Raw genomic sequence first — 72,089 nt, 5'->3', positions numbered from 1 at the left:
CTCTTGGAACTTCTTACTTCGCTTACTTCTTTCTGTGTCATCCTTTTCTATTTCATTTTGACTTTCTTTTTTGTTTGCTTTCGAGTAGTTTAAGTTCTTTCTTTTTGGTTCAATTTCTAGGGAATTTGTTGAATTCAAGGAGTAGAGTAATCTTTAGGTGTTGAATAATATGCTCTGTTTGTTTTGGCTGCACTTAGCTTTGGTTTTGACTCTTGCAAGTTCAATTATGGTCAAACTCTGTCCTCCTGATAAACTAGCTTTGATCTTGGGATTCTCATTTCTTGCTTCTGTTTCCTCTTTCGAAGGATATAGAAAAACAGAATTCATGTTTGATAAAATTGCTAATGAAATGACAATAGAAATGTGCTTGTTACATATTTTATTCAAAATTTTAATTAAAATTTTTACGTAGCAATTATTAATTCTTAAAAGACAAAATATTCAAAACTACTCTGTTGTGTTTTACTTTTTAATTGTTATTATATTTTTTTAATTATTAAAAACGGTAAGTTTATGCTTTTTGTTAAACAATGAAATGAGAAGCTGCATACTTGTTTTTATAATCTTCATAAACTGTTAAACAAAAATCTAGGAGCAAATGATAAATATCCAAATCTTATGTTTCTTAAAGACTGGAAACAAGAATCAGAAAAACCCCTCGCCTATTTGTTCCAAGTACTTGTCACTGTAGTGGAAATTTGAATGATTAGTGATTGTTCCTGTTTGTAGGATCAAATATCTGAACATTGCTCAGTTGATTATCACTTGGAGCATGAAAATGGGAATGTTCTTCCTGTTCCTTTTATCTATCGGATATATTGTTTATGGTAAACTGAACTTTCATTGAGAATAAATGAAAGAGTAAAATGACATACAAAAAAGAAGCCCACGAATGTAGGAGGAGCCAAGCTACAAACCGCTAGAAGAGGCTCCAGTCTAGTAAAATATGACCTACAAGTAGTTACAAAAAGACTTAGTCACTTATGCCTAAAGAGAAACCTAAAATCCAACTAGGGACCAAACATGGAGATAAGATATCCCTTTGCTCTCTGTAGATTAAATTATTTTTTCAGACCAAAGACCTGACAAAATGAAACAACTCCTTCCTGCAATGAAGACAACCCTTTCTCATGGGGCTCTTATATATGTTTAGATATTTGATTCTTCTTCTTCTTTGATCACCTTTTCTTCTTGGCTCAGTTTCTGGACTCCTCCTCTGTTATTCCACATAAATGTAGAAGTTTTACTTTAGAGTTCTTTTTATTTGGTTTATTTCAAAGGTAACTGCAACAGATTGATGTACTATATTATTATTATTATTAATGTAGAATTGGGTATTGAGCTTTATTGCATTTACATGTGTGCATGTGAATTTTCTTACACTTTGGTCCATGAGATATTGCACTCTCTTTTTTCCTGTAAATATAGTGCACACGCTTTTTTCCTTAGATCATATCACTGAAAGTTTTGCCCCCTGTTGGGAAAAAAATTATGTCAGGCAAGCTAGAGATTAGGAAGTTAAGAGTTCAAGTGCCAGGATTTACCTTTAGCACAATTTTTTGTCGTATTGCCACGAACTAATAAGCTGTTGATATAAATTGTTTCATTTGGTATCATGTTATCATATATGAACGCTGCTGATTAACAAATTGTGCTAAAGGGATCTTTTTTCTTCTGATTGAAGGATTTCATATCATTCTAATAATAGGATGGCAACTGAGAGCCCTACCAGAATAGTGGACAGGATGGGTGATAGAAACTGGCCCTCTTCTAAAGATATAGCGACATTTGGATCTCCATTTAAAAACATTGCGTCTGAGGAGTTGGGATCAATCTTAGAGAGGCATAATTTTCATAGAAATATGTCGGATTCAATTCCCAATCGGAGTGGTAGTGCACCACCAAGTATGGAGGGTTCTTTTGCGGCTATTGGCAACCTGTTAACTCAGCAGGACAGTAGTCTAGTTACAAGCTTGTCTACTTTATGTGATGCTTTAGAAAATTGTGTGTCAGAAGAACAGCTACGCTCACATCCAGCTTATTTTGAATACTATTGGGCCAATGTTAACTTGAATCCAAGGCTTCCTCCTCCTCTCATATCACGAGAGAATCGTAGATTGGTGCGACATATTGGTGGATTAGGCAAAAATCGGAGATTGAGCTCGACAGATGATACTGCTGGTGAACTCTTACATGTTTCCAAAGGCTCCCTTTCTACTCATCAGGAGGAGACTTCAGAAGATAGACTGCCGGAGCAAGTTTCAGAGAACTTTATAGAGAAGAATGGTGCTGCTTTGCCTGCAAAGAACAAATCTTTTATCACAAGTCACCATAAGAGCTTGGTTGATTTGATACAGGTACTGTGTACCATTTTTAGCTTAGATCATTGTGATGCTTGTCTTTAGTCAAGATTGAGAATATTGTGATGTTAGGGAATAACAACGTTCTCAACTCTAATATTCGTTTTTAAGACTGCAATAGATCTTTCTTATTACCTTTTATTTAATTGGTTTAGAACTAAGTCTTCCAAAACTATCTTTATTTTCTGGCTTTACCGTCTGGTGCTCAAAGTTATCTTTAATGTGCTAATATCATTTATATCGCCTACTTTTTATCTAAAAAAAAATAGCTTGTATAATTCTAAAATTTCAACCTGTTTAGGTCATTTGGATATTTATTATATTAGATTCTGCACCAACCCTGTATTCCTTTTTCTTATATAAAAAAAAAAAAAAAAAAACTTCGGGTATGTGCAGGAAGACTTTCCTCGGACCCCTTCTCCTGTCTATAATCAATCACTTTTAGCAACCAGTTCAACAACAGAACAAGCAGTTGAGGGTGATTTGGATGCTATTGCCTCTGGTGTTTCATCTTTAAGCATTTCGAAAGTAGTGGAGTCAAATTCATGCTCTCCCATTCTGGAGCCTAGCAATGTGATTACGGATCCAATGGGGTTAATAAACGATGAAGCTCCTCCAAAGAAATCTCAAAATGCAGAGAAATCCAACAGAGCACGTAGCCCACACCTAGAGGGATCAAGGGTGAAAAATGTTAGTCAGGAGAATGTCGCAGAAAAATCTGGGACAGTTGGGCATGATATTCCAAAATTAGAATCTAGAGCAAAAGCATCCAATGTTGAGAGTACTAGGAATAAACTTGATCATCAATCTTACGGGAGAAATCATCCACATATTTATTTTTCAAAGCAGCAACCCTTTCCATGTCCAGCTCCAGATATTCAGTCCCAGATGGTTTCTCAAGGAATTAGTCATCTAGAAGTTGGACTCGAAAACTTTTCACATGGACAGCGTAATTTTTCAACTGCTGAGGTGCAAGCAGCATTTCATTCTTCAGGACTCACTCCTCCCTTGTATGCCACAGCAGCAGCATATGTGGCTCCAGGAAATCCATTTTATCATAATTATCAACCATCAGGTTTATTTAGTCCTCAGTTCAATGTGGGAGGATATGCTCTGGCTTCCACAGTTTTTCCTCCATTCATGTCTGGTTATCCTACACATGGTGCTGTTCCATTGCCGGACCCTTCTGTTTCGAACTTTAATGGTCGAACTGCTGGTGTTTCAATAGGAGAAAATATTCCATCTGTGGGAGACTTACAACACATGAGCAAGCTTTATGCTCAACCTGGATTTGTTTACCCACCTTTTGTGGACCCTGCTCATGTACAATATGGTCAACGTCCAATAGAAGATACTTATGGTGGTTCAGTTCATCATGGTCAATTGGGTTCTAGAAGTTTTAGTCATATGCAGATTAATTCTTTTGGTTCACAACAAGATTCAAATGTTTCTTCTTATTTGAATGACAATAAAATTCAGTCACCAACAAATGGGGGTTTTAGCCTCTTGAGTCAGAGAAAAGGGATTACTGGCGGTAATTATGGAAATTCTTCTAACATGAGTGGCATCATTCAACTTTCAGCCCCATCTCTTGCAAGCCCTGCTTCACCCTCATCTCCAGTAGGTGGGGTGAATTATCTAGGCCGACGGAATGAAATGTGGTTTCCTTCAGGTTTAGTTCGTAATGCAGGGGACTATTCTGGTTGGCAGGGGCAGAGGGGCTCCAACAGCTTTGATGACTCCAAAAGGCACTCTTTTCTTGAAGAATTGAAATCGAGCAACGCACGGAAGTTTGAACTTTCTGATATTGCCGGGCGTATTGTTGAATTCAGGCATTGTTCTTGAGCATCTTTCTCCATAAGTTTGCAATATGTAGTAGGAATAATAACTTACTTTCATATGGATCATGATTTTCTACACCTATTTTACTTCAGTGTTGATCAACATGGGAGTCGCTTTATTCAACAGAAGCTTGAGCACTGCAGTCCCGAAGAGAAGGCATCTGTGTTTAAAGAAGTTCTTCCACATGCCTCTAAACTAATTACTGATGTTTTTGGAAATTATGTTATCCAAAAGGTATATTCTAGTCCTAAAAATATGCACCTTGTTTTTTTTTTTTTTTTTTTTTTTGTGTGTGTGTGTGTGTGTGATATGTTTGTTTTTCATTTTCCAGTCCTAATAGTCTGTCCCAGACTTTTGCATTCAATGATGCATGTGCAACAACTAATTTTCTCATGCCTTACACAGTTCTTTGAACATGGAGCTCATGAGCAGAGGAAGGAACTTGCTGATCAACTTGCTGGACAAATATTGCCTCTAAGCTTGCAGATGTATGGTTGTCGTGTGATTCAGAAGGTAGATAGTCACAAACCACATGGCAAAGTGTTACAAGTTTTTATCGCTTTTCATATTTGCATTTTCCATTTGAGAAGACTCGTTGGATTATCAATTCATCAACTCTCGATTTGGACATTGAAGGGATTTATAGTTTCAATCATTGCTGGAGATGTTGGGCAGGTGGTGTTGCATAATGGTTAACTGTTTAATATTGGGTCTTTGGGTTCTAACTTATAAAATTTCTTTATGGGGATTTATTGAGGCTGTCATTTTTGCTTATCTGATTAGAAATTGCTTGTTTGAGTTTTTTGGGGGTGTTTTTTTTTGTCTGGTATAGGGACTATTTTGTTACGATGGATAAGATTCTATTTCATTCTTCTATGGGGAGAGAAAGTAATGTTCACTTGAGGGGTGCTCTTTTTTCCTTGTTTTATGGTGTACTGAATTGATAGGACTAATATAAACTCTAGCGATTTGGAGAAATTTTTGGGGAAGTTCGATTTCTTTTTAGCTTTATTTTGCCTCACATTGGGTAGCTGATGTGCACAGACTAACAACAAAGACCTTAAGATCCTTTTGAGCATCAGCTGCTAAAGCTTGAATTTGTAATGGGCATATACTTTTAAAGACACATGTAACTGTTCACTAGACCTTATTCTTTTGACTTTGATTTGAGCCCTTAGTCTTTTCCTGTTTAGCTCCTGTTTAGGAAGCTTGCCTTTAGTTGGTCTGTGTTTGTTGGCCCGTGTCCTCTATGCAAGTCTATCTATTCTGGTACAGAATATAAAGCGAATGTGATTTAAGGGAACTAATAAATAGAGTTTATTTTGAATAGTGAAGGAATTACAATTGTTGGTTCACTTTAGTTAGCATGTTTTGAGATTGCTTAAGTCAGAACCTCCTCTTGGTGCTCTGTTTCCAATCTTGTACAGACTATTCAATTCGAGTCATTAGTTTAAAAATGCAGTGCTTTATTTCTTCTACTTCTATTAATTAGCATGTAATCTCTTGCTAAGTGTTTGCATTGTATTTGTTTCCATCTCCTGTGGGTTATTTCAGTTTTCTCTTCTTTATTGTATTTTGAACATTGTCTCGTGAAGAGGCTTGTCTCTGTTTTACAAAAGAATTGTTGGTTTACTTTGAGTTTAATCAGCCTGTTTTCTCATGATGTTTCAAGTGAATTTTGCCGAGTTATATAGTCTACTTTTATATAATGAATTTTGCCAGTCATATCATCTACTGCTGCATAATGAATTTTGCCTGACTTGTACATCTACTGTTTTATGGTGAGTCAATGCCATGGTAATAATTCCCTAAGCCCTTCACATATGCTTGATGCTTCTTTAGGCACTCGAAGTTATTGAACTGGATCAAAAGACACATCTCGTGCGAGAACTTGATGGTCATGTTATGAGATGCGTTCGTGATCAAAATGGGAATCACGTTATACAGAAGTGTATAGAATGTGTTCCTTCAGAAGAAATTGGTTTTATAATTTCTTCTTTTGAAGGCCAAGTCGCCACTCTTTCCACTCATCCATATGGCTGCCGTGTTATCCAGGTAGCAATGAACATGAAGTGGATGTGACATGTGATAAACTTAATGTTATGTCTTTCTTTCTTTTTCTTTTTCTTTTTAATTAAGTAAAAAGTTCGATCTTCATTTGGTTTGCTCATTTTCAATACTGTAACAGAGAATTTTGGAGCATTGTTCAGATGAGGCCCAGAGTCAGTGTATAGTGGACGAAATATTGGACTCTGTTTATGGTCTTGCTCAAGATCAATATGGAAACTATGTCATTCAGGTTTTAGTTTTTACTCACCTTTTTATTATCACTATTTACTTTCTACAATGTAGGCTTTTTCCGTGGATTTGACATTTGTGTTATTTCACAAAGAAACTATTTAGAACTATGTCAATTTATAAGTTGCATACTTCAATGTGAAGAAATATTATATAGCATGTTTTTTATAGCCAAACTGGAAAAGGTTTCCATGCTAGTTCCCCATTAGAACTTGATTTCATCAGAAATTGCTCTTAACTCTTCAGTGCCATGGGAGTAAGTCTTATAAATGAGTATGTAATCTATATTTTGTTGATATAGCATGTTCTTGAGAGGGGAATGCACCATGAAAGAAGCCAAATTATCAGCAAGTTGACTGGAAAGTTTGTGCGGATGAGCCAGCATAAATATGCTTCAAATGTCGTTGAAAAGTGCTTGGAGCATGGTGATACGATTGAAAGAGAGTTGATAATTGAGGAAATTATGGGGCAATCTGAAGAAAATGATACTTTGTTGGTATGTCGGTAAAGCTTTCAAGATATTATGGATTACATTTGTTAGTAAAATGTAATCTTAGGCGTAGTTTCCATCCAAAAGTAGTTTGATTATTTCAATGTTTGTATAATTTCCAATACTTCAATATCCACTCAATCTTCCCAATGTGTTAGTTGATACTCAGCTGTGACTGACTTTTTCCTTGTACACTGTCTCAGGCAATGATGAAAGACCAGTTTGCAAATTACGTTGTTCAGAAGATAATTGAAATATGCAATGATGATCAACGAGAGAGGTTGTTGAATCGTATTAAAGGTCATCTTCAAGCTTTGAAGAAGTATACTTACGGGAAACACATAGTTGCTCGACTAGAACAGTTGTCGGGTGAAGGTGCGTTTATATATTACCCTAACAAACTGTTTGCAACTAACAACAGGAGAATAGATCATCAACCTCATTAACTATGCGCGAAACTGACCAAAATAGAGAAAAATGCATATCTTGAATTCTAGGAATTCTGTTAAATGTAACACTTGTTAAGTAGAATTCTGTTAAATGTAACACTTGTTAGTATTCTACCAGAAGTTAGCAATCAATCAAGTTTTCAGCTGTTGCTTTTTGTATATTATTGGTTTATTGGTTTAAATACTTTATAGTACTTTGGTCCCTGTATTTTTTGTTTTGGTTCATTTGAGCCCTTATACTTTCAACTTTTGTTCATTTTGATTTCTATACTTTTAACTTGTTGGTTCCAATCCTCTCAAAATGTTTGGTTTGGTCTTTGTACTTTCAAGTTTCAGTATTGGTTCATTTTAGTCCTTTTACTTTAAAAAAGTGGCTATTTTGGTCTTTTCTTTTTCATTTCTAACATATCAAAATAGTCATTTTTTAAAAGTTCAAGAACCAACCACCAAAATGAACTTTTGGAAGTACAATAACTAAATTGAACTTTTTGAAAGTATTGAGACCAAAAGCTAAAAGTGGGGGCCATCTTGCAATGTAATTCCCACCAAACAATGGGTAGAATCCTTTGCAGACAACTTAAATATGGACATTGTATTGCAACTGGTAGAGTGGCTTATTGCCACGATCTATTGAGATTCAGTCCTTCGAACGAAAGCATTGAAACTAAAATAGACTAAAGTTAAAAGTACAGAAACCAAAATGAACCAAAGTAGAAAATAGAGACCAAAGTAATATTTAAAACTTATTTGGTTTACAACCACTGAGTATGATATGTTGGGTGCAGAAAGCCAAGCGTCAGCAGCTTGAGGAGTTTAGAAATTGGGAGTGGAAGCGGATGAATGAAAAGAAGAGATAAGAGGCAGGTTCCATTCTTTGGTTGAAGTAGTAGTGGTTATGTTCTCAACTCAACTGCTTGATTGGTAGTATAATGGTATATGAGATGTATGTATGTATATTTATGTGTATATAAATGGTTAATGATGTTAACTGTGAAGAAGGTGAGTAGGAATGGAATGAATGGCTGCTTGCTTAATCAGGTGGGTGCTGCAGAGTTTCATTTGACTAGGCTCTCACCACCTCACATATAAACATTTGGTAGGTACAACAGCCTTAAATTCTACTGCAAATCGCTGCGCTGCTGCTCTTCTATGCCCAAATCTTAACGCATGCAAGAGTAAGACTTTCCAGCGGACCTATTTTCTTTCACTCTAAATGCTAATACACAAGTTCTTAGTTCTTGTTTCATGTTTTTAGCTATAGACAGCAATTGATGTGGCTGAATAATATAACAATATTACATAATGCAGAAACTATAGTTATCGTTTCAATTTATTGCCACCTACAATTTGGATGAGGTTTTTAAGTTATCATTCAATTTTCCATTTAATACATAAACTTTTTTTGGTTTTGTTTTCTGTTTTAGTAACAGGTACGTCAAGGCAGCATATCTTGAATCTCAACGTTAACACTCCAACCATGTGTTGGTTAGGCATGGATGGTTAAAACATGAACAACTTTATTTCTCTCAAACAAATTTTAAATTCCAAATTCCATGAACTTCATTACTAATGGGCTGAAGAAACAATGATGAGAAATGTGGGCCTATCAAGAGTACATGGAATTAGACACAGAACTACGATAAATGTTAGTTATAGGTGGAAATAGAAAAATATTCAATAGAAAATTTTGAATGAATTATTGGAAAAAATTGCACTAAACGCCTCTAATTTATGAATTTTGTTATACTTACATCCTTAAGTGTTGCAATTAGGTCGTTGGATTAGTTAATAGTTTAATTATTTAGCTATTAAATCTAGGTTATTTTAATATAAAATTGCATAGATTTAGTATTTTACATAGCAAAATCAACTCCAAAATAGCACATAAACTGTAAATGACATTTAGTGTTAACTTTGAAAAAAGGTTGAGAATGGAAAATAAGCTTCTAAATTTTTGTATATTTATATAGAAAATTTAGACGAGGCAAATTGCTACAAAGTTTTAGAAAAACAAATTTCTAAAGCAATCGACGATTGTAGAATTGAAAATTCAGATTCAGTTTTGGGCAATGATTTCAAGGATTTTGTAAATCAATTCTGGCAAATTAGGACGATCCATGAACCCTTCAGAAGCAACCACAACCTCTTGAGATCTATAGAAAGGCTCTCAAAGCCCTTCATGGACCATCCATTCTTCATTCTACCCAAAAGAAAATTATGCACCTTTCTTTATTGTTTTCCCTAGCATTCTTGAAGATTTTAGCTGCAACACTTGCAAAAGTTGGGATTGTAATATCTTGATTCGTCTTGAAAAAACTTGAATCGAGGTAGATGAAGACTAGTGTGGATCTCTCTTTTAAGTTTTAGTTTGTTTGTGTTGTTCTTCATTGTATTAACTTCTAAGTTTAGGTTAGTTTGATTTATGGATCTCACTTCTTCAAGTTAAATTTTCAGGAACTTCATTTCTGTAATGTTTAGTTCATCTCACAGCAGTAGACACGATAATTCAGTGTGTTCAGTTTCAGTTTCAGTTTCAAGTTCTTGTCTCTCACGTATCTCAACTCTTTGTCATTTTAATTGAAAGTGTTTCTCACAAATTTTCTACAGATCATTTTGATCCCATCTCACCCAAAAGTTGAGGCTGTTACAACTTGAAATCCCTTGCAAAGGAGAAGACAAGATATATGTTGTTTGTCTTCTAGCGGACTTGCATGTATGATTATTTTTATATGAAGTACAAAGTTTTCATAGAGGGGATTTTCAGACCCAGCAAATTGGTGAAATTCCAAAAATTCCCCAAGCTCACTTCAAACCCAAGGCATTGATTGCCGATTACTCCCAGCCCGATCAACTTCAGTGCACACCGCACACCGCACACAAATCTTCGGCTTCTTCCAATCGGTCTTCTTAAACAAATTTTCTTTTCTCCTTTTCTTCTTCTTCTTTTCAAATTTGCATGCCTTTTTACAATTCCTTTGTCACTGGTTCGCTTTCAACTTTTGTCTGTCTCCAATTTTGATTGCCATTTTCAATTCAATAACCCAGTTCACAATTTTTTTCAATTCACTTACCACCTCATCGAATTTCTTTTTCTCTTTTCAAAATCTTTCTAAACCCTTAGCATAAGAATGTTAACTAAAATGTCATTAATCGACAAGGGTAGATCAAATGATAGACCATATCACCATCTATCAATGATAAGACACTGATTATTACTATTATAGACAATGATAGACAACTATCGGTGTCTATCAACAGAGAATAAATGTCATCACCACTTTCTTGATTAGGTTCTTTTTTTTTATTCTACTTTATAATAATTTCATGGAGAATTAGTTTATTGTTTAACTATTTAATAAAAGTGATTATTCTCATTATTATTCAATTGCATGTTATTGTATAATAATATGCATGAATATATTATTATATTCTAAGTGTCCCTAATCGATTATTATTGTGGGAATAATAATAAATTAAGATTAATATGAGTTATAATTGATAATTATAGGATGATTATATATGTAGGGACATAAATTATAATCATATTCTTTTTATTAGAGAACAAGAATTGGACTGACATTTTTTTAGATTATTAAATAATTTTAAACAATTGATTATTTTGATTCTTAGACGTGAGATTGTCATAGTGTCAAACATAATAATTAATCTGTTATGTTGCTATCAAACATTATCTTTAATTGAATAATTATAAAAATTGTAATTAAATATGTTATGAATTATGTAGTGGACAATGATTAATCAATATGTAATCTGTCTCTCTTGTTATGGAGAGATATCTCAGGACCCCTCAATTAAGGGAGACGGTAGAAATGCATATGGTCGTGCAATGCATTAATAAGAGTATTAATGTCATTAATTATTTCAGCATGCTTATTGATAATTAGATAAGTTGATTTTGTCTATGTCTTATATTTAATTATAGATATCTCGTGATAAAATGATTAAAACAATAGTTATAGTAGGTCATATTGAATCATTGACTTAATTTAATTAGGTAGCCATAATGTCTTGCTAGAGACCAATTATGACTTGTGGGTCATAAAACGAGTTATGAGGTCATTGCCATTTTAAATTTAGAAATAACCGTGGAAATAACAAAATGAAAAATGGCAAAAAAACAGAAATAATAAGAATTATAGCAAAATCGTTGTTTACCTCCTTTTATTAATTATTTTTAACCCAATTATACCCCTTGATGTAGGATAATCCATTATTTCAGATACAGTGTATTTGAGTAGCTCCAAAAATGAAGCAAAATACCTAGGATTCACGAAGCCAGTGTATATCATAAACAACATTCAAATTTGGTAAATCTATTTTGTTGCTGGAGAATATTGCACCAACATCTCCTAAAATAATGTTAATATTTTCTATCAAATTTTTGGATTTTTATAATTCAAACAATTTTTTTTTGAATAATTTACCCTATATATGTTTAATAACAATTTGAATTTAAATTGTAGATCCTTATAAGATATTCAAATTCTTCACATTTCAAACAATTTATCAATAATTTATTAAATAATACATAATATATATTTTTAATAACTATTTGAATTTAAATTTTAGATCCTCCCCTAAAATAATACCAATTATGATTATCCACATATTTTTATTTTAAAAAATATATTCTTGTGCCAATTGTATAGATTAAAAAAAAAATACAAACTATATGTTTAAATCTATATACATATTACGTTAATTGTTTTGAGACGTTATGTTTATTTGTTAACGTTAATATTTACGTTATCTACATTTTTTTCATTAAGGTGTTTTGTTTATCACTACAAGAAAATTGCTATTTAGTGACAATTTTTTAGTGACGTAACAAATTTTTGTCAGTAAAAGTCATTTATAGCGACACAAAAAAAAATGTCACAAAAGATTATTATTAGCGACATATTTTAAATTTGCGTCACTAAAAGAATTAGCAACACAATAATAATGTCACTAAAAGTGTGATACCTTTAGAAACAAAAATAGATGTTGCTAAAAGTCTAAAAACTTTCCCCCCTTCATCTCCCTCCTCTTTTTTTCATTAAACAATTTTAATTAAAAAAACCCTTCCACCACACATTCTAAACCCGAAAAGCTCCATCTCCACTCATCTCCTCCACAACCGAACTAGAGATCTAAACGAACTAAGCGGCCGACGACGAATCTACACGACAACGGCCGGCCGACGACGACGACGCTTCTACAGCCACGCCACGGCCACGAATCTGCACCAGAACGCGACGGCCAGAACGAACCAGTGAATCCGACGAACGCCACGGCCACGGACGCGACGCCCACGAATCTGCACCAGAACGCCACGGCCACGAATCCGACGAACGCCACGGCCACGGACGCGAGACCACGAATCTGTACCAGAACGCCACGGCCACGAATCCGACGAACGTGACGGCCACGGACGTGACGACCAACTGGATGAACTACCCGACGACCACCAACCTCGAACGGTTCTGAAAGCTGCTTCTTGCGACGATTCTGCCTGAACTTCCTTGAACACTTCTGCTCCACACCCACGACAACCTAAGACATTCCGGTGAGATTCTTAGTTTTTAAAAGTTTTAGGGCAGTGTATTTGGATTTTTATTTGTTGAATATTTATTCTCTTATTTAGTTTTAAGATTGGGTTTTATTCTTACAGTGTTTGCATAGTCTTGATTAATGTTTAAATTTAAGTAATGTCTTGTTGAATATTTATTTTGTTAAAGTGAAGTTGTGAGTTTAGATTGTTGTTGTTAATAGAACAACAACAATATAATTTTTATTGACTTGATACGAAGATCTTGATTTTAGGTTTTGGGAGTTGTTTTGATTGCTCTTTCTCTTTGTAAGTGTAATTGTTGTTGTTTCGAATGTGTGATTGTATACTTTATTATTAAGCAATTTACATATGACTCTAATTCTAACACATGGATTTTTAACTTAGGTACTTTAAGTGTTGTACTTATTATGGATCGAAGTTGGATAAATTTAAAAGATCGAGCTTCTAGTGAATATTTTGATGGTATTGCTAACTTTATCAAAATTGCAACTAATCATTTAGACAAAGAGGAAAGAACAAGATGTCCTTGTTCAAATTGTTTGAATGTCAATTGGAATAGATTAGACGTTATAAAACGTCATTTATATAAATATGGTATGTCTCCGACTTATAAGCGATGGATATTTCACGGAGATACTGTTGACCTTTCTCCATTTTTAAGGTCTAATTCGAGGTTTCTAGGTGCAACGTTTTCCAATGTAAGTGAATGTAAATCTTAGAGAAAACATTGGAGTTAGAGATACTATGGATGATGAGATGGTAGAGATGATTCATGATCTACATGGGCCAATGTTTGAAGAATGTAGAAGAGAATCAAACGAGCAAGATGAGTCCGATAAAATAAGTGGAATGTTTCCTGAAATAGAAGAGGAGTTATATCCGGGATGTCTAAAGTTCACTTCATTTAATTTTTAGTGAAACTTATGCACATTAAGGTACTTAATCGTTGGAGTGACAAATCCTTTGATATGTTGCTTGAACTATTAAATGAAGCCTTTCCGAATGGTGTGAAGCTACTTGTCTCCTACTATGAAGCTAAGAAGAGACTACGTGACCTAGGGATGGGATATGAATCAATTCATGTGTGCAAATTTGATTGTGCTTTATTTTGGAAAGATTATGCATCACTTGAAAATGTCCGCATTGTGGAGAGTCTAGATATAGGTTGAATGATAGAAAGGGGAAACAAATTCCACATAAGGTGCTAAGATATTTTCCACTAAAGGCAAGGTTGCAAAGATTATTTCTTTCAAAACATACCGCATAGGATATGAGGTGGCACAAAGATAAGAGGTGTGAAACTGAAAGTATACTTCGACATCCTGCTGATGCTGAGGGTTGGAAACATTTTGATGAACAATATCCTTGTTTTGCTTCAGACGCTCGAAATGTCAGATTAGCACTTTCTTCGGATGGGTTTAATCCATTTGGAAACATGAGCACATCATACAGCATGTGGCCAGTAATACTCATTCCATACAACTTGCCTCCTTGGAAGTGTATGAAAGCACCATTCACTTTTCTATCTTTACTCATCCCTGGTCCAAGATCTCCTGGCAAAGAAATTGATATTTACTTACAACCATTGATAGATGAGTTAAATGAGTTGTGGGTGGATGGTATTCAAACATACGATAGTTTCAGTGCTTCTTTCTTCCAACTCCGAGCTGCACTGTTGTGGACAATAAATGATTTTCCAGCTTATGGTGATTTATCTGGTTGGAGGACAAAAGGTTATAAAGCATGCCCGGTTTGCAATGTTGATACAAGCTCAATGAGACTAAAGAGCAAAATTTGTTATATGGGACATCGTAGATATCTACCTCTAACACATGTATGGCGTAAAAGTAGGCAACATGATGGAAAACAAGAATTACGAGCAAGTCCAAATATTTTATCTGGACAAGATATTATAAATCAATTGAATTCTATAAGTTTTCCACTATTGAGCAAGAATCCTACAAGACGTGACATCAAACGAAAAAGGACAAATTGTGAGCACAATTGGACTAAAAAAAGCATTTTTTTCAATCTTCCTTATTGGCAAAACCATAAACTACGTCATAAACTAGATGTGATGCATATTGAGAAAAATATTTGTGATAACTTGGTAGGTACGATATTGAACATTGATGGAAAGACTAAAGACACCATTAAAGCTCGTGAGGATCTAGCTAACTTGAAAATAAGAAAGGAGCTTCACATATAAGAGATTGGAAATAAACGTGTAAAGCCTCATGCTTCCTACAAGTTAACTGCTGCTGAAAAAGTTGACTTTTGTACGTTCTTGAAGTCTGTGAAGTTTCCAGATGGTTTTGCATCCAACATATCTCGTTGTGTTAATTTGAAGGAAGGCAAAATATATGGTTTAAAGAGCCATGATTGTCATGTTTTATTACAAAGACTTCTCCCAATCGGCATTCGACCATATCTACGTAAGGACATTTCTACTACTATATCAGAGTTGTCAAATTTCTTCCATGCTCTATGTAAAAAAACTTTGAGCATATCAGAACTAGACAAAATGCAAGATGATATAGTAGTAATCTTATGTAAGTTGGAAAAGATCTTCCCACCAGCTTTTTTTAACGTGATGGTCCATTTAGCTGTCCATTTGCGGTGGGAAGCAAGAATTATTGGACTTGTTGGATATAGTTGGACGTATCCAATCGAAAGGTATGTGAATTCTTTATTGCTATTACTTTTATGATGTAGGATACCGACATATGTAATTTCTTTCATGCTGTCTTAGGAGTTTGTGTTATTTGAAGCAATATGTTAGAAACAAAGCTCGACCTAAGGGTTCAATTGCAGAAGCTTATGTCATAAATGAATCTTTGAACTTTTGTTCTATGTATTTACGTGGCACTGAAACAAGGTTTAATAGAGGGGATCAAAATAATGATGACATTGATGATGAGGAGATCAACAATTGTGGTCTATCAATTTTCTCTCAACACATAAGGTGGTTAGGTGGTGTCGGATTTCGACAACTAACCCCTGATGAGTTAGAGAAATCACATTGGTACATTCTAAACAACTGTGACGAAGTGGAACCTTATCTCCAGTACGTATCACTTTGCTTAAATTCATTTTTAATATTTTAAATATGACTAAAAGGTTACACGAACTTGCAAAACATAGGGAGCATATGAGGATCCTTGAGTCGAGTAATGGAAATGGTGATTTGTATAAGAGACAACAATTAGAATTTCCTACTTGGTTCAAAGCAAAGGTATGTCTTTTTTTGTGGTTGTACATTGCATTATACAATTTTTTGTTACATTAAGCAATGCATTTTTTATTAGGCTCAAAGGTTGCATTATGATAAATTCATATCCGATGATTTGTATGCCCTTGCTTGTGGTCCGAATGATTTTGCTCGCTCTTATAGCGGGTGTATAGCAAATGGAGTTCGATTTCACACTAAAGATCGTGATAGTCGTCGGACCAGTCAGAATAGTGGAGTAATGGTGCCAGGTGGTGATGAAACATGACAAATATTTTTCTATGGCGAACTACATGAAATTATAAGGCTACAATACATTTTCATGAAGGTAGTGCTTTTTAAGTGTGAATTGTATGATACTAGTTTGAGGAAGAATCGAATTAACATAGTTGATGGCTTTACATCAATAAATATTCGTAACCGATGGTACAAAAATGAGCCTTTCATCCTTGTAAGTCAAGCAGCACAAGTCTTCTACGTAGATGATTACAAACTTGGTCAAGATTGGAAAATAGTTCAACAAATTCAACCAAGACATGTGTGGGATATTCCAGAAATAGAAAGTAATGAACTAGAAGTAACATCGGATGAAACCATATCTACATGTTATCCTAGAGTTGAACATAACCTAGATTCACAAACTTTTAATAGAGAAGACGTTGAACCTTCAATCATTGGAGACCAAGAAGACATTATTGCACAACTGCCTGAAGAAGCCTCAACCATGAAGCATTGGTTGATGAAGAAGAATTTGATTCAAATAATTCTAGCGATGAGTCAATGAGTGACGAAGATTATGATAACTACTAACTTTTAGTCATACTACGCCAAGGTTATACATAACTAACTATGATTTAATTTTATTTATGCATCTATTTGAATTGTACATTGTTTGTTCACTTACTTTAATGTTTATAGTTATATTTATGCATCAAAACATTTTGTAGGATGTCGTCAAGAAATTTTGGACCGGGAAATCGTAGTAGGTCATCTTCAAATATGAACGAAGCAAACAATTCTAATCAAAATAGTATTGGTGAGCAAGAAGTGGTGTCCATAGATTCAGACATTCAAAGTATGTATTCATTTTTATGTTAAATCTTCTAGTTTTCATACAACATTAGATGTATTAATATTAATATTTAGACTTAAATGAACCTTTGGTACAAGATTATCTTGAACATGAAATGAGCGTGTTGTATAGAGACTTTCGTTGTTCACTACACAAAAGCTACAAAAAGTATGACTCTCCAGCTGAAGCACGAAAACATCGTGACAAACGAGTGGCACGAGATTCGAATTGGGCTCGTTTATGTGATCGATGGGAACGAGAAGATTTTAAGAGTAGATCTGAAGCAAATTCTAAGGCACGATCTAAACTTCCATTCACCCATCGAGGTGGAACTTCAACATTTTTACGCCATAAGCAGAAAATGGTACGACATTTATTTTTGTATTGTAGTTATATATACTTTTTATATTTATAATTTTGGTTGTCACGTGTAGAAAGAAGAGGGTAAGGAAGTAAGTGAGATTGAATTATTTCAACTCACGCATTCCAATGAGAAGAATGGGTGGGTGAATGAGGCAAAAGAGAAATATGTAAGTAAAGTTGTATGTTCATTGTTGAAATTTTTCTTAACCTATAATGGATTGATACTATTATGTAATTATGGTGTAGGATGAGATGGTGGAATTAAAAACAACTTCATCACAAGAATGGAGTGAACCTCTTCTAGAAAGGGAAATATGTGACCGAGTATTGGGTAAGCGATCGGGGCATGTGAAGGGACAAGGTTGGGGACCAAGACCCAAGAATGCTAGAAATGAAACAATTCAACACAACACAAAAGAAGCAAATGCACAGATTGCTCACTTGCAAAGTATAGTTGAATCGCAACAAGCTACAATCGAAGCAATTTTAAGAAGATTATCCTGTCAAGAAGCTACCTCCAACATGGAACAAAGTTCAGAACAATCAAATGATAGTCAACAGGTAATTTTTTCAACTTAATTAGTTTGATATGAAGTGTCGGATTAGAGTAGTATATAGAAACATGGTATATTATGAATTGATATGACTATCCTACAGTTATGGTAGTCATATAAATATGGTCCTGAATTTGTTGCTTTTGACTTAATTAGTTTGATTAGTATCATAATACTTTGAAGTCGTTTATTTGAGTTTGATGGTAATGAATTGGTTGCTTTAGACATGTCCTCCTCCCTTTTTGTTCTTTTTTAAAAAGTTTGAGTTTATCCATTTGAGTATGACATATTTAAAGTGCCTAAGTTTCATTTTTGCTTTAGACATGCCCCCCCCCCCCCATTCTTTCAACTTAATTAGTTTGATACAAAGTGTTGGATTAGAGTAGCATGTGCGAATATGATACATTCATTCTTGTGATGATTTTGGTCCTTTGATGTAGACTTGCCCTCCCCCCCCTCCCCCCCCCCCCCCCCCCCAATTATTTTAGAATGTTTGGGTTTCGTCTGTTTGACTAGTGTCATAATGCTTTGAAGTCGTTTATTTGAGTTTGATGGTAATGAATTTGTTGCTTTAGACATGTCCCCCTTCCTTCTCATTCTTTTTTATAAAGTTTGAGTTTTATCCATTTGAGTATATTATATTTAAAGTGCCTAAGTTTCATTTTTTGCTTATATGTTTTACTTATTTATGTTGTTATATTGTTTTTCAGATTTGACGCACAATGGACTTCTGATGAATATGACAAGAGTTTGGTTCGTATCTTATAATTTTTTGTTATGCACATACTTTTGGTCCAAGTAGAAATTTTTTGTTGTGCACAATACTTTTGGTTTGTAGGTGTAACTTCTTGGTTATAGCTTGGAACTAACTAGATGTAACTTAGTGCTTATAACTTATGTTAACATTACTTAGAACTATTTATGAAGATGTTGAAGTTTTTTGATATATATTTCTTGTGATGAAGTTGGTGTTATTGCATGTTGCTTAGTGATAAGTTTTTAAAATTATTATGTTTGACATCTTATAACAGGTTTATATAATTAATCAATCATATATTATTTTTTATGTAATAAAATTCTTTTACTGACGCTTTCAATAACGTCGCAAAAGCATTGATTTTTATAAAAAAAATATTGTACGAGTTTTTAGTGGCACACTTCAATACGTCGCAAAAGCTATTTGTAACGATCCCAAAGTAACCTTCAGCAACAATATAATTTGTCACTAAAACATCAACTTTAGTGACATGTTCAAAACGTCACTATAGAAAATAAATAGTGACATAAATTATGTTACTAAAAGTAAGCCTTTAGTAACGCACAAACGTCACTAAAAGTTCATCTTTTGCGGCGCGAACGCTTGTATCGCTAAAACTTTAACCGACATGGAATCTGCGACAGTCCTAGTGACGAAGGCCTTTTCGTTGCTAAAACTATTAGCGACGCGTTATCAATCTTCAGTGACGCTTTCTGTGCGCCACTGAAAATGGAATTTCTTGTAGTGTATTGATGTTGGGGTCTATGTAGGTTTCAAGAAGACAATTTATGAGAAGGAAACGTGAATAAGAAGAGAAAGAAGCAGAAAATGAAGAGAAGGTATGTTGTCTACGCTGTTGTTCAATTCATAACATGTACTATATTTAGTAAATTCATAATATAACCTTTACCCAACAAATCTTGCTGAACAGATAATACTAAAAGTGAACAAGATAAACAAGAAGAACAAGACGAAGATGAAGAAGGACAAGGTGAGACGGACATGAATGAACAATGTAGTTCGGGGAAAAAAGAAACAACGGAAACAAATGAAGATCAATCAATAGAGAATAGAAAGAGAAAAAAGGATACGACAAAGGGAAAAAGGTAACAATCTATAACATCTAATAAATGTAAAAGTTATATTGAATTTTGTTATCAATTTCCTTTTTATAACATAGGTCAAGAGTGCTAATAAGGAAGAAAAGGCCAAAGAGGATAAAAGGACAAAAAGGGAAAGCACCAATGACACAAGAAAAACTGAGGTATGTGTGATATAATACTTAGTATGTATGAATTATGTATGCATAGAGTACAACGTATGTGATTGTTGTTTGATATCGAATACATTGTATTTGGAGGTAATTACACTGTATTTATGAATCTATTGCCTATGATTTCATCTATTTTGAAATATATTGAATCTGATTGATGCGAATTATAGTGTGTTTGTGTATTACGTTTGGAGTATTATGCATTATGGAGTGGGATACTTTGAAGTGTAGTTAACTTGTAGATTGTGTTCTGTTTCACTAACTGTACCTCAAAGTATTTGTGAATATCTGTTGTCTATGACCCAATATATTTTGGAATATGTTGAATTTGATTGTTGTGAATTACTATATATTTGTGTATTCCCTTTCGGTTGTTCAAAAAATCGAAGGGATATCTTTCAATATATTGTTTCGGTAATTTAAAAGAATAATTACATAAACAATTTATGTTTACAACAATATCTATATATGACCTATAATTAAAAAACGAAAAAAAATATTATATACTTTACATGTTTCTTTCTGACCTTGGCAAAATTTCAGAGATCACCTGAATGTGCTTTTGATAACTGTGAAAGATTTCCAGTTAACATTGTTGTACATGCCACAATTGAGAAATATAATGGTGCTGAGAATAAATTTTCCTAAGAATCAGAGCTCAAACGAACGAAAGAAGAATTGTGAAAACAAACCTTTGCACCAATGAAGAAGCTCACCTGATTCTGGAGTCGTTTTGATGAAAAAGATAGCTGGCAAGAGAAAAAAATCCCTTGATTTGCGCCAAATGTATGAAGACGTTGAAGGGGACGAAGTTGGAAGCTCCAATCATTTCTGGAACTGATTGAAGACTTTGAAGGTTTGAAGGGGACGAAGGGCTTCAAAAATATTGTTCTGTAGAATCTACGAAAGCGAAAGATAGGGAAGTTAGAAACTTTTCAGTTTTGAAGAGTTTCAAAGGTTTCAAGAATATTGTTTGGTGACCCTCTTTTCCTCAAGGTTTGCATACCCTTAAGTGTTTGAAAGGTTTGAAATACGTGAAGAGATTGATAACGTTTGAATGCTTGAACGCGCACGATGTGAATAAGATATGAAATGAGTGCAGAAATTATGTGGAGCTTTGATTGTGATATGTGTTAATTTTTGGCTTTTAGAGGAAAATTAGGATTTTTGATAGGTGTTAACTATGTGATAGGAGTTTGATTTAATTATAGGGTATTTGTGGTTTCTTGAATAATTGTATTTAGGATTCAAGTTTTTCACTTAGGTAGGGGCATTTAAGACATTGCTCTAGTAATTTTTTTCTCATATTTTTCGATTTTGCCATTTTATCAATTTAAATAAAAACTTGTCATTTATCCAAAGTAAACCTTTTATTTTGCTATTCTTCTTGTCACCTCTTAAATTAACCTAATGGGTCGCACACGAAAAAATTTGGTCGAATTTGTCTTTGGGCTGCGTTAATAACCTCAATTAGAGGATTGGAAGCTTGTTAGGAAACCCTAGGAAACCCTAGGAAACCTAAGCTTATTAGAAAATCCTAAGAAACCTACAAATAAGACCTTTGGTGTTTTACTTGATAGAGACACGCAAAAGACCATAAATTTGTTTGACACAGAGAGTGAATTTAGAGAGTTAAAATTTCCACTTTGTACAATTCTAATAAATCCAAATTAGAGAAGTAGAATTCCCAGTTCGTGTGTGGATACTATTAAAGAATGCTAGTGATTTCGTAGCGTTTTGGTAATACACATTTGGAGGATCGTTCTTATAAAAAAAGAGGCAATTCGATTTTGGAGAGTCGACACAAAGGTATGTTTATTCGTGATTTAATTGTTAATGCACGGTCTGATTACATTCTAAGGTTAGAGAAAAATTTCTATGTTAATTCCGCTGTGACTAGCCCTAAATCGTTTTCCAACACTTTGCATGTAACAAAAGTAATCTCCAATTCTATGTCACGATGATATACAAGAAAACATTAAATGAAGTAGAGTGATAGAATTTTATTAATGATACAAGTATATAACTTTCTATTAGTGATAGATAGTAATAGAAGTCTATCAATATTTCATTAACGATAAAAGTGTACAACTTTCTATCACCAATAGAAAGTTGATAGAAGTCTATTATTGACTATGAATAATAGAATTGTAGAACTTTTTTCAGTATAATAATAGAAGTCTCACTATCTATCAATGATAGAAAGTTATAAACTTTTAGTTCAACACTTAGAATTGGAATCAACTTTTTCTTTAAATACATCATGGAATTTTACTCATTTCAATTTTAGCCGGTTGGTTTCATTAACCTTGAGCTATATTTTTTTTTAAAGATGATCTATTAGGTAACATAAAGTGACTTGGCTCAACTCATAGTTTCTTTACTTTTATTTATTTATTTTTATTAATTTCCATTTCATCATTATTAGTCTACATCAGTCATTCTAGATTAATATACTAAATTGAATTTTAATACAGGAAGGATGCGGATGAAATTTAGTTCTCATCATACAAGAAATATGGCTTTCAATGACACTTTGGTATAGTCAAATTGAGGTTTGAGGGTGAAAAAAATGGCATAAAATTGAGATTGATAGCAAAATTTTGGTTGTAATGTATTTATTTTAAGCTTGTTTGTAGATTGTACTTAGCTAGCTTATTTTTTAGAATTTAGGGTTTAGGGTTCAATTTAAAACTTGGGTCACGATGCACCTATCATATCTTACTACATGTAAATTCTTATAAATCCTTTAAAAAATAGTTATTGGTCAATCTTCTTGTACAAATATTATAAAGTGTATGATAATGCATACATATTAAATTGTTGACTATTTGTTTCCATATGGTAAATAATTAAAAGTACTTTGTAATTGAACTGATCTGTGTAATGGTAGGATTACAAGAAATATCGACCTTCAGTTAATGTATTTTCTTGTAAAAAATAAAAAAATGTGGTAATACAAGAGCATATGACATTTGATTTTTTAAAAAAACTATCAAAGTAAAGATATTCTTGATATTCAATTATTGTCATGTAGGCCTATTCTTGACAGACAAAACATATCAAATTATATAAATTCGTGACATTTCATAACAGTCGTCAATATCCAAAAAATTACAGAATATTTGTCAATACTATTGAATATGTGACATTTATTTTTCGTCTTGACAATACTTATTATGACAGTTTTTTCAATCTATCATAAATAATCATACTTTTATAGGCGATACAATGACTACAAAAAAAAACTATCAAGAATTTTGAATATGACAATTTTTAAGTGTCGTGGTAGACCATTTTTCTTGTATTGTCATAAAATCAATTTAGAAAAATAGCCTAGAAATATAGAACTTTGTTTTTGACCCTAAATATAGGGCATAAACTTTAAACCATGAGATTGTTTTCTTAATTACGTCCGTTCATCTTACCCTAAATGCACATTGGCTTCAACCAAAGTTACATAGTTTTTATATAAGGCTACACATACTTTTCAAAAGAATCATGGAATGTTTGAATTCCTACTTTCTCATCATTATTATTTGTGATATTTCAAAAATTTCATGTAATTTTATTTTAATTATCTTGATGTTTTATATTTGGGTTGTATTTTCAAACTTTCAGGCTAAAATTGATTAATGCGACAACATAATTTATTTTATTTCTTGTTAAGATTTTGAGCGTTTGATGTAATTTTGGGGAAGAGGAAAAGGAAAAAAGGAGAATAAATGTGAAAGAAAAATTACCTTTTTAGTCCCCATGTTTTGATATATGTATTTGGTTCCGAGTTTTAAAAATATGCATTTTAGTCCTCAAGTTTGTAATTAATAATAAGCTAATTTAGTCTCGAGTTTTCAAAATATATTTTCTTAGTCCTTAAATTTTTATAAATAAGTTTAGAAGTTACTTTGTTTTAATAATATTTTGTTATTTGTCAAAGTAAGTTTAATAAACAAGTTTGCCATTTCTTTTTTTAAAAAAGTTACTTGACCACGAAATAATTAATTACTATTTATAAATTAGTTAATAAAAAAGATTAATATTTTACAGAATGATCTTGAGTAAATTTTTATTTGTAAGGGTTTGTTCTTTGATTTTTGTAGGCAAGAGTGGTTGGAGTCACCAACTTAATTAATATGCCTACCATTATACAGACTTGATCAAATAAGAAGCTGGAAACATAACTTCATAAAATGAAATTCACTCTTTCCATATAGAGTACATAAATGAATAATTTCCTTTAAGTGCTGACTTGAGAACTTGAACAAGAGGTCTTCTTACTAGTTCGTGAGGACTTAGTTTGTGGTTGGACCATAAATAAATAGACCATTATTGGATGTAATTGATTATAATGATATGATAGGAGCGACATCGACTCTGGAAAACTAATCTCACTGAACAATTCATCCAATTCGGAAAATAGTGATAGGATAAAATACCCTAGCTTTAGGTAAATAATAGGTGATGAGATGCCACATTTTGAATTAGGTATGTCGTTTAACTCTTCAAGTGAGTTCAAAAATATTGTGGCAGATTATGCAGTTAAAGAAGGATAGTAAATACAATATGTAAAAAATGACAATTTGGGAGTTAGAGTCAAATGTATGGATACTTATAAATGGGTGGCATATGTTGCTAAGGTTTAAGGAGAAAGAACTTACCAGTTGAAGAAAATTGATGAACACTGGTGGAGTAGTCCTTTAAGAGTCTAACTTCTAAGTGGTTAAGCAAGCAGATAGCAAATGATATTAAAGAGTAACAAAATATGAGTTTAAATGCCATGGGAGAAAAGGTACATGTACGTACATTTTCCGAGTTAGTAAAATGAAAGCATCTAAAGCTAGAAGTTTAGCTTTAGATATTGAGAAAGGATCACATGAAGAACAATGGATTGTAGTACTTTATTGAACTTGGATGTACAACATGAACAACAAGAGATTGATGCTCAACCAATTGGTGGAACTAGATTAATACATACCTTTCAACAATTATATTACTACAAGAAGGAGGGGTATGCCGACGCAGTTCTGCATCAACAGAATCCTGAAATACGTTGGTAGAGACTACGCCGACACCAAAACCAATGTCAGCAGGGACGTCGTGAGAAAAGCGTTGGCGTCGCCTCTCCCGACGTGAGAACGGGACGACATTGGCAATGATTACTGTTGTTGCACTCTTCGCCTACATGGTCAATACGTCGGCAGTGTGAAACTACCGACGCTTGTTAACAGCATCGCAAATACCTCACTGTCGACGTCGTCATGTGCATAGGTGTTGTCTAGTACGTAGTATCAATAGTGCAATCAGATTTAATTTTTTATTAATTAATGTAAAATTAATAAAAATTTGATAAAAAATTAATTTACTTCTGACTTTTATTAATTAATGTAAATTTAATAAAAAAACATTAAAACTATAAATTGAATTAGAATTAACATAAAATTGAAAAAAATTACAAAAATATCAAATCGAATTTATTATTAATTGAAATATTAAAAAAGTGCACGTTCTAGGTAGTTCAAATATAAATTACATCAATAATACAAAGTAAAAATGAAAACTTAAACATAATTCAAAGAGCCGACGTCAGTTTCTCAACTTCTGCACATTGCCTCAACATCACTGTAGCTAATATGATCATAGGGAAATAGACAGAATGTGGAAAGAGGGAATTTGAACATTATTACGAGCTGCGTCAAGAGAAACACAAGGTTGCTTCAAACAGAAACAACCCTTACTTTAGTGGTTCCAAAAAATTTGTTGGAAAGAGAGTTGCAGAAAATAACAAGATCGAGAACCAAATAAGTAAGCCATAGAAAATTTCTCAATTGCATATTACCTAATATGCCAGTAAAGAACTTTCTATGACTTATCTGTTCGGTTCTCTATCTAGTCATTTTTTGATCCTCTCTTCTTAATCAATTTTCTGAATTACCAGAGTTAGGGTTCTTTCTGTTTCAAGCAAACTTGTATTTCTCTGAGCATGACTTATAATAATGTCCAACTACCCTCTTTGCAAATGTTGCCCATGTCTCTATGATCAAACTAGCTAAAATAATGTCCAATTTTCCTTTCTTTGTTTGAGTTCCTCCATTGCACATAATGCTACACAACGAGTTTGATGTAAAAAATAGAAACAACATACATGCAACAAAACATACATTTGTAGGAAATAACAGAACAACCATCAATATACATTCAAAAGCATCAACATACATACTACAGAACAACCATCAACATACATTCAAAAGCATTAACATACACACAACATAACAACCATAAACATACATTCAACAACATCAACATATATTCAACAACATCAACATACATATAACAAAACCCAATGTCCAGATTTGCAATGTCCTTAATGTTCAGATTTGAAATGTCCATACAACAACACACCATTTTCTTCATTCTTTTTCTTTTCAGTTGAATGAACGATCAATGCCTATTTGTGACTTAATGAAACATAGTGTACTTACAACATGTGCAAACTAAACGACTTGTGGTTATATCCCTTTTCTCTGTTGAATGTAAGTTGTAGATTTATCATTAGTTTGAAACTAAAATCTAAAATCTAAACAAAAATCAAAATGGTTTGAAATTTACCGAAAATGAAAGAACGCCAACGAGGGAGATGGTGGCGAGGACAAGGCATGACGGACGCAACAAACGTCTTCTCCTCTCTTCGAAGACGTCGGAGCACAACGGATGGACGAGACACGATGAAGACAGATCAAGACGTCGATATCCACGACAGTTGTGTGAAACAGAGACGACGGAACTTGTGACGCAGATCATGAATGGAGAAGAACAGTTCGGATGGGCATGTGATGCGTGAAGGTAGGCGACGTCGGCTAGATCGTGCGTCTTTGTTCGTGAGGCTCGCCGATCGGATAGAGAGAGATGAAGACGGTCTCCTCAAAATTTCAGTTCTGTCTTTTAGAGAACTGAAACAAAATATATAGGGGAACTCTCGATGCCATTATCTATTTGTCGAAAATAGTTAGATAAAGTCCCGATGAATCACTAATGTCGTCGGGGGTAGGTGAACCATTCCCGATGCTCCATACATGGCGTCGGGGATCTTGCTCTGACACATAATTAATATTCGAGTTTATTCCGACATCTCGTACAACTCGTCAGAAACTATATTCCTATTTTCGACGTCATGCATGAGAGCGTCGGGGATCTTTCTCTGACACATAATAAATGTTCGAGTTTATCCCGACGTCTCGTGCAATTCGTCGAGAACTGTACTCCTATTTCCGATGCCGTTTAAAAAACGTCGGGACTGGCTTCTTTTTTTCCGACGTTCTTCATGACACATCAGACTAAGATGATATTAAAATAATGTTTTCGCCGTATCCCAATGTATGGACCATGGCATCGGGAATAGCCGTTTGTCTCAACGTTCCGTCGTCCGACGTTGTTTTCTGCATCTAAAAAACTCTGATTTCTTGTAGTATATATTTGTCTCAATGGATGTTGAACGGGTGTAGTTCGTTGTAGGCCATTTATTGGTTTAGGCGCTTGCCATCTAAAAGGTCCTTATGGAGGACAATTAATTTGGGCAGTTGGAAGAGATCCTAATGACCAAATTTTTCGTTTAGCTTTCGCCATCATTGAAGTAGAGATAGGATTGGTGGACATGGTTTTTGACTAAATTACTTGCATGTATAGATGGTACAACAATAACATTTATATCTGATCAACAAAAGGTAATCAATTATTTGTTTGAATAAGAAAATTATGGTACATTAACATACTTGTGACATTTTGATTTTACTCTTAAATTTGTAGAGTCCAGTGCCAACATTCATAAGTTAGCTCCAAATTCAAAAAATTGATATATAGCAATATGAAGAAAAGATTTCCTGAAAAGCAGTTGAAAGAGCTATTCTAGAGAGCAGCCAATGCAACCTATCAACAACAATGAAAGGGAGATGTAAGAAATAAAAAGAAAGATCAGAATGGTTGTTGGCCTTCCCTACAAAAATGGAGTAAGAATGCTTTTGGTTGTGATTTGTGGACTAATAATTTATGTGAACTCTTTAATGTTACGATCTTGGAAGTTAGAGACCGCCCAATTATTTCTCAATGCAAACGGATTTGAATTTACCTAATCAAAAGATTTCGAAATAATAGAGACAAAAGTTGAAAATTGTGATGGGGAATTGTGCCCTAAGATAAAAATAAAATAGAAGATTAAAATTGAGAAACTGCATAGTAGAAATTGATTGGGTTGGTGACATGAAATTTGAGGTTAGAAATGGTTAGGACAAGGTTAGTGTAGACCTTGATGCGCACACTTGTAGTTGTAGAAGATGAGACCTCACTGGGAGACCATGACAACATGCCATAACTTTTATTTTCTTTAAAGGGCAAGTCATGCGTTGATTATTATTATAAGAAGAAAGTTTATATTGCATGTTATTAATCCATCCAACGGTCAGAATGCTTGGTCGAGTATAAATTTCAATATCATTAATCCACCTCATTTTAGAAGGCAAAGAAGTTAAAGAAGAAGAGAATTCGATGAACCACAAAGAGAGACTAAAATTGGTAAGAGACATATATCTATGAAGTGCAGTAAATGTAATCAATATAGTCACAACAAAAGAAGTTGCAAAGAAGAGCCCATTGTCAAAAATAGATCTTCACACGACCCAACCTAGCCAAACGACAAGACAGTCTAAGTTGCCTATAAAAAGTAAAAGGAAATAAACTTCTTAACTATTGATTGGATAATCAGTTGACCTTATTTTGTATCCTCAATTTTCTGTTAATTAATCAGTAATGGAAACTATAAAACTAGTTTTGTAATGGTTGTGGAAGCTAACTTTGAAATCAGTTTTGGAACAACTATGAAATTAGTTAGAATAAAATTAGGACTACCAATTTGATTGAGAGCCTCGATATTCGTATTCTTTATTATGAGGTTGTGGTAATCTTTTTTTACATATTTACATTGTTGGAGAAACAAAAGAGGTTCATTTAAGACTATCCTTAGCGCTCACTGTTCATATTCTTTATTTTGATGCTTGAAATCCCAATTGCTTTATAAATTTTGTAAAATTTAAAGATAAACAAATAAAGAACCTCATTCATCCAATCCTAAATCACACAAACAACAAACTTAATAAATTGAATTTTCAACTAAGTTAAGCAATTGAAGGTGCACTGAAAATTACAGTCTGCCGTGTAATTAAAAAAAATAGAGTAATTAGGGTTTGCAAGAGCTCAAAAAGTAACAAATTGAATAAAAGATTTAACGAAATTCTTGTGTTAGAAAGAAATGGAAGGAAGGCCAATAATTAGAAGAAAAAACAAAAAGAACAAAAGGAAGAATAGTTAGGAGTTTGAAAAAGAGCAAAAAGCGGTTTCGGGTAAATCGATTTTTCAACCACTTCTTCTCTTACTAAATCTTGCACCTTTTTGTTTTTCTAAATCGTGGTTTACCCTTTTTTTTTTTCTCCAACTAAATCTTTGCTCTTTTCTTTTTCTCCAAACAGAATTTACATGGTCTTTGTTTTCCAAGTAGGATGACATATGGCACCATCTCACCAATTCTTTAGTATGTTAACAGAATTTTTAATAGAGGAACTAAATTGGTACGAATTAGAAAGTTTTGGGGACTAAATCGTTTCCTCTGTAAGTTTAAAAATCAAATCATTACTTTCATGAAAGTTCAGGGATCGACGGTGGTTCTAAACCAATAATTAATTAATATATACATACATAGACATATAGACAAATATACACACAAACATATATACATATATATAATACATGAAATACAACTTGCTTTTCTATCCAATATATTGTTCTTAAATTTCTATTGTACATCATCAAAACGCACATTCTGTGTTTCAGATTTTCGAATTGTAGATCCAAAGCTTATGGTGATAAACGATAATTGTGTATACGAACCAAAACGTGATGTAGGAGATGCTAAGGTCATCTAGAATACCGATCTACAAGCATCTTGGCATTCTCAGGAGCAAAGAATCGGGCCTGCACATAGCCATTATTAACCTGGGTTATTATATTATATAAGTTGAACATATTCATCCCGTCTATACACCATGTAACATCTTAATTGACCCTAATTGGAATAGGGTTTCAAAACTTCAATGTAGGAACTCTTTCAAGAGCCAAATGGGAAAAACAATTTACTTCTCCTTTTAAAAGAAAATAGAATAGCTTCCTAATTAATTAGAACCCTTAGTTGAGGGTCTAGAATTCATTAGTACATGTACCGCTAATAAACCAACATGAAGCACCTACTAAGCCTAAAAATGAGAACTGCCATGTTTCCTATACTCGTTTATTTCAATAAGATGTTTATGTACTTGTTAGGTCCTACAAATGCTATGTCAAATAGCACGGTAGCACCTAGGACAATTAGTACCGTGCATAAACGTCACTTTAGCTATGCAAGAATTTGGTATAGGATGAATATTATCATGTATGGTTGAAAAAATCACAACACAGATACTCTTATACTCACTTGGATGAACATCCTCTCAGCATCTCCAGATCTACCATTTTCCTTTAGAATAATTCCCTGTTGAAGCATCATTAAAGAAAGCTCATAAACCTCTTTACTGTATATTCATTACACAAGACAAGCAATCATTACCAAACAAGTGAACTTGGAGACGTCATATTTTTTATAAAAAAAAAGGCTCGGCCTTAGCTCGATCACTCTAAAGTCGCCGTTGTTAAAGCTTCTTTATTTTGGATTCTTTTTTTCAATCTATTTGCAGAATATTCTAAGACTTGTGCTCAACCGGGAATGCATTTATGTTTCTAGTTTAATTATCTTGAATTATTCAATGTATTGCTCCAAGTATTCTTGGGAAGTTCTTGTTTTGTCCATGGAAAGAAAGGTGTGGATGCTATTTACGAGTATGCCAGTGATTGTTTGTGTGTGTCATGTTTGTGTGAGAGAGAGAGAGAAAAGAGAGACCTTAGCTAAGTAACCACGGAAGTCATTAGGGTGGCTGGAGATAAGTTGATCATAAACAGATACAGCATCACTAACATGTCCCCAATCTGAGTATGATTTTCCAAGCAGTAAGTCAACCTGCAAAAGATTTAATGCCAAACAATACATTTATTCGAACTTCTAGATTTTATTCCAAGCAACAACTAAAACTTCTATCGTTTCTTTTCACTTTTCCCTCAAAGCCCCAACAAAATAGCACAAAAACAAGAAACCAAAGCCTGCTACCCTTGGCTCACTGGGGGGGATGGGAAAGAAACTCCTCTAGCAAGTATCCACAACTCCTTGGTCAGGTTGAACTAAAAGAAAATGTCTCAAAGACACCCATGCCATGAGTCCATGACAATCTAGCATGCTATCATGACTCACGACCAAAGAAGGTAGTCCAGGTTCTACCCATAAAAGAAAAAAAAAGTAGGTAGTCCAGGTCCTCAACCGCTTTCCTAGAAAGGATACAATATTAGTGGCTAATCAACTTAGGCAACGATCTCCAAACATGATCCATGGTTATTCATCCTACCAAGACGAACATGCCAACAAAAAATGTAGCCTTCTTCATTGTTTTAATCTTCTAAATTTGGAAGAATATGGGAGAACCCGCTCGATAATGAAAAAAACCAAATAATAGGAGAACCTACCTGATGTAGAACATCCCCTTTCTTGATGTTTCTTTAAAGTTCTTCAACATTTCTTTAGCTAATTCTTGAATATCTTGAAATTATCATTCTTGTATCTTAGATTAGTTACTCTTAGTAAATTCTTGTATCTTGAGTTAGTTCTAAAATAAACTAACTCAATCTTAAAAAGTTAGTTCTAAAATAACTAACTTCAACAACTCTTGTAATTTTCCAGCCTATATAAAGGCTTTCCCTCTCATTAATAAAATACATCAGAAGTATTATTCAAGATAATCCCAAAAGTTTCTGCATTACTTTATCACTACCTGAAGGACTAGGATTCCATGGCTGACAATCACTTCTCCCTCCGAACAAAAATCAGCAATTAAAGCAATGAATGTATCAACATCATTAGTCTCCTTGTCAGAAAGAAATTAGCTTGAATTGGGGTGCCTTTCTCTCCCCGGATCACTAATGTTGTTTTTGGTTGCAGCAAGTTCCATCTTTGGTTATAGGACGGTGGCATTATGTTCTGATGGCAGTAGCCAGTCGTTAGTCTTTTGTTTTGATATGTACTGCTTATCAGATTGAGCTTGTAATATGCTATTAGAGTCTTGTTGGTTTTTGAACTTATTTTGGCCAGGCTGTATTCGTTTTGTTCTGTTTAGATCTCGGTTGGTTTAGTTTTTCTCGAGGATGATGAAGGAGCTACAAGGGTGTCAACCTAGTTGATACACCTAGGTGCACCTGTTGAATCCTAGTCTCATTTTATTATGTTAGTGAAGGGGTTTGTTTCTTGTTAAAAAGTCTTCTCAACAGAAAAGTAAAAGAAGAATTTCTAATAGATGGAAGAATATAAACCACACAGGAGAATTGTGAATCAGATAAGTGAATAGTTTGGAGGTCTGTTGCAAAGGAAGCTCTCTAACCAATGTTTGTCTCTGTTGAGATGTTGAGAAACCAACATTGGAAAAACCAATAGAACTCAGACTCCTTATAAGATAGATGGACTACTCCTTTCGTTGTCAGTTGGTTTTGAGATGGAACTCCATACTATCCGTTAGTCTCCATTAATTTTTTACGAGCTCTTAATAGTTGGGAGGTGCTGCAGAGGAAGCTTTCTAACCAATGTTTGTCTCCATCAATTTGCCCCTTACGTAGCTGCAGATGAATCATCACAGCATCTTTTTTCTGAGTGTTCATATTCAATTTCATGCTGGTTTAGTCTTTTTGAAACTTTCAACATTAGCTGGATTTTTGCAAACGCTTTTAGAGAAATGTGCAGCAGATTCTGATGGGCCCAGCTCTAAAACCAGCACCAAGTTGTAATTGGACCAACGCAATAAAAGCCCTGCTGTTGGAAATATGGCTGGAAGGAAATCAAAGAATATTTCAGAACAAACAAAGCTTCTCAGCGGAGAATTTGTCTAGAGTCAACGAAGATCTTAGCTTCCTCGTGGTGCTCTCTCTCCAAAGAGTTCAAATTATTCGGTGCAAGATATAAGTCTGAATTGGTCGTCGTTCTTTCAAATGGGTTAGAGTTTCTCTTTGTTTTTTCATTCAGCGGTTCAATGTTAGTTTTAGTGGTGGGCTACCTTTGTAAGGATGTTTTTGCTCTCTGATGGTAGAATTTACAGGATACTATTGTTAGATACCTAGATTAATATAGAGTAAGGGTATAAAGGTAATTAGTTAGGTGGTAGGAGAAGAATTAAACATTAGAATATATCATATTGTGTAGAGTAAGTCGGCTAGCATTAGTATAAATGTTGTTCTGTTAGGCGGGAAAGGGAGGAGAATTCTGTTAGAATTGTTTAGGCCTTTGTAACTTCTTGAGAGAGAGAGAAGTACATTGGAGAGTTGGATTGAGATTTCCTCAATCCTTTACTGTAATTGTTTCTGAATTCAATAAGGAGAAGAAAATCGTAAAGAAAATCAGTGTTCTATCAACTATCTTCATAGTTTTGTTTCATTTTGGGAAGTGATGAGGGTGCTAAAAGAGTGTCAACCTAGATAAGATGTTTGGGGGCACCTTGTTTTTTTAACAAGAAACCAGCCTCTTCATTAAGATAATGAAATGAGACTAATGATCAAAGTAGAATTAGAAACAACAAGTAAACTATGGATCAGGAGGTACACCTAGACATCTCAACTAGGTTGACCCCATAGTACCATCATCATCTCCAAAAAGAAACTTACCATTAACATAATAAAGTCCTCTCCAAAAACCAGTACAAAACAATCCCGATATAGAAGACTTAAACAATACAAACTTAGCCCAAATTAATCGAAAATAAACAAGACTATGAAAAAGGACTAGAGGAAGAGCTCCACCTATGCCACTTTTGCTGCCAAGAATTTTAATTCATGGTAATATGAGCACTCCAGCGCAACCTAATATCCTGACTTGAATAATCAGCGCAAGTCTTAATTTTGTTTTACTTGGGGGGGGGGGGGGGGGGGGTTGTTGATTGAACTCACTTGTACAGGATCAATCGATAATTTTGTTTCCATTTCCTTGCCCTCTCCTAATTTTACACTTTTGAGATGTTCCCGACAGTCCAAAAGGAATTGAACAGACTGCAGTCAAAGAATGCATGCGTGAAATCAATGGAATTAAACATAAGCATGAATGAAAACAACTTTAGATCCATAAGATGTATAAGGCTCAATAGGTAAATTATTCCAAGAGCCAACGAAATCAAACTATTACAACCAGACAGTATTTGATTTAGAATCCAAGATATGAAAGTAAACTATGCTCGAGCACCAATAGGTAAAAAATCTCAAATTTGGGTTACTCTTTTCATGGAAATTACGTAAAAGAGCAACAAATGAGCGCAATAACTATTCAATCAAGTAAACAGATGAGAAACGACTACAAAGTAGCACAAGTAGATGAAGGAAAAATCAGGGGTAATACTCTTCCATCTATATTATGTTGCATCAAAGAATACATTTCTGTTTTATGAATAATTGAAACAAAAGTAAACTAGACCACTCCCCACATGCCAATGATCAAATATAAAACAACCATGTCCTGTCTAGTAGTGGCCACTCCAAACTTCAATGCAATTAAATGTTTTTCGGTTAAAACAGATTTAAAAAGTTTCCTAATTCTCTTAAGAGATGCATTTCCATCTATGTATACAAACTTTAAAGAAGAAATTGAAACAAGGTATGGAAAGTAATAAATATTATCTATCAACTAAATAAAATATTACAATAAATTTGAATTTATGAAAGAAAATGTATTTCATAAGGGATAAAAAATCTAAGCTATTTACTTAACAAAAAAATTGTGTATGTACTATTTAGAGAAATGAAAAAATCAAGGAAAATTAAATTTTTAGTCCCCAAGTTTTTAGTAATAGGTGTGTTAGATCCTTGATATTTTCAAAATATAACTTTTTAGTTCTCAAGTTTTTAGAAATAGAGTTAAAAGGCCCAAAGTAGTGTCTTGAGTAATTATTTTAGTATTATTTAAATATTGACATAATATTCTAATTAAAAAATTCTCACTCCTCACTCCTCCCTCCAAACTTCACCCTCCACCCCTCCTTCACTCTTCTTATTTCTCTCCCCCTCTCATTTCTTCCCGTTCCTATCCCCTTGCACAGATTCTACAAATAAGTAGTGTAAAAGGGAAAATATGTGTTTGCTAGAGAAAGAGAAAGAAATCATGAAGGCATATGATAGGAAAAAAATAATATAACACCAGATTGTTATTGAAATGTTTCTTTAAAATAAAGCTTCAAACAAATCAAACCAAATCCATATTGAAATCAAAAGGAAAAAAAATAAAATAAAATAAAGACGAAAAATTAGAAAGTAGAAACCAGAGAAAGGTATCAATCGAAAGGACCAAAGAGATTTTGCAATTGATACAAAACTGACATATTGTCCAAACCTCAGGGGCCATCACCCTTCTTATTTTTACGTACTTTTACATATTGTGAACCTGTAATTTCTATAATACTGTAACTAACCTCATCTGGTTTCCCCGCAGCAAGTAGAGAATTCGTAAGGCCAAGTAGAACCTCAAAATTGACATCTTCAGATAACTGTTCACAATCAAGCACATTGAAGGAGAGACAATTCATCAGATGATAAAGACATAGTACCAGACGTGATAAAACACTTCCCAATATCAACACCTTGGAAGCCTTGACAATTGATTCCAGAATTGTATGAATTCTCCAATTTCACATGTACATGAACATTTAATGTCCCGAGCAATCACAAGCCAAGAATCAAATATTTAGAAAGATTTTTTATGAGAGATTTCTAAGAGATTAAATGGACGTATACTTTCTTAGATATCACAGGTATATTTAGTCTTTTAAAGGTTATTTATATTATTTCCTATCAAGGTAGAAAATTTTCATAATATTTAAAATTTTTATATTTATCTTCCTTTGCGGAAAGACCACCGGATGAATAATATGGTTACAGTGCAATAGACGTACCTTCTCATGAAATGGCTTTGTAGGGACTAAAGCCCAAATCCTTCTGTAACTAATATTTTTCATTGCTTTGTGCATTTAGTCCAAGTCCTTTTTGTAAGAGCATCATTATTAGGCATCCTCCTCATATACTTTAAAAATCATGACGACAAGATTTCAGTTTAAAAAAAAATATTGATATTTGCCAGAAAGTTATTTACTTGTTGGTTTTTTGGCTCTTACTCTCAAATTAAAGGGCGTGAGACAATTTTGTATATTCACTCTTTTGAGAGAGTTTGCTGCCTGTTCTTAAAGCTTCCGAACAGTGTAACAATGTGATCCTAACTTGTAGAAAGGATCAGGTACGCTCTTGAATCTGTGTAAGGAGCAAGGCGGAGGTTGGGCACTAATCCATGGAAAGAGTTTATATTCTCTAAAGGCCAAAATAAAAATTAAGATGGACTCTTATGATGCAACATGATATCGTTATTTCTCAGGGCTTCTGTTGATACAAACATTTTTTTATAAAATTTGTTAGCCACTATCTCAATAAACGTTGTTATTGTGTATTATTACACTTTCAATATGTATTAGTTAAATCAATACTTATGCGTCCTTATGTAGATAAAGAAAAGGTTACCAAGGAAAAATGAAACTTATGGCCTTGAGTTTTCACTAATAGGCCATTTTAGTCGTGAATTTTCGAAAGATATTCTTTAGCAGTTTCTGTTTTAAGAAATAGGCTTAAGTAGTTGGCAAGAAAACCATTAGACCTCAAATAGAAATTTGATGAGACTTTAAATAGACTAATTCCACCATTTGTGAGCAGACTTGAAAAGTTGACATGGCCTTTAAAAATTAAATAATAAACAAATAAATCTTCGGTTCTCCTCCCACTCTTTCCTTTGCATCTCTCCTAAAGCTGACTCAGGAACTGTCAGCAACACCAACAACTGTGGGAGAGAGATGGACGGGGAGGGGAGGGGAGGGGAGAGGAAGGGTGAACAAGAAGGGGGGATGGATGGGGAGAGGGACCAACAGGCAAGGGGAGAGGGTGAGAGATGAGAGAATCCATGAGGGTGAAAATTTTTTTGTTGTTCACTTCAATTTCTAATGCCATATCAAAAAAAGAAAAAACCCAACAAAGCACAACCAGACAAAATCCTTTACCAATTTGTTAGAGAAGAGTAGAAGACTAACCTTTGTGGCACTCTTGTAAGCCGCAACACTCCCATCATAATCTTTAAGCTTATATTTTACTTCCCCAAGCAAGCGGAAAATGTCAGAATCATCCGACTTCTCCTACATAAAGAAAGAACAAAAATATTATCACATAAAATCAATATCAATGGAAAATACTGTATATTGCAAATCTACTAAAATAAAAGCAACCTTTATCAAGTCTTCAAGCAAAGAGGCTGCTTGTGCATATTCACCCAACTCAGCTGAGGTAACTGCCGCACCCTACAATGCACCTAATATTTGTTCAAAATTTCCTACAAAACCCATGCTTAGAATATTCACAATATCTCCATACCACACATATTCCATACAAGTACATTGTTTCACCAAGTTACCAGTCCAACTTCACAGAAAATATTAAGAACTGGTAATAAACTTCAAGTAACTTTAACCAGAAACAGAGTTTTTATTTTAATTAATATAACATGACATTGGCAGTCAAAATGACTGGGTATCCTCAAAACTAAGCAAGCTAAGAAAAATAAGAAGAAACAAACCATATAGACTGAAAGATAAAAATAGATATGAAGGTACATATACCTGTGCCATAGTAAATATCTAGTACTCGAGTTCAAGCAGACTAAAATTTTTTAGCCCTTATTCTAAATTATAATCTCCTTCCAACCACAAGGCCAAAAAATCTTGTTGGAACTGCATGTGGTTCTTATCACAACTTTTTCTGGAAGGCTCTAGATAAGCACTTTTAGATGCAGCTTTCATTAAAGAGTTATGGATTTGAAGGATATTGGATGGGTTTTTGGGGATCCTTTGATTCTTTATAGCAGCCACACGTCCATGGTACCGGGATCAATCAAGTCCATAATAGATCAAGGTTTGAAGTTCGTGAATCTTCGACACAATCCAAACCAACCGACTTACTGATGTATTCCAAGAACCCGGTAACTTCGCTCCCTAACTTGTCCTCAAATTATATAACAAGTTCTCTGGCACCATCTATAGGTGCCTTTCTAGGAGAGAAGCTAAATGGCTAGAATTACTTTTCCTAGTCTCAATTGATCAAGATGTTTCTCGAGGGTCGTCACCAATTTGGTTTTCTGACGGGGGAGACTCTCTGTCCCCCACCGATGATGCCTTGGAACGTTTTTGGAGAGGAGAGGACTCCTTTATTCGGTCCATGTTGATTAATAGTATGAAACCACAAATAGGCAAGTCTCTACTTTAAGCAGCAACTGCGAAGGATCTATGGGACACAACTCAGGAACTCTATTCAAAGCGTCATGACGCTTATCGTTTGTGTACACTGAGGAAACAAATCCACGACTGCAAGCAAGGAACTCTAGATGTAACCTCCGACTTCAATAAACTCTCTACTCTGACTAGAGATGGACTTGTGTAGAGATACAATATGGGATACTCCAAATGATTGTATACAGTATGCTAGACTTGAAGAAGTTGATCTGATTTATGACTTCCTTGCAGGTCTCAACCCCAAGTTTGACATTGTCTATGGTCGTATACTTGGACAGAGACCTCTTCCTTCCTTAATGGAAGTGTGTTATGAAGTCCTTGAAGAAGATCATACGAATGCCTTGAGTGTTCTGACCACTCTTGCTACTGACTTCGCTGTCTTCAATGCTAGATCCTCGACCCATGATGGTGAGAAGAATAATAGGAAATCAATCCTTATCTGTGAGCATTGCAAGAAATAGTGGCACACTAAGAATCAATGCTGGAAACTTCATGGTCTTCCCCCCGGAGGTAAGAAACGTTCCTCCAATGATAAATAGAATTCGGGTCGTGCTTATATGAGTGAGTATACTGGCACTTCTCAACCATCTGGCCCTACTGTAAACCAGAACGGTCCTAGTCCACCCTCCACTTTAGGAGCCATCACTTAATGAGGTATGCCTCAGTCCCTTAGTCTTATCACTGTTGATGGGAAGGATCCCTGGATCCTAGACTCGGGGGTTACAGATCACTTGACAGGTTCTTTTGAGAATTTTGTTTCTTATATTTTGTGTGCTGATAATGAAAATGTCATAATAATTAATGGTTCTTTAGTTCCAATTGCTGGGAAGGGCCAAATTTTTCCTTTTAAAGGGCTATTGTTTTCCTATAAATTTCTATCTATAAGCAAGATCACTCGTGAGATGAATTGCAAAACTACTTGCTTGCTTGGATCTATTTCTTTTCAGGACTTGAGCTTGGGGAGGATGATTGGCACTATCCAATATAGAAAGGGACTCTATTTCCTTGACAATGATACCTCCATTAGTAGTATCTATAGGACTAGTTTACTGTCTTCATATTTTACTATTTCCAAACAAGATTGTATGTTGTGGCAGTTCCAGTTAGGCCACCCAAACTTTACATATATGAAGTATTTATTTCTCATCTCTTCTATAAAGTTGATGTCTCCTCTTTATCTTGTGATGTGTGTAGTCAGGCCAAACAATATTGAGTCTCCTTCCCCTCACAACTATATAAACCAACCCAACCGTTCACCCTTATCCATAGTGACGTTTGGGGTCCATCCAAGGTCACTACCTCCTCTAGGAAACGGTAGTTTGTGACTTTTATTGATGATCATACCCGTCTTACCTGGGTCTTTCTTATCACTGATAAATCCAAGGTTTCCTTTGTTTTTCAGAACTTCTATCACACCATTGAAACGAAGTTCAATACAAAAATTGTGATTCCTCATAGTGATAATGGTCGGGAGTTTCAAAACCATACCCTTAGTAAGTTCCTAGCCTTGATAGTTCACCAGAGCTCATGTGCTTACACCCCTCAACAAAATGGGGTTGTCAAGCAAAAAAACCGTCACCTTTTGAAAGTAGCTTGTTCCCTTATGTTGTCTACTTCCCTTCCTCCGTATCTATGGGGAAAGTTGTTCTTACTACTGCTTATCTCATCAATAGGATGTCTTCTCATGTTCTCCACCTTCAGACTCCCTTAGATTGTCTCTAGGAATCGTATCCCTCTACCTGTCTAACTTCTGAGGTTCCCCTTCATATGTTTGGGTGTACATCCTATGTCCATAGCATCGGCTCTAATCAGACCAAATTTACCCCTCGAGCTCAGGCGTGTGTTTTTGTTGGGTATCCTCTTCATCAGCTGGGCTATAAATGTTTCTATCCTCCTTCCCGTAAATACTTTGTGACTATGGATGTGTTTGTGAGGATCGGCCCCTCTTTCTCGTCAGCCATCTTCAAGGGGAGAGTGTGAGTGAAGTACCTTAGAGTCTACCAATCCTACTCCTATTACCTTACCTGTCTCCGATTCTCATCCCACGATTCAACCCACAAACCAAGTTCCCTAGAACACTTACTATAGGAGAAATCTCATAAATGAAATTGAGTCCCTTACTGATCAGCCGACTTCGGTTAAGACTTTAAACCTCCTCGAGATCAATATATGACCAATTCTATTGAATCATCTGTTGATAGTAAAATGAGTGAGAATGATAGGTCTAATATTGCAGTTCCTGAAGATATAGGAGAAAGATGAGACTGAGGTCAAAGCAGAAACTGCTGGTAATGAGGCTTAACAGGGTCATTCAGGTAATCTTGATGAGTATGATCCTTCTCTGGACATTCCCATTATGCTGAGAAAAGGTACCAGATCCTGTATGAAACACCCCATTTATAACCATGTTTCCTACGATAGTCCATCTCTACGGTTCACAGCCTTCACAACTAGCCTTGGGGCAATCTTGTAACTTGGAGGAGTAAGAAGCAAAGGGTTCTCTTTCAAGGCAACCTCTTCAGCTTAGAAACTATCAACAGGGTTAGTCCAACGTTGTTTAAGTGAACCAAACTTTTAGTGGCAAGAAAGTGACTGCTGGATGAAACAAGTAACTTACAAGGCCCTGTTCAAATTCCCCTTTTTGGGATTTTAACCCATCAGTATAACTGATAAAAATTTGACTAAAGCTAAAGCCTTTAGAGAGGTATAAGTTTTTCGTTGGGAACATGGCATGAGAAGACTTGGAAGCTTGTAATAGAAGCAATAAAGATTACCTATATGCTACTTACCCCTGACTAGTGTATCAATTGTGAAAACTCTTCTCAAGATCAACAACATTTTATTCTTTTACTGCAGTTGTACATTTTTCATAATAAGGAGGTATTTGGTTAGACCGTTTTGAAATAGCTAATAGGAATGCAGCAGCTTGGTGTACTTTACACAAAAAGTTCTTTGGTTTAGGGTCTAGTATATAGTACAAAAATTAATAGAAAGCATCTTGCATCTTAAATCATCGAATATCATCCAACACTATCCCTCACTTGTGGATTTAAAAATATATAGAAGACCAACAAGTGAATATCAATATTAATTAGGGAGGAAATAACTTTGCAAGAGTTCAAACATAGGACCTCTTGCTTTGATATCATCTTAAATCACATATTGACCTAAAAGCTTAATATTCTATCATCTAATGTTGCATGATGTTTATTTACTTGCAGAAAGAACTAACTGTTGGTCTTCTTTAAATGTTCCTTACAACCTTTTTGAATTAAGTGGCTTAGGTTAGAATCTATAGAAACAAGCGGATAGAAGAGAGTATTGATACTAGTTTCTTTCCAAAAAGCTCGTAAGAATTTGAATGTGAATACATTACATAATCCCATATTACGCATAAGATCTCTTAACCTTCACCATGTTCAAAGTACCGAGATGCTTGGAAGTGAAGTGTTCATTGGTAGTTCAAGAAATTTATAAAGTATTTAATATTCTAAAGGGTTTGACCTGACCGCCAATGGCTGAATTCAAGGTCCTTTACCACTATACCAAACTCTCTGGTAAGGAGGTAGATATATTTTTTATATGACATAGAGAAGACAACTAAGTAAAGATCCACCTGGAATGATTTAACCTTACTGCCTTCAGAGAAAAGAAACTGTAGTACCAAAATCAAATTAACTCTTAGAAGCTTGAAAGCAACAGAAACATCACTCACTTCCAAAGCAGTTGGATCTTTTGGGTTGCTACGAAGTGTAACCTCGTATTCTTTGAGCATATTCTGCCACATCAGAGAGCAAAGGTGTTATAGATCTCTCATTAAATTGAGTAAGTAAAAACAGTTCAGCATTAAGAATTAGTTTGTCCAAAAAAAGCTATTATAAAGAGAAGTTATAAGCCAAGGGGAACTAAGCAAATTGAAATCCCTCATGCTGGCAGAGGCACCATCTAAATTTTAAACACAAACAATCAGATTTCGCGACCTCTTGACATTTTAACTGTACTTATGGCAGTTAAGAAAAGAAGCCCACAAAATATAGACAAAAATAAGGGAAAATCATGAAATATAAACAAAAATAGGGGGAAATCAATTTATAGATCTAAAACTTTGGAAGTTGTATCAATTTAAATATGAACTTTCATGAGTTAATCAATAGACCCTCCATTAGTAATTTATCTTTCTCCATAACGTAAGCACACACAGTTCCTCACCCTTTGTGAAATTTCACATCCACTGTTCTCCCCTCCAAATCCGAGAATCCTGCCTCATCTTTTCTGTAGTTGTATGCTTTGAGGCAACTTTTGCGAGAGTCTCGCATGAAAAGGGTCTCCACTCTCCTCATGTGATTCCTTTACTACCACAATAGCTTGACTCTCGAAGACCCCTCTTATCCTATCTAACATGAAAGAGTATGCGTTTGTATCTCTAGTCTCATATCAGCATGAGACAAGGTTGGTTAGGAGCACATATTTCCTTGTACTAGTTTTTGCTTTCATTTCGATTCTGATTCCTTTTTAGAACCCCCTTTTGTTTTCCCTTTAGAATAATTATTCACTTAATTCCATTTTAAATTAGTTGTAAATCACCAAAATAAGGTTATTTTCTCCCAAAACCCTATCGAAGTCACAAAATAAATTGCACATAATTCTTTTTTAAATACTTATGATGCAGTAGAACTAGAGTAGAACTAGGGTATTATGGTCAAATTCTTAATTTATTAGGATTAGGATTAGTTTCTTTGGTTTATTAGTATTAGAATTAGTTTCTTTTATTATTTAGGATTAGGATTAAGTTTCTTTTATTAATTAGGATTAAGGTTAGGATTAGTTTACTTTTGCTATAAATGGAGTAGTTGTCTTCTTGTATTCACAACTTCAAAAACATTAATAAAATTCTCTCATTTGAATTACATAAACTTAAGCATTGAAATATAGAGGAAGACAACTAAATGAAATTTATGCATTAATGTTTCTAAACAAAATCTTAGTGCAAGGTCAAAATTACTTAACTTATGAAAGTTTTTTGATTGAGTTTAGTGACACACTCCAAAGTATAGGGGTATAAATTGATTTTTTCCCCATGCTATGATGATAATAAGTTACCCACAGCTTAATCTAAATTAAAAAGTGAGAATCTTGCCGAAATAAGTATACTTCAACTAGGATATTGAGTTTCGATTCCTCACCCATTGTCAGAAAAGTAAGAATCGCTTTTTTTGTTCTATTTATTTATTTATTAGTTTCTTTATTTTATTTTTTTTTTTGGGGGGGGGGGGGGGATAAGAAGCAAAATTTAACAAGCAAAATATTGGCGAATAACGTCTATAATCAAGTTTTGAGGGGGTGTTAAAGTAGATACATATCAGTTATAGCTACTTGCAAGAATGTTGTTTTAGTGACAAGGGACACAAAACAATTCTGAGGATGTTACCTTAAGATTACTTTCTTCTTCTCTCGATAGTTTGATATTTTCCACCACAGAATCCTTATCAGGACCGGTACTGCAAATGTTAAGCCAAAAAACCTCCAGATTTTTATTGAGCAATCAAAATTGCGGGGAGGAAAATTTTCAAAAGAAATTTTTTGCAGCTAGCTTTGGTCACTCATACGAAAGGCTTTGTTGAATGAAACATATACCATCCACAAACCAAGAAAGTCATCCACAAAATAATACACAATAAAAGCCTTGGAGATAGCAAGCCTGAACAAAAATCTTCATAAGTTTTGTTTCAAACAGTGCATATTGAGCTCACTTCACATCTAGGAATAAACAAAGTTTAGAATCTACCCAGAGTTAAAAAACCATGTGGGTTGTAATTGAATCATACATACATATAAATACTTACACATAAATGCATGCATGTGTGTGTGCACATATTGTTTCTTATGCAGCAAGGTAATCAGAATACCGAGAAAATGAAAGAAAATGCGATGACTTAGATAACATGGCCAAAAAAAAAAAAAGACATGCCAAGGGACTACACCCTTATTTCAAAAGGAAGGATTTAAATGCACCCCTCGAGCATAGAGCATCAATCTTTGCAATGATCCAAACAATGTGCTTGAAATACCCCAAGAAAGTCGAGCTTTTTTTGTAGTCTCTTCACAAACTCTTAACTTACACTCACTCCAGCAAACAGGCAATGAAGGTGGCTCATCATAAACCGCCTCCAAGGAGAGAGAGAGAAACGTTTTCATCTTACTTGAGTAGGTGGCTCATCCCTCCCTCCCTCTCCCTTTTTTAGTTACTAGCAAAATAATCACTATCCTACAGAACAAACCATTGGTAAAAGCATGCGAACAGCCAAAATACTTGACATTTGAAAAGGCACATGATCAATGTCAATATTCATGTCATAAATGAAGAAAAAAAATATTGGTGCAAACTGAAGAGTGTTTTTGGGAAACTAGTGCATGGTATGGTACCTACGCAATACCTTCCGGATGGCAGAAAGTCTCCAAGCGCAAAAACAAAGCCAAAGACCAAAACAGCAACACCTATTCCAATCTACTTGTGCCACAGTTGAATTAGCATTAAATGAAAAGGAAATATCCATCTGAAACACACATTTCTTACTTTGGTACCAAATCCAATTGTTTTCTCTTCCGATTCTACCGGTGCATCATAGTCAATTGCTCCAAATTCTTTTTTAATGTCTGCCTTTTTCTTCTCAAGGGCTGATCTGCATAGTTTACAGGATAAATTTATCAGTATTCAGATTAAAAGTGTCCAGAAAGTACAGCTAAATGATTTAGTAGCTACTTCAATAAATTTTACGTGCTGAAATTAAAAAATGTAACAGGACTTTAAAAAGAATGTTCTCCTTGATTATACAGATTCATTTCTTTCTTGATGAGGACTTACTGTTCCCTCATTTCTTGCATACCCAGTTGGTGAGGGAAACGGAAAAATAGAACCTTTGGAGGAGTAGAGAGGGGCCCTGTGATAGTATGATTCTTCACTAGGTTCTATGTTTCTCTCTGGAAGCCAATGAAAAAGTCTTTCTGTAATCATGTCTCATTTTACATTATTGGAGTCTCTTTCTTTAGTAAGACTTCCTTTTGTGGGCTTATTTCTTTTAATTCCCTTGTACTCTTTCATTTTCTTTTTCAGTAAATGTTTGGGTTTTTATCAAAAAAAATCAGGTAGTTCGTAAGAGAAGAGCATCTGTTACAAGATCAAATGACCTGAATGGTTTACACAATGCAAATACCCTACAGAACAAAGAAAGTAATATAAACCATACAACAGAAACAGCATTTCTTTTTTCTTAACCCCAATAGATAAGAAATATAATATCGTGCAACCGAAAGAAATACCCCCCCCCCCCCCCCAACACCAGTCATCTATTGGTTTTCTGGCAAGAAGACCATGTTTTCAGTTCTCCAGAAAGTGTTTTTAGACACTTCCCTTTTTGGACGCTTCACTCTTAACCAGAGATGGAAGTGGAATGTTGTAAAATTGATAGCTTGCTTTTCCGCATTTGGTGCGAAGATGGATCATTTCAAGTGGAAGACGTAGAAGCCAGCATATTCCTCTCATCATCAAAGTTGGATGGATACTATGTTGTGATTTTTGGACTTCGTCAGATGGTTACTCCAACATTCGAGTGTGTTCAGGGGTGGACAAGCAGAAATGGTTAGATTTCCATAAAATGTTGAAGAGCTTCCTGACAAAGGTAGACTATACAAGATAGTTTGCGAATAAAAGGCCCACGTCTAATCTTCCATCAGAGAGCAAAAGTTCAAGCTACGCAGATAGGGTATCAAAGGAAGTTAAAGAGAAGCTTTTAAAGAGGAAAGAGAATATTACGGCTGAAAATTCTTTATTGCCAATTGGAATTTCAAGTTTTTAGTACAAATGGGAAGGTAGGTTAGACGAAATGTGACCACACTTTTGCCGTTCCTTCTTCCTCCATGGGCAAGTCACTTCCCTCTACTTCGTCGAAGTCTTTTGCCTTCATTCCCTTCTAGAAAAGCTCCTACTTCCAATTCTTCCTCCGCTGGTTTTTCTTTGTCATCCCTGTCATCCTTGGCCAGATTTGAGTCAAAGGCTAAGCCTAAAAAACATCCTAAATCAAGGGTTCTCCCACATCCCTTCAAGAATTTCCCAAAGCATTTTGTTAGAAAGAAAGAGGTAAAGGAGACTTCAAAAAAAAAGTTTACGAAGGAAAAATTGATTCTAGATCAGAACCCTGATTTTTTTTAGGCAAATTGTGCCCTAGTTCAAGCCCATTCTCAATCAAACCGGGTCAAATCCTCAGAGTTTTGTTCATCCACATTTTAAATACTCCATTTTCTCTATGCCTGGTACTAAGGTAAATTTTTTGAGAGGTTCTCCTATCCAAACTCCTTTCTCCTCATCGAAAAAGAAGGGAGTGTTAGATTTCGACTCTCCTTTTAGTGTGAGTAGCGAGGAAGTATACCAAAGTCAACGAAGAAGGATGACCATTCGATTAAGGATCCTTTAGAATCTAATCTCAATACCGTGTTTCAGATGGAGGATATAATTACCAAGAAACAGGCCTCTTTATTTCCCTCACAAGCTCAGCATTGTGAAGTTCCAGATCACTTGAAGTCAATTGTTGAGAAATGTGGAATTATTTTGGTTTGAGTACAGAATTTAGACTAGACTTTTTTTAGCAAATCATTTTTGAAGTATTTTTAGTGGATCACGAGAGATTTGTCGAATGCTTCTATTATTTTGGCCATTTAATGTTCTCCTGAAATTTTCTGCTTCTAGTCACTCACTCAAGATTTAAGGACTACTTAGGCATATTTTTCAACAATCCTCAACTTGAAGCTGCATGGATGTTTACTCTCCCTTGGTATTTCCCTCCCATCCATTTTGAAGTTTTTAGTCTGCAATCTTCAGCTGTTTTTGGCTTCTTAAGGAAAGATTTTAATTTTGCTTTGTTCTTATTTTTCTACTGTTTTGCTCATGGTTTCTTTGTGTTGTCTATATTGTTCAATTCGCTTGTACTTTTGTATGCAATCCCTCTTTTCCCTCTTAGTATAATTCTCTTGTACTTTGAGCATTAGCCTCTTCTATTTATACATTAATAAAGAGGTTCGTATCCATTTCAAAAAAGAAAGACATTCCTAGACATTAATCATCATTTAAAAGAATGGACAAGCATTTTATGAGCGTCAAAGGCCTTTTACTACCTTTTACTAACAAGCATCAACAGAGAGAATGAATAAAACAATTGAGTTAAAAAAACAATCATGCGTAGTACCTTTTAACTGCTTCAAGTCGCTCTTCGAACTGAAGGTCCAAAGATTTGTTATAAGAATTTCCATCATTACGGGAACTCACAGCAGGTGCCTCTACACATAATCCAACTTTAAATCAAGTGCAAGATACATGAAAAGAGTAACAATATGAAAAACAGGGTCCAAAGATTTGTTACAAGAATTTCCATCATTACAGGAACTCACAGCAGGTGCCTCTACACATAATCCAACTTTAAATCAAGTGCAAGATACATGAAAAGAGAATATAACAATACGAAAAACAGGGGACCAAGAAAGTTCACATAAAAATGAAAAAAGAAAAGGTTCAACTGATGAACTTAGACCAGTGCATCTACATCACAATCCACCTTTAGATAATGTACAAGACACTAGTACTGGAAAAGGGTAAAACAGGGAGAGTGAAAGGGAAAGAAAGGGAGTGAGAGAAAGAAAAAGAAAAACTATCATAAAGAAGAATATTATAATAAAATTAGAAGTCCACTAAAAGTAGAACATGGATTGTTTAAAAAAACCATCCAAATAGAGGTAATGTTAAGGACATGGTTTGTTTAAAAAAAAAAACAAAACAAAGAAACAATCCATGTCCTTATCATTACCTCTCTCCAAGCTCACCCTCCCCTCGTCCCCTATCCATCCTTCCAACTCACTATTCTTCTACCAATTTCAATTGATCAATAACCTACCATCTTCATACCCAAAAAGAAGCACATTGTCTCCAATTTTCTCTTTGTCATTAGAACCAACATCAATGTCAACCCGTCCAACCCTCTACCAACCCCCCAACTCTCACTCTCTCTCCTTGATGTCGCCAGACGCCAGCTAGTGATTTTACAACAGTACTCCTTGATGCACCTTGTCAGACCTCATCCATACACCCACTCTGACCATTCTTCTTTCCTTCTCGTAGTGAAACTTGAAAGCTATAGCTTTATGGTTAGAAAATAGTGGTCTGTATATTATGGCTATTTTGGCTTATAAAGAAAAAGAATAGACTCTTGGTCAAGCAGTCCCAAGTTATTTGTGAAACTAAGAGGCTCAAATCTACCATCTTCAAAGGAAGAAAAGGTCAAGCCTTTACTCTCAAAGGGCTCATAATCTTCTTAATGATTATTCTAACGTGGAATGTCATGGGTCACGAATATTGGAAGAAGAAAGCCCTCATCAAAAGCACCACCTCCAAAATCAATCCTTCAATTGTTATTTTGCAAAAGACAAAACATTGTCTTTGCTAAATCACCCATCAACTCAAAAGTTTTAAGTTATACAGTGTTGATATAATATTAAATTTACCTTCACGTACAAGCTTAAACTTTTGGGTCAACCAATGATTTAGTATGCTATCAAAGCTGAGGCTTTGTGTTCAAACACTTGTAATGTTATTTCCTCTCTAATTAATATTGATTTTCACTGGTTAGGTACACATTTCCAAGCCCAAAGGCCACAAGTAAGGGGGTATTAAAGTGTTGGTGTAATATTAAATTTATCTTCACTCGTAAGTTTAAAGATTGAACCTCCTCATAAAAATCTATCTAGATCTATCTTGAGCCATCAAGATAAAGATTTCTATACAATGAAATCTTTACCAAAAAGAGAAAGACCTATAGATAAAGTTCTCTCTTCAACAAGCCTACATCTCTCCATTTGGCAGCCCATTGTCGATGAAATTGATAAAGACCACAATAATGATCTAGAGAGGGCATCTCTGTATCCCAGAGAAAGTACACCCTTGATTTACTAGCTAAAACAGGTATGATGGAATGTCATCCTGCTGATACGTCCATTGAGTTCAATGCCAGACTCGGAAATTCAGGTTATAGAGTTCCTGTTGATAAAGAGAAGTATTAGCACCTAGTGGGAAAGCTAATTTATTTATCTCACACAAGACCTGACATCTCCTATGTTGTGAGCACTGTCAATCAGTTCATACATTTTGTAGGTTGGAAATATAACCAACCTACAATCAGTTCATACAAAAAAGGTTTTGGAGGTTGGTTATCCATTAAAAAAACTTCCCCTTGATCTTTGGAGAAGAGATATTTTTGAAGTAATTGGAGCCCATTTCGATGGGTTGGAAAGCATAGCATTGGATACACTAAACCTGATAAGACGTATTGATGCAAGAAGTCAGGTTTGGAGAAATCTCAGCGGTTTCATGCCAGATACTTTAGAGTTGAAAAATGGGATAAGGGGCAGTTTGTTTCTAAATTTTGGAAATTTTGAACCACTAATTGTCCCTAATATTGTTAAAAACGATTTATTCATTAGTGATTTCTTCAATCCAATTGACTTACACAGGTTGGAATCAGTGGCTTTAGATGAAGAAATGAGGTTTGAACTCCCTTCATCAAAATGGGATTTTCTCAAAAATCACAAGCCATCCATTTCAAGAAACCCATTTGAATCACTTAGAGTTTTTGACTCAGAGATCGGTGAAGGACAGTCGGAAAATTTTAAACTCATCGGAGATTCTTCTAATCTCGAACTTCACGATAAAGGAGAGAATATTACTGAGGCAACAGTTGTGCCCAATGGGTGTGAACGAGAGAGCAAGAGTCACTATCAGACAAGTGTTTAATGAGAATGTCAAAGAGAGAATTCTGGCTGTCAAGTCATTAACTCTTCAGAAAAAAACGGCTCCACCTTTATCAGTTCATATTCTCAATCAATTCAAATACAGATGACTCAATTGAATGCCAACCAGTCTGATGGCCTCACTAAATCTCCAAAAGTCGTAACCCCTGGCTTCTGGTATCCAAACGGGGAAGAGGGAGAGTTAGAAGCTTCATCACCCACACCGTCTGCGCCTGTTCTCCTTGCTGTCCATCTTCTGAATCTTCCCCAGTCTCCAAAACTTCTCAAGATGATTCAGACAGCATTAAAGAAAGAAGCATCCCAGTCAACAAGCTACCCTGCCTACCTATTAAAAGAAACTTCCAGCATTTCAAGATGGCAAAGGAAATTTGTGAGAAGCCTACCTCTGACACGCTACTGATTAAATCCAACCCCTCCAAGTCTGAAAGCAATCCAAATCTCTTGGAAATTTGCTGCTCTCATGCCCAACTCCCTGAATTCAATAACAGGTCATTATCTTCCTCTCAGTCAATTCAATTGTTCAACCACACCTCTTTTACTGCCTCTAACTCTAAGATCACTGTTAGACCCCTTATCAAACATGTGTATACAAGAAGAAAGAAATAGAATTTGTTAATGATCACGTGTGGAAATAGATGTCTGTTAGTTTTTTTTTAAAAAAAACAAAACACACGTGTGATTTAAATAGGTCGGTGGGCGGGAAAGTAGGAGGAATGTTAGCTGTCTTTTGGGCGGGAAATAGTGTATAAAGTCGGTATCGTGAGTAGGTGGTAGGAGACAAGTTTTTGGTGGGAGATTTTGAGAGATGTTTCTGTATTCTTCTGGTTGAGAGAAGAACAGGAATTACCATTGTTGTCAAGGATTGCTACTTCAACAATTCTTATTCTTGTACTGAAGTAATACAATAAAGCTAGCAATTACCATTTGAATTTGGAGTTCCATCATTTTTGGTATCAGAGCCGTGATCTGGGAAGGGATGGTTCAGACTCGGATAGAGGAACGTCTGGAATGCATCGACCAAGAGATTGCCGAAATGAAGAAGGAATTAAGCAAGGTGCCGGCGATCGAGGTAAGCCTGAACGAAATTGCGAAGAGCATAGAATTGATGCGTCTTCAGTCCGAAAAACAGCAGCAGTTGTTATTCACGATCATCGAAACGAATACGATGGAGAGGTCGACGATGAGTGGGATAGTGACAGAAACCGCCGCGAAGGAATTTGAAAAAGCTAAAGGAAAGGAAGGCGACGCGTCTTCCAGTAGAATGACAGAAGCAGACCGAAGTTTCAGAATCGATGGAAACGAACGAAGAAGCGACGGTGACGAAAGCTTCCAGGACCGAAATGCCTGTTTTTACAGGAGAGGACCCGGATTCTTGGCTATTTCGGGCAGAGAGGTACTTTCAAATCCATAAGCTAACTGATTCTGAAAAAATGTTAGTATCTACAGTTAGTTTCGATGGACCGGCATTAAACTGGTTTAGATCTCAAGAAGAGAGAGATAAGTTCACTAGTTGGGCGAATATGAAAGAGAGATTGCTAGTTCGTTTTCGATCTAATAAGGATGGAACCATTTCTGGACAGTTTTTGAGAATTAAACAAGAAGGCACCGTGGAGGAATATATAAATTTGTTTGATAAAATGGTAGCTCCGGTGAATGACTTGCCAGAACGTGTAATCCTAGACACGTTTATGAATGGTTTATTACCGTGGGTGAGGTCAGAAGTATTTTTCTGTCGACCGAAAAGCTTGGCAGAAATGATGGAAGTAGCCCAGATGGTTGAAAACAGAGAGATAGCAAGGACTGAAGCCAAGATGTGCGGATACTTGGGGGGTAAGATAGCGGGGCAAAATAGTGTTGTTGGAAAAATATCCACTGGAGGTGTAGCAGGGGACAATAAGAACAACACTGTTTTTCCCATACGTACTATTACACTGAGAAGCTCTGTTCCGAATGAAAACCGAAGGGAAGGGAGTTATAAGAGATTACCTGATGCTGAGTTTCAGGCAAGGAAAGAGAAGGGGTTGTGTTTTCGATGTAATGAGAAGTATTCCGCAGATCATAAATGTAGATTGAAGGAACAACGAGAGTTGAGGATGTTTGTTGTGACAGAAGGAAGGGAAGAATATGAAATTGTTGAAGATGAAAAAGAAGAAAAAGAATTGGGCTGCATGGAAATCAATGAGAACCTTACTACTGTGGTTGAATTATCAATCAATTTCGTAGTAGGTTTAAATGACCCCGGAACTATGAAGGTGAAAGGTAAATTGCTTGGAGAAGAGGTGGTTATTTTAATTGATTGTGGAGCGACACATAACTTTGTGTCAGAAAAATTGGTAAAAAAATTATCATTACCAATCAAAGAAACTTCACATTATGGTGTGATCTTAGGATCTGGGGCTGCTGTTCAGGGGAAAGGAGTATGTGAAAAACTGGAAGTACAGTTGAAGGGTTGGAAAATAGTGGAGGATTTCCTTCCTTTGGAACTTGGAGGTGTTGATGTAATTTTGGGAATGCAATGGCTGTATTCTTTGGGGGTTACTACAGTAGATTGGAAAAATTTGTCTCTGTCTTTTGTGGCCGAGGGAAAGGAAGTGAACATCAAAGGAGATCCTAGTCTAACTAAGGCAAGGATCAGCCTCAAAAATATGATAAAGAACTGGGAAGAAAAGGATAGTGGATTTCTGATTGAATGCCGATCTTTGCAAGTGAAAACTGTGGAAGATGACGAACGCTATTTGTTAAATACAGAAGTGGAGAGTAAGGGCCGGATAGGTTCAGTTATCAAACAGTTTCGAGATGTTTTTGAGTGGCCAGAGAAACTACCACCCCGAAGAGAAATAGAGCACCATATACATTTGAAGGAGGGAACTAACCCAATTAATGTACGTCCATACCGATATGGATTCCATCAGAAAGAAGAAATGGAAAAGTTAGTTCAAGAAATGTTGAATTCAGGGGTAATAAGGCCGAGTATCAGTCCATATTCTAGCCCGGTGCTGTTGGTAAAGAAAAAAGATGGGAGCTGGCGCTTTTGTGTAGATTATAGAGTTGTCAACAATGCTACAATTCCGGATAAATTTCCTATTCCGGTAGTGGAGGAGTTATTTGATGAGCTTTGTGGAGCAACTCTATTTTCTAAGATTGATTTGAAGTCCGGGTACCATCAAATCAGAATGGCCGATGAAGATATAGAGAAAACGGCTTTTAGAACACACGAGGGTCATTACGAGTTTCTAGTAATGCCCTTTGGGTTGACCAATGCTCCGGCCACATTTCAAGCTTTGATGAACAATATATTCAAGCCATTTCTTAGAAAGTTTGTGTTGGTCTTCTTTGACGATATATTAGTTTATAGTAGAAATGAGGAAGAACATGAAGAACACATGAAAAAAGTGTTGGCAGTTTTGCGGTATCATGAGTTGTTTGCCAACCAAAAGAAATGTCATTTTGCACAGCAGAAAATTGAGTATTTAGGCCATGTGATTTCAGGAGGAGTAGCAGTGGATCCAGAGAAGATTAAAGCTATCTCTGACTGGCCACAACCTACAAATGTCAAAGAAACCAGAAGGTTCTTGGGGTTAACTGGATACTATCGACGATTTGTGCGCAATTATGGAACTATTGCTGCTCCATTAACCCAATTGTTGAAGAAGGGAGGGTTTAACTGGACTGAAGAAGCTACTGTGGCTTTTAACCGGTTGAAATCAGCAATGATGTCCTTACCGGTATTAGCTTTACCTGATTTTTCTAAACAGTTTGAAATAGAAGCTGATGCCTCTGGATATGGAGTTGGAGCTGTTCTGGTGCAAGACAAAAGACCAGTGGCATATTATAGTCACACGCTAGCATTAAGGGACAGGTCTAGACCGGTATATGAAAGAGAACTCATGGCTGTTGTATTGGCAGTCCAAAGATGGCGTCCTTATTTGTTGATAGGGAAATTCAGGGTGAAGACTGACCAGAAGGCACTTAAATTTCTGCTAGACCAGAGAATTATACAACCCCAGTATCAGAAATGGATAGCTAAATTACTTGGTTATTCATTTGAAGTAGTTTATAAACCTGGAGTGGAAAACAGAGCAGCTGATGCTTTGTCCCGAAAACCAGAAGAAGTGCAACTGTTTGGGCTGTCTATTCCAATAGCTGTTGATTTGGAGATAGTAAAAAAGGAAGTGTTTCAAGATCCTAAGTATGAGAAGATTATAAGGCAGATAGAGCAAGGTGAAGAATTGGAAGTAAACGATTACTCTCTGAAAAAGGGGTTGCTGATGTATAAGAATCGACTGGTAATTTTGAAGCAATCCTCTTTGATACCAGTAATTTTAGATACTTTTCATAATTCTGCAATTGGAGGACATTCAGGGTTTTTGAGAACTTATAAAAGAATAGCTGCTGAGCTGTATTGGATGGGGATGAAGGCTGATATTAAAAAACATTGTGAGGAATGCTTAGTATGCCAAAGGAGTAAGACATTGGCATTATCCCCGGCTGGTTTGCTTGTTCCATTGGAGATTCCTCAAGCGATATGGAGTGATATATCAATGGACTTCGTGGAGGGCCTCCCAAAGTCAAGTGGTTTTGAGGTAATCCTGGTGGTGGTTGACAGATTGAGTAAATATGGACATTTTTTACCGTTGAAACATCCGTATACTGCTAAGTTGGTGGCTGAGCTGTTTGTGAAAGAGATAGTAAGGTTGCATGGATTTCCTTTGTCCATTGTGTCGGATAGAGACAAGGTATTTCTTAGTCAATTTTGGACTGAATTGTTTCGTTTATCCGGCACTAAGCTGAATAAAAGTACAGCTTATCATCCTCAATCAGATGGCCAAACCGAGGTTGTCAACCGGGGAGTGGAAACTTATTTGAGGTGTTTTTATAATGAGAAACCTAAGGAATGGGTTAGATGGTTGCCTTGGACGGAATATTGGTATAATACTACTTTTCATCGTTCTATTGGCATGACTCCATTTCAAGTTGTTTATGGCCGACAACCTCCTACTGTTCTTTCTTATGGAAATTCACCATCCAAGAATTCTACTGTCGAGGAAATGTTGCTGGAAAGAGATCTTGTTTTGGGTTCTCTGCGTGAACATTTACGCCTGGCACAAGAACAGATGAAGTTGTATGCGGATCAAAAAAGGAGAGCTGTTGAATTTTCAGTGGGAGAATATGTATTTCTACGTATTCGTCCTTATAGACAGATTACAGTACGCAGTAGAAGGAATGAAAAGCTTGCTCCACGTTTCTACGGGCCATATAAGATTATAGAAAAGATTGGGCCCGTCGCTTATCGTCTACAACTACCAGAAAATTCCAGAATTCATCCTGTATTTCATGTGTCTCAGCTGAGGAAAATGATGGGACAGCATGCGGATTCTCAACCGACTATTCAGTTTATTGATGAGAATTACATGTGGAAATCTGAACCGGAAGAGGCTATTGAATATCGTAAGATTGGAGCTGAGCAGTGGGAAGTGCTGGTGTGTTGGAGAGGTTTGCCTAAGCATGAAGCTTCTTGGGAATCTTATGATGAAATGAAGGAAAAGTATCCAAATTTTCACCTTGAGGACAAGGTGACTTTAAAAGGGGGAAGTAATGTTAGACCCCTTATCAAACATGTGTATACAAGAAGAAAGAAATAGAATTTGTTAATGATCACGTGTGGAAATAGATGTCTGTTAGTTGTTTTTAAAAAAAAAAAACAAAACACACGTGATTTAAATAGGTCGGTGGGCGGGAAAGTAGGAGGAATGTTAGCTGTCTTTTGGGCGGGAAATAGTGTATAAAGTCGGTATCGTGAGTAGGTGGTAGGAGACAAGTTTTTGGTGGGAGATTTTGAGAGATGTTTCTGTATTCTTCTGGTTGAGAGAAGAACAGGAATTACCATTGTTGTCAAGGATTGTTACTTCAACAATTCTTATTCTTGTACTGAAGTAATACAATAAAGCTAGCAATTACCATTTGAATTTGGAGTTCCATCAATCACTTTCTTGAGAGGGTCCCCATGCTCCCAGTCGGCTCGTCCATTTTTTAAAAAGAAGGAATTGGAGATTGATTCCCCTTTCAGCGCAAGTAGTGAAGATTCTGAAATTTTGCCAACCGATTATGAAGACTTGCCATTGGAAGTTGTTTTTGAAACGGAAACCTCTTTATTAATAATAATAAATGAGACTAATGCTCAGAGTACAAGAGAATTATACTAAGAGCAAAATAAGAAAATGACAGAATATCCAAACAAACTAAGACAGGTGCACTCGGACAATACTAAAGGGAAAACAACCAAAAAACAATCACAAAGAACAAGCTAATAAAGAGAAATCCAAACAGAAAAATTTAAGCTAAACAGAACCAAAATGAAGAGATCTGAATACGAAGCATAATGAAATATCTCTCTCATAAGGAAAACATTCAAATCTAGAGATTAGCAAGAAGATGCAACCGGCAGCCTCGAAGATATCATGCCAAAGTAGTCCAAAAACCAGAAAAGGCTCGAAAAAGTCTTCCAAAATATCAGCATTAGCAAATTGGCTTTGCTTGCTCCCCACATGAAGAAAAAACCCGGAGAGACTAAAGATGGACCAAAATCTCGAGAAAACATTTAACGGCTGAGATAAGTTTGGCTTCCACTGCCCAACCAGTAGAACTACATGTCATTCATTTGATTGACACATGGCTTTTAGGCCATACCAAATCTCCAAAAGTTGTGACCCCTGGCTTTTGGGATGAAAATAGGGTAGAAGAAGACTCACATGTTTCAATATCAGCCACATTCCAGCCCAGATTTTCTCATAGTCGATCTTCTTCCTCTTCCCCAGACTCTAATATTCCACAAGGTATTTTAGAAAGCAACACAAAAAAAGAAAGAAGCACCCCAGTCAACAAGTTGCTTTGCCCACCTATCAAAAGGAACCCCTAGCGTTTTAAGAAAATTTACAGAGAAGATTGTACTTCTTTTTGCAAAACCTCAACACCCCATGGTGATTCTTCAAACACAAAGTTCGATGTTCCAGTTGATAACACATCTCCCAGGCGTGTAGAAGCATTAAAAAATATTCCCCAAACTATTTCTCCCGTAAGCCACTCAAATAAATAGATTCCGGCACCTTTTTCAACCATAACACGTTTCATGAAGAACGAGTTAATCTCCAAAGAATAGGCTTGAGAATTATTTGAAGAGCAGCCATAGTTTATGGCATTGATATCTTCAAAAGATGAGTTGCACGAAGCATTATCATTCTCTCCTACTGAACTAAACGCTTCCTAGCAGTTTCCATGACAAGCCAGCCATACATTCCCATAGGAACCACGACCAAACCTTTTCTTCAACACACACCTCAATACAGATGGTGAATGCTCAAAAAAGTTGATAATCTGGACCAGAATCATGAAAAGGAATTGATTCAAGCAAAACAATGAAACTAGCAAAGCCTTCAGGATTAAAGCACTGATCTTTAGCTCCAATCATCCCAAGATGAAAGCACAAGCTTTTGTCAGAGTACACATTTACAGGCCCACCTCAATAACTGATATTATGCTGCAGTCCCACATTGTTAAAATTCCTCCAGAAGCACCCATTGATTCCACGAGTGTCCAACCGACGTCTCTAGAACTTCATATTGAATTAAAAAAGAGACTTGATGACTTCCATTTTTTATTCTTGGATCAAAACAATATCCGGATTATAATTTTTTATGAATTTCTTCAAGGCTGCCCATTTTGTGATGACATTTAGGCTCCTAGTGTTCCAAGAAATTATCTACATGAGGCTGGATGAGAGGGAGTAAAACTTATCAATCTTTTATTAAACCAAGATGATGTCACAATCATTGACTAAAGGCAGCAGATCCTTAGGCAATTCTGAGGGGACTTGGATTGGAATAGCGCCAGCTTCATCAAATAAAATAGAAAGGTCTGCCCCCTTCAATTTCTTCATTACTCTTGAGATCAAAACCATTTAAGAAGCCCAAGGACTCCTCACTACTGACACTAAATGGTGAATCCAAGGTCTTGGTGGGCAGCTTGTCAATGGCAGCATGACAAGGGGAGCCTCACATCAAATTAGTGTTGAAGTTAGGAAGTTTTGAGTATTTGAAATGCATGGTAGGAGAAACTAAGTTTACTGACCTGGTGAGGCAATTAGAAGACTGAATTTCGGAGCAGCAAACCTCCAAAAGGTCTGGATTGTTTGCTGAAATAGATGACTCTGAACGGTGCATCCGAGAGGGGGCTGAAAATGGGATTTTGAGGTCACATCCTCCATTCAACTCAGACTTTAATAAGGCTGTCCATAAGTTATTGAAAGATGTATGTTTCCGGACATAATGCTTCAGAATTTTCAAAGCTTGAACTTGGAGAGATTTACCACCTTTTGTTGATTTAGGCTTGTTACAGAAACTAGAAACTGAAGGGAGAGAAGGATTTGTGGAGGCTGGATTTGGTAGTAGCCGTTGGTTGGAAGGAGAACAATCATCTTTAATTACTTTGGAGGATATATCATAATTCCGCATGATAGTAATTAAAGATGCTTTTTCCTTTTTTCTCTCTCTCTACTTAGGACTTCAGCAGCCCAATTAATGGGATTTTGATTAATACCCGTAGGCCCCAGTTGCTTTTTGGGACAGCTGTGTCCCTCAGGAGTGTCATTAATTAAAGGTGAAGACTGTTCAGCTTCCCACCCAATGGAGTAGGCTGCCACCTATTTGCCGGAACCATTCATCTTCTCCGACGCCGGTGAGGTGGCTGGAAAATGTTGTAGAGGTTGAAATGGACTTCTACTCCTCGGCAAGGTTGCGAAAACTAATTTTGGGATATTAAGTACGGGTGGAAAGGAGAAGAGATCACAGCCCTCATCAAACAAGGCTTCTCTTATTCTTAGCCGGTCAATGGAGTTTTTGTAGACATCATGCACACTGGGGGATTTTCTGGAGATTGGAGGGCTTAAAAATTCAAAATCTCCACAATGTTAGATGATGTTTCCCCTCTTCTGGTCTGAAATTTCAATCGTTGAAGGGGCGAATCCACAAAGGTTCGTTTTGACCTGAATGCAAGCTTCACTACAATTTGTGAGATTTAGGGTTTCTATGACTATTTCTATGAGGCCTCTAAAGTGATCTCCAATTGCCTCAAAAATACTTCTACTCCAGAAATCAAGGGGAAGGTTCTTAACCTTAAGCCAACCTCCATATCCTTTCAACACTAGTGGTCTACTATGTTTCAAGCTATCCCATTTTTCAAATTTAAGATGGAAATTTCCCCATGCCTGCCATTTACCTTCTACATCGATGATGTCATTAAGAGAGCCTTAATCAAGACTGATAAGGGCATTGTCATCATAGAGGGGTTTATAATAATATTGGTTTGGAGTTACATTTCCAAAAGTTTGCGGATCATCCTCCTGTCATCAAAAGCAAATAGCTTCGAAATAATCCAGAGGTTATCAAAATTAAGCTTGGTCACTTCATGGTCTTTAATTAACCATTGTTTTTGGGGGGATGATGGACTGAATCAAGTGGGTTACCTTGATGGTTGGAAATCGGGCTGGGTTCCAATTTTCTTGGCCGCAAAGAAAAGAAGAAACTTAATTTCAGAATTAATCGATGAACAAAGAGAAACAACTAAGTCTTTCTGAGACATAGAAAGACTAATTTTGGGGTTTTATGACAATCTATACAAGAAAATTCCAAGGCCAAGATACATACCTCTAATCTTTGATTGGCTGTGTATTACTCCAATTCAGAATGTGGCTCTTACTGCCACTTTTACTGAAGCAGAAACATTCAAGGCTTTAAAAGCCCTTGGAAAGAATAAAGCTACGGGCCCCAACAGTATTACAGCTGAATTCTTCTTAAAACATTGGCATTTGATTAAGAGTCTTTCACTGCCCTATTTGAAGATTTTTATGAGAATGGAAGGATCAACGCTTGTGTGCAGGAAAATTTTATCTGTCTAATACAAAAGAAGAAGAATGCGGTCCTTGTAAAGAACTTCAAACCAATCAGCCTCACGACGTCAACTTACAAGGTAGTAGCAAAAGTCTTGGCAGAAAGACTAAAATTTGCTATAGCCAACATCATCAGCCCCTCTCAGTGTGCTTTCATTGAAGGTAGGCAAATCCTTGATCAGATCTTAATTGCAAATGAAATCGTAGAAGAATACCGAACTAAGAGGAAAAAAGGGTGGATTTTGAAGCTTTTGACCTTGAAAAGGCCTTCAATCAAAGATTGGTATTTCCTTGAAAAAGTCATGTACAGAACAAATTTTGACCAGAAATGGATATCTTGAATTATGGCCTGCCTAAAAATGCCAAGATTCTCCATTCTCATTAATGGAAAGTCTCGAGGTCGTATTTTTGTTTCTAGAGGAATACGGCAAGGTGATCCCTATCCCCTTTCCTTTTCCTTTTAGTAAGCGAGGTTTCGGGAGCTCTCTTGAATAAGCTAGTTGTAGACAGGTATTATGAAGGCCTTGTAGTTGGTAAAGAGAGGGTTCATATACCTATTCTTCAATTCGCAGACGATACCCTTCTTTTTTATAAGTATGATGAAAGCATGTTAATGAAGCTGAAGGACACAATTGCACTCTTTGAATGGTGCTCCGGGCCGAGGATAAATTGGGAAAAATCAGCCTTATGTGGAGTCAATGTGGAAGAGGATGAGCTGAAACTTATGGCTGAAAAGATGGGTTGTTCCGCAGAAAATATGCCCTTTGTATATTTAGGGCTTCCATTGGGGGGTATCCAAGCAGGTTACTTTTTGGTAGCTCATGATTGATAAAGTGCAGAAAAAATTAGACAAATGGAGTAGATTTAACTTGTCACGAGGAGGAAGAGCAACATTATGTCAATCCATATTGGCCAATCTCCTCACTTATTACATGTCTTTGTTTGCAATGCCAGTCAATGTAGCCTCCTCTTTGGAGAGAATGAGGAATTGTTTCTGGGAAGAGCATACAGGAAGTAAGATCAACCATTTAGTTAAATGGGCTAAAGTTATTCAGCCTCAACCAGATGGAGGCTTGGGTTTGGGAGCGCTGCAAAATAAAAACATGGCTCTACTAGCTACGTGGGGCTGAAGGTTTATGAATGAAGAAACTTCCTTATGGAGACAAGTCACCCCAGAATCCAAGGAAAAGAACCATTCAACTGGCACACGGTTGGAAATTCTGGTTACAGCGGCAAAAACTTTTGGATTAGTATCTCACGAGTATGGAGGAAGGTGGAGTCCTTAGCCTTTTCTAAACTTGGTGATGGTACAAGGATTGCTTTCTGGACAGATGGATGGATCGACAATCTTCCCCTTTGCACTCAATATCCCCATCCCTTCAGGATTACACTCTTACCAAAAGGTTCCATAGAAACACCGGGATTACTCGACATCCTCTTGGTTCATAGTCTTTAGAAGACTTCTTAAAGATAATGAGATTCTGGACTTTCAAAACTTGATGCCTCAACCAGTAACTAAAAGTGTTTAGGACAATCTTGATAGAAGGGTATGGTCTTTGGAAAATCATGGAAAGTTTACGGTCAAATCTCTCACAAGACACCTCTCGGCTTCCTCTCCTTTGGACAAGGACCTATATAAAGCTTTGTGGAAAGAGTAAACATTCTCATTTGGGTTATGATCTTTGGTCTCTTAAATTGCGCTTCAATCATGCAAAGGAAGTTACCAAACAGCTGCTTATCACCTTCAATATGCCCACTGTGTAAGCAAGAAGGAGAAGATTTACAACATCTGTTTTTTACTTATTAAACTCTGCAAATTGTTGGTGGAAGCTCTTTTTTTCTTTTTTCTTTCTTTCTTTTTTTTTTTTTTTTTTTTTTTTTTTTTTGACGTAGTATGAGTTTTTGGAGAATGTTATAAATATTAGAACAGGAAGAAAATAATGAAGAAACTTACAGGAAAATGAGTTACACTTACGTGTGGGTACTGTACTAGATTGTTTTGGAATGGGTTTCCTACATCAGCAGTGAGTCCAAAGCAGAGGGAAACACATTATTAGCACAGTCATCAAAAATGAAACTCAATAAACCGAGAAGATACTTTGGAAATGAAAAGGCGTAAAAATTGATCATCTCTTATCCCAATTCATTAGATTAGTAGATGACAGAGCGCAAAATAAAACACCATACAGAGAGCATGTCAAGTAAAAGGATAATGTCAAATCTTGTGCAGTTATCAATCCAGTCACCCCTTCTACTAGAGTGTATTCTTTCAATTAGTCGATTTCTTTCTATTATAAAGGGTGACAATATCAATATCTACCTAAGTGCCAATAGGTATGTGATACATTCTCTTCTTTATTTTTATTTTTTTTCTCTCTTTGATGTATTAGAGCAGCTCAATGAGGTCACCTGTTCTCCCAGATCCAACCGACACCAACTTAAACAAACGGCCCCTTTTAATTTTAGTCATTATACACAACCATCTGTAACTAGTGAAGGATATTTTCTTTATTTATAAATTCAACATATTTCTAAACCATAAACGATTTCAAATTTTCAAAAAAACTAAACTAATTTGGAATACCTTGGTTGATACACCCTACCCTTCTGGTTGCCCGAGCTGCCGGCTTTGTCGGCCTAAGTGTAAAATAACAAAATGAATTAACGATGCCTTAATTGGAGGATTAAACAAATTAGTTGAATTGAATAGTAATAATATGAATTAAGAGGGGGGGAAAAAGGAATTCAACCATATTCCTATAATAGCAGATGATCATGCCCGTAGCTCAGTTAACAATTTGAAGTCACGGGAGAGGAATTTTGATACAACTATATAACTGCATATGGGGATTTAGGTGGGCAGAGACGGACCATGGAAAAATATTCATTCCCTCTGTCTATTGGTGTAAAAGAGAGAATAGCAGAAAAATAACAGAACAACCACAAGGCAAAATCACAAGACTTAGTCGCTATGGCCTATAGAATTAGCCTAGCACAGATTCTACGAGAAACAGTCGGAGGAACAAGTAATGAAGGACAAATCAATAGTACAAACAAAAAATATTGAACAAGCCATAGGAAAGATTGACCTTAGGAGCCTCTTGGCCCTTAAGTTGGTGTTAAACAACATAATTTCAATAGTTAACACCATCAAAGTTTGTACATTTATCAACTAACTCACCTTCCTCACTTTCTCTACCTTCCACATTTGACGACAAACTCCATCTTATAATTTTACACCCAGACACAAACTTCCTAACTCCAATAAATTAACTTCAGACTTCTAAGACTTTATGCATAGAACCTCAACTTTTATCCCTTCTTTGAATTGGTGTACATGTATCATCATGGACTACTGTAGTGGAAAGAATCTCAACAAACTGTTGTAGTTGTGCTTTTTGCTTCCACAATGTGGGTTTGTGCATTGGAGACTTGAGGCATTTCAACTATTCTAGATTAGAAACTTTTTTTGAATATAAAATTCCTGTCTAAAACATATAAACAAATTTCATCTTATACCAAGTCACTATGTACTCATATAAATAATTCAACTAAAACCATGCATATGAAACAATGGTCAAACTAGGCTTCCAATCGAAAATTAAGGATAGCATGATACCTAAAAATGAACGCAATCATGTGCCAATCTACAGTAAATTTTCAAGATAGGAAGCCGTTGTAACTAAAAATGCACCATAAACATGGGTATACGTACTTTATTGTCTTCCTTGTTTCCAAAACCACGGCGAGGGTTAGAATCGGAGCGGCTCTGCATTAGGAGAATTTGGAATCGAGGAACCACCGTAGACAACATTTTGGGGTCAGGTAACAGCAGAAACGGACGGAGTGAGAATTAGAATAGTGGAATTCTGAGGCAATGTACAAAAAAAGAAGAAACCGCTAATTTTATCATAAAGCAAGATAGACTCTGTCCCGTTTTCTCTCCTCGGGCTGTTAAATTCGGGAGCCCAAAGAATGTTGCTACGGTCATTTAGGATAATTAGAGAGAGCACTCTATTCTCACACCCCGTCCCACACACGTACTAGCTCATTCCATCCCATACACCTCCTAACTTAGTATGGAAGATGCAGCACGACTTGAACATCTTTTAACACTTTTGAATGCTAAAGACACTCAATCAATCTTGAATTCCTTGAATTTTTCTTCATCGTCCAAATATTTTTTGGTCTTAACTTAATAACTTTACAAGTACTTTTAGGCGATGTAAATACTTAACACATATAAGTAAACAAAACTAAAATTTATTAAACTTCGCTAAGCGTTTTACAATAACTTTACAATCATAAACATAAATATAACTCTTAAAACTTAAAAAGTAAAACTCCTTGACAGCATTCTTGCCTAGTAAACTCTTCAAACTCTTCCTACTTGGCCTTAATGCAGGATTCCTAAAAGATGAGATTCAAAAACATAAGTCTAAAAGACTCGATGAAGTTTTAAGAAATCATTTTTGCAATACCTTTGTAAATATCATTTCACGTACATAAACACAAAAATACCAATTCATAATAACATTTCATTTTGCATAACACACATTAGTTACCAAACATTCCTTTCACCAAGGATCCTAAATCATTCTCTAAACTAGGTCACATAACTTCGCGCTTAGACTACTATAATAACAACATCCGAGAATATACAGATCCGTTCTTGTTGCTCAGACTGAGACGCATGCATATCTTTTATACATTGTCCCGCCTCAATTCACTATGTAGCCCCTTTCACCCCATGGTGGCCTTGACTCCTTACGTGCACATAATAGTTAGCTAAGTTAAATGATGCAACTAATGGTTTGCACACCATTTTGTAATCATTTCATTTTAAAATATAATAGCTTTTCTTACAAATCTTTTTAGAAACATTTGCAATGAAAATCATCAAAGCATAAATAAGAAATTAGAATTTATTTAAACATTTTAGAGAAAACATTCACAAACTTAGCCTTACACCCGAAATACTCTTCCTCCTCCTCTTCTCGCATACGCACTTTGGCAGCACTTCAGACTCCTTAGGTTTCCTTTTGAATTGTGTAGAATAACAACAACTAATGGTTTGGCTTCAACCCCGACTTATACTATTCTCTAAGCAAGCTTAGTGTCACGTGGTTATTTTTGACGCATAACCAACGTGCGGCACTTGGCTAAATAATGCGCCCGCGATAGCCAAGTAAGCCATTTAAGATGTTAGTGCACCAAGCACTAACGATGAAACTGCAACGGAAGTTGTTTGAATATGATCAATGCTTAATGGGCAAGGGAGGTTTGGCGAGAGAGAGGGAGCTAGACTTAGCATTTACTTGGAATTATTCTCTTTATTCCAAGAATGCTCAAATACAATTGGTTACAATGTTTTATCCTTTGCCAGGGTATTGCCATTTACAAAGGAAGAGGCAAGGTTGCCTTGGTTGGCTAGGACATGCCAAACACCAAGGTTGTCCTAGGTTATCCTAAGGATACTCCAAGATTACCAAGGAGCCTAGGATTCTAGGATTGATTACAAATGAGCCCCCTTATTCCTATTTATAACCTCCACAACCGACTTAGGGGCTTAGAAGGTCGGTTGAGGACCTATCTAGAAGATCCAAGGCGGTTTGGCCCTTTACATTTGACTCTAGAACATTCTGGACCTACCATGACACTTCTGACCGTCATCGTATGTCTCTGCACCGACATAGAAGCTTCTGGACGTGTCTGGAGGCTTCTCGGCTGGGCGCGCACCGACATAGGCCATCCGGGCTGCTCGCACGCATTCCAGCCCCTTCGCGGGCGTTCGCGGGTCTTCTGGAGTCTTCCCGAGTCATCCCGACCGTCATAGAAAGTTCTAGAAGCTTCTGGGCTCTTCTCGGCCTTGGGCGGACATGGGCGTGCGCGCGGGGTGCCGCGCGCGCCTGTCGCGTGCGTCCGCTGCGCGCACAACGTTGCGCGCAGCATGCCTTCCGACTCGCGGCGCGCGCGCCTGGGCGTGGTGTCGCGCGCGCCGTGCTGCATCCGCATGGGGCGCGCACGTTGTATGCCGTGCGCGTCATGCCATGGCGTCGCCTGTGTGGGACGCGCGCGCATCCTGCCGCGCGCGCCTGTTGCGTCATGTCGCGCGCGCCATGCTGGGCGTCGCCTGTGCGGGGCGCGCGCGCCTTGCTTGTGCGTGCTTGGGCGGCCGTCTGGTGGGTGCGCGCGTCTGTGCGCTCACATACTGGGCTGGCCGCTGTGCCATGCGCGGCTGCCTGCCGCATGGGCTGCCTGGGCAGCATTGGTGTCAGGTGTTGCTGTGCATGTCAGGGGCGCGCTCGCATGCTGCCGCGCGCGCCTTGCCTGGACGAGCATGGGCGGCATCTGGTGGGCGTGCATGCCTGTCCGCGTGCATGCTTGGGCTTGCCGCCATGCCATGCGCATGTGCCCGTGCGCATGGGCTGTGCTTGCTGTTGGTGCTTTGGGCTGATGGCCGTACCAATAGGCATCCGAGCATGTGTCATGGTGCCGTACTCCTGGGCTGACCGTGGCACACATTTTGTGGCTGTCCTCGAGAGGCACACGCCAGTGTCGTGGGCGTGTGGTGTGGCCACCCGTGGGCTGACTTGTGGCCACGTCGGGGCTCCTCCGTGCCTATCCTTAGGGAGCCGTGGGCAATTTGGGCGCAAGTCTGGGGTTATCTCGGTGTCGTCTCACGGGACGTGACATTAGTCATCCTTAAACTCTTGTCCGCTTGCCAGCTCCTACCCTTAATGGTGCACATGTAAGTTTAAGGTTTAGCCTAACTATGCTTAACTTAATCTTTACATATAGCCCGTTAAGTAAACTTAGGAAATTTCTAAGAAGTTTTCTTACTTCTTCTCACCTAGACTTTCTTCTCGCGTGACTCATTAATCGCATAATAGCACTTACTAAAGTCTTGCCGCTTAACCTATCTCGCGAACTACCTTAAACATCAGTTACTTTTCACATAAACCTTGCTTCAGAATGCCTTCTTTTACTCAACCCGCTTAATCCAAAACACTTAACCAAATTTTAACCTCTTAGTTCTTAATTTAGGTGCAGGTCTTACTGAAGGAATGAACTTTCCATAGCGGAAGTGTATGAACGTTGTGCAAATGGAATTCAATTTAAAGCACAAAAAAGAATTCGAAGAAAATAACGGTAAAGCCTAAACATGCTTCTAAGGAGGAAAACTAAACGTGCTTTAAGGAGGAAAAAGGGAACAAAAACTAACCTTTGTAAAATCTCCCAAGATCTCTTCTTTGATTCTTCGAAACACCATGAAGTCTTCCTTGTTATTCTCAAGGTGAGAATCAATAGAGAGTTGCGGGCTTATGTGATTTGGTAGGAGAAACTTTTGAGAGATTTTTTTAAGAAAAGAGAGATCGTCCAAAAAAAATAGAGGGGAGAGATTGTTCTTTGTTTACTGTATATCTTAACCATTTTAAGAGAGATAGGGGAAGTTATCAAATAACTCCATCCCTCTCTCTACACATAGAATAACTCCCTAGGAGTTATTTTATTGATTAAAAATATATTAATTAAAATAAAAATTTAATATAAATTTAATACATATTATATTTCATATAATATAAACTTTACATTATATCATGCATAATACAACCAATGATTTAAATCTCTCATATGATCTATAGTTCTAATATGAATCGAATCTATATTAATTTTAACCTATAGTTTATTTATGAATCTTTTTCATATTATTATTATTCTTTGAATCATATTCAAATATTAACTTCTCTCATAAAAACTTTATATTGTAACGTATCAAATACATTATATTAATTGTATTATATACAATTTATTCTCTTTAATCAATTTGAACAATTTAAATTAAATCAAAATAAATTTGATTCTCATTTATCCTTATTGAGCTACCAAGTGGACCTTATGGACCTACGTATTGAAGCTCCAATGATATGAGATTAATTAATTAAACTCTTTAATTAAATTAATCTGTATTCATTAACTATCAATCATTCCACTAAAAACTAATAGTTGCACTCTTCTCATTGTAGATATATTTTTATGTCTGTTAGATATAACTAATCAACAGTGCAATAATCCTTCACAAATTGCTTGTAATTACAACTAGGCAAAAAATTATCGTTTTTACCCCTGTAGTAACATCTAACTCTTTAAGTACTACTGATTCCTCTAATGAACAATAAGTTATAGTTCTATTATAACTGAACTCCTCTCGGGTCAAGAGAGGGTGTGATGCCACATTGTGCAAACCCTAGAGTCAACTCTTAAGAGAGCAATTTCTCTGCTTATGCTATCTATAGAGAAGGAATGAATTTCTTCTTATATAGCTGTGTTCTCAACTCCCCAATCAAACGAATCCTCAAAATGGTAGGCATATTGAGTTGGCATCATAGGAAACTCTCACCCATGTAAATCAAAGGACCACCTTTATAGGCAGAAGTTCACAACTCACTCAGGATTCAGGTTAAGTCACCTATGGTCATCCTGGTGAAATGTAGTCTCAACTAGCAACGGTGTTAATAAGAGAGACTATTCATTTCATGGTCCAGTCTTATACAAACGCTTTGGCTTATACAAACTATTTGTATAGAATACCCTCACTCTAATGTCTTGGCATGAATGATTAAGATCAAATCATTCGTAGCACTTTAGAACAATTGTAACAAATACAAAGCAATTCATATTGTCACCAAGATAAGGTATCCAACCTTATTCATCTACTACAAACCATTTAGGTTATCACCAAACATGATCCACTTGTTTGTCTCCACATACATGTTTAGGTTACAAAAGATAACCTTGGATATTAGTTTATTGATTTTGTGGATTAATGCTGTTATGAAAGTTATCAATACAACAAAACAGGAAAACATATATGTATATAGATCTGAGCCCAACGAATTCACGTTGTCTCCTTAAGACAAATTTACTTACCCTAGTGCTTGAGTTTTTAGAGTAGTTGTCTCCTAGGATAGAACAGATCACCTTTCTTCTAAGAGTAGCACCCCATCTAGAAGATCAGCGAACAAAACTTTGTGGATCTACCCAACGTGAAGATTGTGGATAATGGAGAGAAAATAGTTTTTGGAAGAAGACAAATGATAATGAAAAATTTCCTCTTTTTCAACCAAATAGAAAAGGACCTATTTATAGACTTATTCGTGGTCATTCAAAAAGTCGTGTCCTTTTTTCTATAACACTTTTCATGAAGCGATGCATCCACTCATGATGCATCCATTCATGAAGAAACACAAATAGTTATTGGTTTTCATGAAGTGATACATCCATTCATGAAGAAACACGAACAATAACAATTTATTCCAACAATCCCCCCATAAATGGAAAGTTGACAAATGGAAGAAAATAAACATTCGGTATTTTCTAATGGAGAACTTGCATGAGGATAAGTAGTATAAACTTTGAACTTTCCTTAGTGAACGTCAATCGAGTTTACTTGGTTAATCAGTGGACATGATGCCTTGGACTGTCAACCGTTCTAGAGTAAACTAAAACAATAGATATCACACAACTTCTCATTATAACAAAGTTTGTTATCATGATTGTGTTCGTTTTGGCCTTGAACATCGTCTGGTCTCATGAGTGTTTTAGAGAATTCGCCTTAAAATTCTCACAGAAGCAACCCCTTCACACTCATATAGGTGATTCCTGTACAGAACATTGTATATGCTTTTTTTATTAATAATTATCACTCACAGAAATCATTAAAAGCACGATGCTTACCCTAAAACCATACTAGCACTACCTCATCATTTGTAGAATCGGTGAAAGATTTTAATGCAGTGCTCATTATGTTACCTAGAGATCGATTTTCCCATTGTGAACCTAGATCTTGGGATCTCCAGTCAACTAGGTTGGGTTGCCTCTCTGGGTAACTTCATATTATAGGCTTTAATCCCATTCTTTTTTATGAACTTTCAACCAACTCCCTAGTTAGGCCTTTCGTAAGTGGATCTGCAATATTATTTTTTGACCTCAAAAAGTCAATTGTGATAATTCCACTAGAGAGTAGTTGCCTGATTGTATTATGTCTCTGTCATATATGTCGAGACTTACCATTATACATAATATTCCGTGTCTTTCCATTAGTTGTCTGGCTATCACTATGTATACATATTGCAGGCACCGGTTTAGACCAGTTGGAAATATCTTCCAAAAAATTTCAAAGCCATTATGTTTCTTCTCCAGCCTTATCTAAAGCTATAAATTCAAATTTTCATTGTGGATCGTGTTATACATGTTTGTTTGGAAGATTTCCAAGATATAGCCCCACCTTCAAGAATAAAAATGTAATCAGCTTTATGAAAAAGAAACATGTGGTTAATGTCAGTTATGATAAAGCTTGAATAGCCTATGAGCTTACATTAAACTTAGTGTGTGGGTCTCCAAAGTCATCATATTTTTTACTATCTGCATTCTCTAATGTGTTGATTGAAAATAATTTAGATAGGTTTCACATTATAATTACAGTGTTATTAACTCATAATTATACAATCTATCATCCATTTATTGACATATGGTTACTTTTTTATTTAACTTTTGATATAGCACAAGAAATAAATGATGATGACACGTTCTAGTATTATGTTATGGCTCTTGCTGCTTCAATTCATGCATGAGAGTGTTTTTTGTATATTTATGAATTTTATGTGGTAAGTACTTATAAAATTTATTTTCTTATCAATTTTATTATGTTGATTATATATATACTTGAAATTTTATTTACTTAAATATTTTCAATAATAGTTACACCGTAATAATCGAATCATAATGTTTCCATGGGTTTACTTTTATGTAATTTAAGTAATAATAGTTTTTTAAAATGTAAATTACTTTATTAATCTTCTTTTTTCATGCCCTTTTTATTTAAGTGAGAACTCACTAATTTGTTTTTCGATGTTTCTTATTAAATTCAAATTAACTTATTCTAAAAATATAGCATTGTATCCATCTATATATGTATATATAATTAGTTCAGTACCATTAATTCATACAATGGTGGGAAAGACATTAAAATTAAAAAGCCATTGTATTAATTGTGTTTAGAAAGACTTCTAAATTACATGTTCATTTGACTGAAGAACATTATTAAATTATAATTTCTATCAATATTGGTTTGTCATCTATAATTGGATGTTCATTTGATTAAATAAATAAAGTACAACTGACATGATTTCAGAGAGTGCCACACAATCATGGTATTTTATAAAATACCAAAATATCCACATTCGCAAACCGTAATTATTTCAATATTTGCGTTCTTATCAAAAGTCTATCTAGTGTAGTTAATTTCTGTTATACACTTATGAGTCTGTAATTAATTTCGACGTGTGAATAACGTATTCAAATCCTATCGTAACATCTTCATAATATTTAAGGACTTAACAATTTGGTTGAAGATTTTAACAACTTTATTCGTTTTTTTATTTCGAAATAACCATATTATTAATTTTTATTGGCCAAAACTCAACTATTGTTTTTATTTTCAAAATAACATTAATTGG

At 35.7% G+C, this 72,089-nt stretch overlaps 2 protein-coding genes across 5 annotated transcripts in view; one reads left to right on the top strand and one right to left on the bottom strand.

Annotated features, from left to right (window-relative positions):
- Positions 1-8,768, top strand: part of LOC103502793 (pumilio homolog 5) — a 9,126-nt gene extending 358 nt beyond the window's left edge. Inside the window, exons 2-10 of one of the 2 annotated variants that reach the window (XM_008466882.3) lie at positions 1,685-2,357; positions 2,757-4,192; positions 4,295-4,436; positions 4,608-4,715; positions 6,045-6,257; positions 6,391-6,501; positions 6,802-6,996; positions 7,194-7,365; positions 8,225-8,768. In XM_008466882.3, the coding sequence (XP_008465104.2) occupies positions 1,710-2,357; positions 2,757-4,192; positions 4,295-4,436; positions 4,608-4,715; positions 6,045-6,257; positions 6,391-6,501; positions 6,802-6,996; positions 7,194-7,365; positions 8,225-8,247 (3,048 nt within the window). In that variant the 5' untranslated portion in view covers positions 1,685-1,709 and the 3' untranslated portion in view covers positions 8,248-8,768. Of the gene's footprint in view, positions 1-1,684; positions 2,358-2,756; positions 4,193-4,294; positions 4,437-4,607; positions 4,716-6,044; positions 6,258-6,390; positions 6,502-6,801; positions 6,997-7,193 lie in introns of both variants that reach the window. The other variant, XM_051083761.1, reaches the window with a different exon arrangement.
- A 21,251-nt stretch (positions 8,769-30,019) lies between these two features.
- On the bottom strand, positions 30,020-64,848 carry LOC103502794 (uncharacterized). 3 transcript variants are annotated; one of them, XM_008466884.3, is made up of 15 exons: positions 64,286-64,848; positions 63,155-63,207; positions 62,546-62,583; positions 48,020-48,110; positions 45,358-45,463; positions 45,218-45,288; positions 44,212-44,281; positions 42,499-42,561; positions 37,725-37,796; positions 37,533-37,634; positions 35,877-35,951; positions 34,369-34,467; positions 31,235-31,351; positions 30,773-30,829; positions 30,020-30,276 (listed from the first exon to the last, which is right to left on the bottom strand). In XM_008466884.3, exons 1-15 carry the CDS (start codon positions 64,382-64,384, stop codon positions 30,220-30,222), a joined length of 1,170 nt encoding a protein of 389 aa, XP_008465106.2. In that variant the 5' UTR covers positions 64,385-64,848; the 3' UTR covers positions 30,020-30,219. The 3 variants fall into 3 exon arrangements, 2 of the variants coding, with proteins under 2 accessions (XP_008465106.2, XP_050939717.1); XR_007820269.1 differs by lacking the exon at positions 30,020-30,276 and adding an exon at positions 34,222-34,281 and having other exon boundaries at positions 30,769-30,829; positions 64,286-64,670; XM_051083760.1 differs by lacking the exons at positions 30,020-30,276; positions 30,773-30,829 and adding an exon at positions 34,222-34,289 and having other exon boundaries at positions 64,286-64,669.
- Positions 64,849-72,089: the final 7,241 nt, after the last annotated feature.

Source organism: Cucumis melo, chromosome 4 (assembly GCF_025177605.1).
Source record: "Cucumis melo cultivar AY chromosome 4, USDA_Cmelo_AY_1.0, whole genome shotgun sequence".
Classification (NCBI taxonomy): Eukaryota; Viridiplantae; Streptophyta; class Magnoliopsida; order Cucurbitales; family Cucurbitaceae; genus Cucumis; species Cucumis melo.
This window is presented reverse-complemented; position numbering and strand designations above follow the sequence as displayed.

What these genes read in the sequence shown, in the direction of transcription:
- LOC103502794 (XM_008466884.3), bottom strand. Translation starts at nt 64,384, where the DNA reads ATGTTGTCTACGGTGGTTCCTCGATTCCAAATTCTCCTAATGCAGAGC. An exon ending in ATCTAGTACAGTACCCACAC is followed by an intron (nt 48,111 to 62,545) that starts GTAAGTGTAACT and finishes GATTATGTGTAG; the next exon opens with AGGCACCTGCTGTGAGTTCC. An exon ending in GACTTTCTGCCATCCGGAAG is followed by an intron (nt 44,282 to 45,217) that starts GTATTGCGTAGG and finishes TAACATTTGCAG; the next exon opens with TACCGGTCCTGATAAGGATT.